Source organism: Myodes glareolus, chromosome 25 (assembly GCF_982192425.1).
Source record: "Myodes glareolus chromosome 25, mMyoGla1.1, whole genome shotgun sequence".
Taxonomy (NCBI): domain Eukaryota; kingdom Metazoa; phylum Chordata; class Mammalia; order Rodentia; family Cricetidae; genus Myodes; species Myodes glareolus.
In genome coordinates, this window is record NC_142050.1 from 23,392,207 (window position 1) to 23,464,295 (window position 72,089).

At 37.9% G+C, this 72,089-nt stretch overlaps 1 protein-coding gene across 1 annotated transcript; it reads right to left on the reverse strand.

Moving 5' to 3' along the window:
* Positions 1-30,000: 30,000 nt before the first annotated feature.
* On the reverse strand, positions 30,001-48,944 carry Gpr37 (G protein-coupled receptor 37). The gene is made up of 2 exons (XM_048451001.3): positions 47,070-48,944; positions 30,001-31,349 (listed from the first exon to the last, which is right to left on the reverse strand). Exons 1-2 carry the CDS (start codon positions 48,075-48,077, stop codon positions 30,531-30,533), a joined length of 1,827 nt encoding a protein of 608 aa, XP_048306958.3. The 5' UTR covers positions 48,078-48,944; the 3' UTR covers positions 30,001-30,530.
* Between the last annotated feature and the right edge of the window lie 23,145 nt (positions 48,945-72,089).

A 72,089-nucleotide genomic window follows, 5' to 3' on the forward strand; every position in this document is an offset into this window, starting at 1 on the left:
TTTGGTATGGTGGTGTGAAGAAGAACAGCTTTGAAAATTTGGTCTGCAGCTGTTGGAACTGTTTAACAGGGATTAGGTGTGGCCTTGTTAGAGGAGGTGAGTCACTATGGGTGAACTTTGAGGTTTCAAGAGCCCACACCATTCCCAGGGCTTGTAAGTAGATAAAGATGTCAGCTCTCAGCCACCGCTCCAGTGTCATGCCTGCCAGATTACTGCCATGCTCCCCACCATGATAGTCATACACTCATCGTCTGAACTGTAAGACCCAAATAATTTTTTCTTCAAATAAGTTGACTTTGTGATGGTGTTTCATCAGAGAAAAAGAGAAGCAACTTTTCTGCTTCATTGGCACTAGAGTATTTTATAAGAGTCATAACATCATATTAAACTTGTTGTCTAAAACAACATGTTCTAACATTGTCTCAGCACATATGTTCCATACCTATCTTATTCCACATTAGCTTATGTGTGTAAAGTTAATTGGATACTGGCCTGAACTTTACAATAGGGATTTTACTTGAGAGCTTTGTCTCCGTAAACGTGCACCCAGGGATAGTCAAAAGTTCCATTATCAATGAGCATAATGGTCTAACACATACATACCTCAGGGAGAAAACAATAGTCAACTCCTGAACACTCCAAAGACTATTGTTCAAAGAAAACTATCAGTAGTTACATTAGTACATGTCTTTTTCAAGAAAGTCTGTTATACTCTTACAAAAATTTGATGATTTCAGTCAATTATCTTTTTGTTGTTAAAGATTGTATAAGGTCAAAATGTATGCTAAGTGTCATTATGCAAGTAGCCTGAAAACAAGGCAGGAGAAAATGATCACTGCGTTCCCAAGGTTATTAAGAACATACTAAGAGTATTATATAAAAATACAAAACAAAACATACAGAATTAATAATAAGTGTTGATTTCCTGATGTGGTTAATGCTGATGGATCTCAGAAGGCATTGGTTCTCTATGAAATGTGGAATATGCTCTCTGATTCCAATGCAAGTCTACTAAAGTTTCTCAAAATGTTTTTCAAATTAATAAAACTTACAAGACTTCAGAAAAATGGTTAAAAATCAGAATCTTCTCTGCCCTTTCTCTTTTTTACAGATGTTTACTTCTGTGGGGGAGGTCAACAACCTCAACAGATTCACTCATAAGGCCAAACAAGAGGGTACTGAATATGTACTGTTTTCCCCTCACCTATTCCAGAGGTTTCAAATGTTCCGCCTAGATGAAATCAATAATGTAGTGTGAACTTTGATAATCTCTGGCTTCCAGTCCTTTGGAAACTACATCGAGACCAGGTTTGAGCAATTTTAAGAAAGGCAGATAGTGATTGAGGTGACTGCCCCAGCCATGGTTACTTCTTATCTGTTCATGATTGTCTCTTACCCTAGAGAAACCAGGATCCTCTCCGTGTCTTCAGAAGTCAACTGTATAGTGGATTTCTTAGGTATCTTTTAATTTTACAGATTCTTTCATAGTAAACTCTACTGGTTATAATGCAGGTTTTTCTTGGTGATCACTACCATTACGCTCTAAAGAAAGTCCCAAATTGTGACCAGTGATATAAATTTTAAGTCCTTTGATAATCAAATTAAAAATTTTAAACATAGGTAAGATTTTCAAGAGCATTCTATTAATGTGATCCTGTACTTATGCCTTCCAGATAGGCATTTCTGCCATAAATCACTCAAGACACATCCTCTATACACAGCACTAAACTGGGTATAAGAATATTACAAACTAAGGTAAAACTCTTGGACCCCATGTGTTTGTATAAATGATGCCTAGCTATCTGAGAAAAGTTGCTCTGGCTCCCAAACTGCCCCTTGAAAAAGCAAAACACAACCCTTTGTCATTGAATTATGTGTGAAAATATAGCAAAGCCTTCCTTAAAAGGTGGAAATTTCTGAGAATGGTTTTACATAGGGAAGGTCAAAACGTGTAAGGCACAGAAGGACAGACAGGGAAAAAGAGAGAGGGGAATGAGGAAATAAGGTGGGGAAAGTGAAGGAAAGAAGGGATAAAAAGAAGAAAGGAGAGAGAAAAGTTGATTGGTTAACAGAAGAAAAATCAGAATGTCATTGTGAATCTCTTCCTTTTCCACAAATTATATTGTGGGATGAGCCTTTGAAAAGATTTTTAGTGACCATCCTGCTTTCTTCCTTTCAAAACCCATGTGCAGTCATATTATACAACTTAAAAATTACAGTTAATGAAATCAGAGAAAGTAGACAACCAAGCAGTATAGTTGATCATTTTTAACAAGTACCCAACCTAATCCAAAGATCAATTTTTCATTTCACATGGTACTGTAATGGCTAGTTTTGTATGTCAGCTTGACACACAAGCTAGAGTCATCAGGAACCTCAGCTGAGGGCATGCCTTCTTTAGATCCAGCTAAAAGGCATTTTCTCATTTAATGATCAATCAGGAACAGTCCATGGTGGGTGGTGTCATGCCTGAGATGCTGGTCTTGGTTTGATGAGAAAACGGACTGAGGAAGCTAGGGTAAGTAATTCAGTAAGCAGCACCCCTCCATGGCCTCTCCATCAGTTCCTGCCTCTGGGATCCTGTGTTGTCTGAGTCCCTGTTTTAACTTCCTTCAGTGATAAAGAGCAATGCTGAAGTGTAAGTTAAAAAACCATTTCCTCCTCAACCTTTTTTATCTTGGTGGTTTTTGCAGCAATAGAAATCCTAACTAAGACAGGTACTTTGACAGTCTTTGGTCTGAAGAATAAGTCCAACAATTTCGTCCGAATGTCCGGAGAAAACTCTTTCCTAGTTCTTATACTTTATTCCACACTCCTCTCACCTATAGCTGGACTATTTCCAAAGTGAAGAGCAATGAAAACTGTAAGCAATATCAACCCATGGAATGTATTTATTTCCCAACAGAGAGTTGAGGGGATGATGGTTTCATAACAGGAATGGGGACCAGACCAGCCATAAGGCAAATTTTATTCAAAAAGCAAGATTTGTTTGGATTATTACAGTTTTCTTAAAAAAAAAAACTTTTAAAAGTCCTCCCTAACTAACTTAACTTAAAAACCACTCCTTTGAAAATCCAAAGGCCTGGTACCAAGTTTCAAACCCCCTCCCGTTACACTGACTGGGATGTGGTAGGTGGCACCTCCTTCAGATCACCTAGGCACTCTTCATATGGCTGTAAATCCATCACTGTTTGATAATTTCCTGGTACTCATTTGAGCAAAAGTATTGAGGTAGACTCCTGTGTGCTTTGAGGCATTCTCCAGTGGACCCACTGCTATTCTGTCCAAGTGTCTCCCCAAAACAATTCATTCTAAACTGGTACTTTCTGCCTACATTGGCCAGCTTCCCAAATAGAAAAGTCTAGACACAGGTTCAGGAAAGAATAAGAGAGAGATTGAGGGTTCTATCTGTAACTCAAATGCTTATGGGTTGGCTTCCTGAATGACAAACCAATTTAGAGAATCACATTCATTAACTTTTCCTGGGATAAGACATAAAATATTGGTATTGTGATTTTCCAAGCTCCATGTATGATGTGTCAGGGTTTGACTCCTTGGCTTTCTTTAAGAGAAGAAAATAGAAATACCAAAAATTATGTCTCTTTGGTACAGTGTTCTAGCCACCTCACATCTAACCAGTTTCCAAACTATCTTAACAGGTAGCATGCAATGTTGTCTTTAGCTGCCTACCTCCTGGCTGCCTTCTCTTGGGAATGATTTTCTTGCTTACTTTAAGAGAACCAATGACTACCTCTCAAGTCCTATCATGAAAATCTCTGGGGAAATGTCAAGCACAGTTTTCGTTACATGGCAATAGGTAAGGCATATAACTCAACAAGGCCAAGCAAATTCTACTAAGAATTTGAGTTTGGGGGCAGCATGGAGCTAGCATGAAAGATTGGCTGGGTTCCTATCCACAGTGCTAAACAGGGAACCTTATGTTTGTTCCTAATTTGGATCACAGAATGATCATCATTTCTTTTTTATATGTAAACTAAATCTCTCCTGTCCATACATTTATTTTGCTTTATAAACTAGCTAGGAGACATATCTGCTACCATAATCTACTGTGCTATTATAGATTATTCAACTATAGAAATCAATTTTAATCTTTGATAGGGCAAATCCATAAGAAAAACTTGAAATATACTAATCAGACCCCTGGCAGAAAAATCATCAGATTTATTTACTTTGATCCTGAATCAAGTTACTTCATTTCCCTAAAGCTGTTTTGTTGGTTATGAAATGAAAATAATGACTCAGTAAAGCAAACCCTTCAGGTTCTGTTACAAATTATTTATAAAATTCCACAGTATTAAAAATTGCTATAGTATTAACTATGCTGCTTTCATTTCCTTACTTTTATTATTTTATTACTCAAAAATTCATTCAAATAGGATGATCTTTATAAAACTTTTCAAAAGGATCTCAACAACCAACTTGCTATTTGAGATGTTATCTCACATGTTGGGCTAATTTTGCCATATAGTGAAAAATGCTTCCTGGAACTAATTTTTAATCATTGTTTATCTTTGTCCCTTGAATGACAGAAAAACATTTCTCTTAGATTTTTTTATTCTATATTTACAGTCATGGATAGAGGATGCTTGACACCTTCCATTGACATAGAACTAAATCTTCAATAATATAACCTAAGAGAAAGCTTGCTGATCATGAAGTGTAAGTGTTCTCGTTTGGTATAGAAATCAACACAAAGATAAGCATAATTTTTCCCTAAAATTGATATAAATAATCTGAGAGTAGAAAAGTAATGTTTACTGTATCTGAGCATGTAGCATATTATAAGAGAAGTGAGTCTCTAACATGATGCATTTGGTGCTTTCCTTTAAACTAAACATCACATGTATCTCACCTTCTGTCCCTGTAGTTCAGATTTATCAGAGAAGAGAGACACAATCCACATCTAGTTGTATGAGTAAAGGGATACAGACATGAATATAGACAGGATTCTGTAGTTAGCTCAGTGTTTTGATCTATCTACCCTCACTCCTCCTGATCAAAAGCCGAACTTCCTTGTGATTTGTAATTGACAAGGATGTTTGTGTTCTTTCTGGCCGGTGGTTTTCCACAGAAGCAGTAGAGGTATAAAAGGCTTTATCTCAGGAAAGAATAAAGGTTGCTGTTCTTCCTCCTGAAAAGAAGCCTCCATGCCTCAATCCCAGAACCCCTGCCTGTCTCAGCATCCAGGCTGTTCTGGACTGGCACTCAGGAGATACATGCACATCACTTTGTGCCTGAGCATAAAGACTTGACTAGTTTTTTAAACCACATTAGGGAAATGCAAAGAAGTAGCTATAGATCTGATGATGAACAAATTAATATCAAAAACTCCTCTAACACTTAACTAAATGTCATCATGCTTGTGTTCTCTGTAAGTTGATATTTCCACTTGTTGTAAATATCAAGTCATTGCTGTCAAGAACTTAAGAAAGCTGAACTGCATTGTACTGCTCAATTAGGATCCAAATATATCTCACTCATGATGGGGGGGGGGGATGGATCAAAGTTATAAAATTGTATATGAGTAAATATCAAGTATTTGGAACTTAAATAAAGAAATAAGAACAGAAAGTCAAAAGATGTTAAAGGAGGAAGGCTGAAAGAGGGTAGAAGACTAAGGAAAAATAACTTAAAATTTAATCTTTTAAACTTGAGCATTAAGAATAAGGAAGGAGTGCCTGAACTGGCCTTGGCCCATAACCATACTGATGAATATTTTGCATATCACCATAGAACCTTCATCTAGCAATGGATGGAGATAGAGACAGAGACACATATTGGAACACTGGACCTAACTCCCTAGATCCAAATGAGAACCAGAAGGAGGGAAAACATGAGCAAGATAGGCAGGACCAGAGGGAACCTTCATCCGATGATGGATGGTGATACAGACGGAGACCCACATTGGAGCACCGGACTGAGCCCCTGCAAGGTCCAAATGAGGAGCAGAAGGAGGAAGAACATGAAAAAGGAAATCAGGACCGCGAGGGGTGCAATCACCCACTGATACAAGGGGACTGATCTAATGAGAGCTCACCAAGGCCAGCTGGACTGGAACTGAATGAGCATGCGATCAAACTGGATTCTCTGAATGTGGCTGACATGGAGGCTGACTGAGAAGCCATTGACAATGGTACTGGGTCTTGTTCCGTCTGCATGTACTGGCTGTTTGGGATCCTAGTCTGTTTGGATGCTCACCTTCCTAGGCCTGGAGGGAGGGTGGAGGAACTTGAACTTCCCACAGGGCAGGAAACCCTGACTGCTCTTTGAACTGGAGAGGGAGGAGGAGAGGGAGTGGCAGGGGAGGGGTGGGGGAGGAGAGGGAGTGGGGGAAATGGGAGAGTATGGGGAGGAGGGGAGGAAGTGGAAATTTTTATAAACAAACAAATAAAAAAAATAAAATAACGAAAAAAAAATTTAAATTTTTTAACCTTTTCCAAAAAAAAAAAAAAGAATAAGGAAGGAATTGTACATTGTCTATGTAGCCAATTTAAGATTACTTTGTGAGTCCTGTTCTCAGCTCACTGGCTTAGTTCTTCCTTTGTCAATGTTTTGTTACTGTTTGTTTCTTAATAAATTTCTTTCATTTCTTTTAACAAAAACATAAATTGTAGTATTAGAAATTAAAGTTATAGATATTTCAGATTATATCATGTAAAGTATAATACCTGAACAGGGAGGCATATAGTTTTACTTTTTACTAAAGTTTTAATTGAATTTTTTTGCATATTATTTAGTAGGAAGCTGCTTGTTCATTTCAGATGCCCAGAACTGAAATAATCACACAGAAACTGTATCAATTAAAACACTGCTTGGCCTTAGCTCTAGCTTCTTATTGGCTAACTCTTACATATTAATTTAACCTATTTCTAGGAATTTGTGTATGACTACGTGGCTGTGGCTTACCAGGTAAAGTTCTGACATCTGTCTCTGGCGGGACTACTTGGCTTCTCTAAATTCTGCCTTCCTTCTCCTAGCATTCAGTTTAGTTTTCCCCACCTAGCTCTGATCTACCCTATCAGGCCAAGCTAGTTTCTTTATTAACCAATGGTATTCACAGCATCCATAGGGGAATCCCACATCATATTATGTTTATCTTTTAATCATTTTAAGAGCTGTCAATGTTAATTTTTTTTCTCATCGTAGAAAAAAAAAAGATATATTTATTCTGGATTCATTTTGAATGACCAGGAATACAGATTTAGGTTATCCCAAGTACCATGTATAAACATGGAATCAATTTCACAGGGTTTTTACAGTTTTAAAGTACGTAGTCATAAATCAAGACAAGTTTAGAATACATTGGTGGATATACCACAGAGGCAGATACATTAAAATGGGGGAAGTCCTACTTAGTAGACCTGATTTTTAAAGTCAAGCAGGCTTGCAGAAATGTCTGAGAAATGTCTGCCATAGGCTTCTGTATTGGAACACTCGGTGCCTGGGTAGACCTCATTTGGAACCTTATAGAATGTTTAACATATGAGTTTCATTAGAGGAAGTGGGCCACTGGGGGTAGAACATGATTTATTGCTCTGCTTCACTTCCTGTTCTCCTTCTGCTTCCTGAGTGTAGATACAATGTGAGCAGCCAGCCTCCTGGTTCTGTCACCATGCTTCTCCTGACTGCTCTCCATGTCTTCCCTGCCATGATGAACTCTATCCATCTGGAATTGTAAACCAAAATAAATCCTTTCTCCTTTAAGTGGCTTTCATGAGGGTATTTTACCACAGTGACATCACAGTAACTAAGCCAGGACTGTGTCAGCCAACAGGGTAAGAGCTGCACCATTTGATTTCAGAGAACAAGGTATAAAGAAGATATAGCACCTGGCTCTCTTATATTCTCAGAGAGAGACTCTCAACTGACACAAAATGAGATGCTCAGATTACATGAAATCATTCATGGAAGCCTAACTATGGTTTGCTTATACTTGCTGTCAACCATGTGATGTGTGAGTGAATGATTTCATCACCTTCACATCTTTGACATCATCTGATGGAAGTCCCAGAATCCTGTAGCACTGACAAGTCATCTAAGAACAGATACAGAGAAATGAATCTAACCACTAATACTGACACGGACTCTTCCTAAGTATCACAGGCATTGATTCTGGTTCATCATTTTAGCTCTTTTGATACCAATGTGAAGCAAAACTTCTCCTGACTGGCTCTATTGGAGCAGCCTATACAAAGAGTAGGCTGCTGAAAGGGGGAGAATTCGAAACAAGCTCTTTGCTTGTTGAAGCTCTGCAGGGAATTCTGAGGGAATCGAGTTTTTTCTTACAGTTGTCCCTTAAAGAACCAAGCAAAACCTTAGGATGCCCATGAAAATGACAAGTGTATTTTAGAGCGCTGGGAAAGAATGGCACCCTTTCGAGCAGTCTTAGTTTGAAACTAGGCTTTTAAAATAAAGCAAACGTGACAAAGCTTTATGTAAAGGTTGCACTTATATAGCTGTAACTCTTTAAAGAAATACATTAAATCAGAATGAAAACGTACTTTTACTTCTTATGATCACTAACTAATATTGATTATCAACTTAAAAAGTCTGCATTTGCCTAAGAAGTAAGCCTCTGGCCGTGCTTGGGAGGGACTATCTTGAGTAGGTCACGTGAGGTGGGAAAACCTGCTCTAAAAGTGCGTAGCCACATTCCCTGAGCTTAAGTGAGGGAATAGAAAAGAGAAAGGTAGCTAGCTGAGCTCCAGCCTTCATATTTCTGCTTCCCCATGCAATCTCATAGCTGTCTCAAGCTACCGCCAGCGGGGCTCCTCTGCCATGACAGACTATGCCCGTGAACTGTGAGCAAAATAAACCATTTCTCCTTTAAATCTCATCGTACTGGCTTTTTGGGATCCTAGTCTGTTTGGATGCTCACCTTCCTAGACCTGGAGGGAGGGAGGAGGAACTTGAACTTCCCACAGGGCAGAAACCCTGACTGTTCTTAGGACTGGAGAGGGAGGAGGAGAGGGAGTGGGAGGAGTGGGAGGGGATTGGGAGGAGGGGTGGAAGTGGAAATTTTCATAAATTAATAAAAAAAAATGCTGAAAAAAATCACATTTGTGAGAATATTTTGTCACGAAACAAGAAGGATTCCTTTCCTGATTATTGGCTGTTCTCTACATAATTAATATTGACTATATAGCAAGGCTTATTTTCTTGCCAACAACTTACTTTTCTCTAGTGTTTAATTAAGCATGCCATATACTCTTCTACAGGAATACTACAACTATATCTTTCTGGACAAGAGACTCAAGCATTTATTGTTTACCATTGTAATACTCACTATCATATATTCATTTTTAGTTACCATATGTTTATGCTGCTTAATTAAAAATATATATATATATATATATATATATATATATATATATAACAAATCTCCGAGGAGTTTGTTTGAATGAAATGGTAAGATTTCTTTCATCAGAACTTTAGAAAATGTTCTAACCTTTAACTTGAACACAAAAGAAAATATTGTTTTATAATCAATAAAATGGTTTCAATGTTAAGCTTAGAATTATGAGCAATAGAAAACCAGCAGGAGTTTTTAGTAAAGAAACATTAGGCATAATAACACAAAACATTAAAAAAATCTAAGTAGGTAGAAGGTAAACATCTTACTAGTGTGATTATGACATATGTTGGGGCTAATTTTACACTTTTATTATTAGTGACATTAAAAATCCTCAAGTTTATTCTTAAATATATGAGTATAATTATGTTCACATAAGGGATGATGAGAAATAGTTGAATATCAATGGCCTATGACATCAATAAACGTACTTCTTACTCCTAAGTAGTACTTTGCTCTCATTATATTCTTATATGAACTTGTGAATTATCAGCAGTTTACAGTATATAAAATTTTGCCTTTGGAAAAATAAGATGAGAAGAATTTCAGCTTGAAAATGTAGTCTGTCATTTCTCTCTTTTCTTACAACACTGACCTAGTTTTATGAAATTTACTCTACAAAGAAAAACAAAACCCAATCCTTTAGTTGCCTAAATGGCAGAAGGGATTATATTGACACCCACTCAATCTGTAAAGTGATGCTCACCTATTTCATCTGTATGTTCAAACTGTATATCTTACTTGAATTTATTGATAAAAAACCATCATTGTCATCCTCAGCAAGAAGTTCTAGGCATTTTAATATTTATTTGCTGTTCGCGTGATTTCCTTTGAACTTCGTGATGTTCTCTCTGAACTGTCTACTGTTTATTTATTTATTTTTTGATGCAGGAAATGAAGTTCCTGGACTTGCAAGGAGACCATGCAAATAATACTAACATTTTTCATCAGCTTTCTATAAATTTTGTTATAAATTTCTAATATGAATATCTGAAAAGGAGAAAGAAGAGATACTTTGCCTTCAGAGGATGAAAGGAGATAACCAAATCTTGAAAGTGGTCCTCTAATTTACACACATACACAAACACACACATACACACACACACACACACACACACACACACACACGAGAAAAAGTAAAAGTAAATAAACAAACCCCGAGAAAATAAGAAAAATGGACATACAAACTAATAGATAATTCTTCAGTTGAAAAAGAGCAGAAAATGTAGCAAAAACCAACCAAAAGCTAAGGGAAATTTAATGGGAACCCTTTAAAAATATTTAGAGCTGGAAATGCACTTTATTTTCTGTCACATGATTTTCCTTCTCCTTCAGTTATGATGCTGTTCAATCAGGCTTTACACTTCTATAGGACAACGTGGTTGAAGCAGACCTAGATCTCATATTTTACAGCAAATTGTCTGGAACAGAGGACATTTCTGTCACTGAACAGAGCTCTTGGAGCAATAGGAAGAATAAGGACTCCCAAGTATAATGCTTTTTGCCTGAATTTCTTAAGACTGGCATTAAAAAAAATACCATAATCAATTTGGTTGAAATGATATTTTTTCTAAGCCATATGGAAGGGTTGATGTCCAAGGTCAAAGTGCTGAAAACTTGATGTTTGGTGAGGGGCTATGCAGTCATTCATAGATGGCTATCTTTTCACTGAATCCTTGCACGGTCAAAGAGATAGGGACCATTTTTGTCTTCTAGGGAAGGTACCATTCTAATCAAGGTGTGTTCTTGACTTGCTGTGACTTGATCACTTTCCAGAGATCCTGCCATCTAATACTATCACATTGTAGAGTAAGATTTCAGAAACTTACTTTAGGCATTAGAAACTATTTTTCCCTTTCTTCTCATAGAGACTTGGTATATATGATTAAATTAAAAATATTTAATTTAATGTGTGAAATGAAGTAGTTACCTTAACTGATATGGTGGTTTGAACAGGTATAGTCCCCATAGACTCAAGTGTTTGAATGCTTGACACACAGGGAGTGGCACTATTTGGTGTGGCCTTGTTGTAGGAAGTATATCACTCTGGGTCAGGCTTTGATGGCTCATATATGCTCAAGCTACACCCAATACTCAGGTCACTTCCTGCTTCCTGTGTATCAATATGTAGAACTGTCAGTTCTTTCTTCAGCATCATATCTTCTTGTATGCTGCCATGCTTTTGAAACCGTAAGCCATCCCCAGTTAAATATTGGCATAGCCTTGGTGTCTTTTGACAGCAATAGAAACCCTAACTAAGACAAGTGATTCAAATATTAGTTCTTAAAAAGCATAATTTTTAGCTGTGTCTAGAGGAAAATACAACTAAAAGGAGAACAAATGGTAAAGGAGATTCAGTATCCCTGGTTTGCAACAATGACAGTGAGACTCGTGAGCCAAGAAAGAAGCTTTTTCCATCTGCGTTAGAAAAGGCAAACAAATAGATCCACTGCCAGAGCACTGCAATCCCAGCTCTGATGACAATATGGACAAAGCTCGGACCAATGGCTGTCATTCTTCTGACCTATAGGCACCTTAAGATGGTAAATTCATAGGGCACAGGCCTTAAACTGGGTGTTTTATAGCACTCAACATAGAAAGCTAACACACCAAGTTCACATGGATTAGAAAAATTTAGACTTTTTACTGAACGTACCAGTGTCGAAGGAAATATTTGTATTATACAGGCCTGAGTTTAGAAACCAAATGCTGTGGTTTGGATATAAAGTGCCCCCCCCAATCAAACGATCATGCCTTTAAACTTAATCTTCAGATGTGGCTTCAATCATTGAGTGGTGATGGATAATGAAAATTTAATCTGATTGATGAATTTATGTAGTAAAGGGTTGATAAATTTTGTTGGGTTTTTTGGGGGGGAGATATGGTTTCTCTGTGTAACTCACTGAGATCCACCTGCTTCTGCCTACCAATGCTGGAATGAAACGTGTGCACCACCACTACCTGGCAGGGTTTATAATTTTCATTAGAAAAATTAAATATATTTTGATTAGGTTTTCTCCTCAGTCAACTCTCCCTAGATCCTTTCCAAACTTTGTGTTCTCTCTCTTTCAAAACAAAAACAAACCAAGAAACAGAAATGAACACAAAAGAAACCAAGGAACAAAACACACACACACACACGCACACCAAAAAACAAAAGTCACAAAAATCAAAACAAACAGGCATAAGATAAGAAATTCAAAAACAGAGCAAAACAACCCAAAAATCACAACAGTAATAACATTGAGTTTCTTTCCTTTGGTCAGCTACTCCTGGGCATAGAATGTGCCCTGGGAGGTGCTCAACAGATCCAGTGACATTCTATAAGAAAGGGTTGCTATTTTTCTTTGCCAACAGGTATCAGTTGTATATTGCTTCTTATTTAGGGGTAAGGCACTATGTCCACTTCTCCCTCTCAGAGTTGGGAACTGGTCTGGCTTGAACCTGTGCAGATCTTGTGGGTGCTACTACAGTTTCCATGAGTTCATATGTGCATTAGGCGTATTGTGTCTGAAAAGCACTGTTTCTATCACTCCTGATTCTTACAACTTCTTCCTCTTCTGCAAAGACTACAGAAATTGGAGGGGACGAGTTTGATGAAGACATTCCATTTAAGACTATGTGCTCTAAAAGCCATTGTAAATACCTACAGAAATCCACTGTAGAGACTGGGTAAAATTTATGTATATATGAAAGGAATCAAAGAGGAGTCACCAAATAACAGGGGAGACGACGCCTCAACTAAACACCTCAAACCACTAAGGAAAGTCTCCAGTGCTAAGAATGGGTTACATCCTGTTGAGTCATTGTGGAACCTCCAAATCATCTCAGATTATTGCCAAGGCAATTGGTTGTTCTCTGCAACCAGATGGTAAGGCCTTACTTATATAGCAAAATAAAATATAAGACAAAGTAATTATCACATTGAAGTTAGACAAGACAAACCAACAGAAGAAAAAGAGGCCAAGTGAAGGCACACGAAATAGAGACACACTCATTTGCACACGTAGGAATCCCAGAAAAGCACTAAACTGGAAGCCATTATAAACACTCGGTGGACCTGGTGCAGACTCATTCAGACCCTGTGCTTACTGTTTCAGTCTCTGTGAGTCTATATGAGCTTTGTTCATGATGATTTAGAGGACCTTGTTTTCTTTGTGTTCTCCATCTTCTCTGGCTCCTTATGCTCTTTCTGCCTCCTCTACACTAGGATTCTCTGAGCTCAGAAGGGAGAGATTTGATGGAGATATCCCTTTTAGGGATGAATGTTTCAAGGTGTCTCACTCTTTGTATAATGTTTGGCTGTGGGTTCTCTATATTCCCATCCACTGTGGGAGGAAGCTTCTTTGATGATGGCTGAACAAGGCACTGATTTTTGATTATAGTTGAATAGTATTAGGGATCATTTTATCACTACATTTTTTCATTGTTTAGAACAGTATTGTTTGGGCCTATGTAGTCTCCTAGGTTCCTGGTCACCTGTATTAGGTATAGGTTCTACCTCACAGAGTAGGCCCTCAAGTCAAATAAATTATTGCCTGGTTACTCCCCAAAAATTTGTGCCAATATTGCCCTAATATATCTTGCATGTAGCACACCACTGTAGATCAAAGGATTTGTGGCTGACTTGGTGTTTACATTTTTTTTTGGTAGCCTGCAGAGTACCTTTGCTATACCAAAGTCCCTGGAATGCAGTTATGAAAGCTCTCCACAATGCTCTATTGCTAAAGACAACACCTACGCAGCTTGAACATGGACAGATTTGGGCTGATGATTTAAAATACAAAGACACTGGAGATTTAAATGTGTCTGCTACTAAAATGTCAATATGTGGCATCACCTGCTTAGTTAGCTTTGCAGTTTGAATAGCACTGTGTGTATGCACTTGTGGAAGGGGGGCTCCCATCTTTGCAGCTTTCTATGTGTTTCTTTACACTTTAGAAATCTCTCTTCTTTCTTCTCCACCTTCCTTCTTCCTCCCTCTTCCTGTCCCAAATTACAGTGAGTAAAATCAGATTGACCCTAGTAATTAAAAAGGATTTGTAAATTTTCTAATGAATCTAGCATAGCAGGAAAGACAGTTGGCTCATGTAGTCAACATGGAATTAGAACACGTACTGGAAACAATGCCATGGCCCTGCCTGCTTGGTGGAGACCAGTCCTCTTGTGCTGTTGGTTGAGCACATAGATCTTCTTCCCAGAGCAGTTATCATGCCAGGATGACAGTGTAAAGGGAAACCTCCAAATATCTCTCCATTTTCTGAACCAGATTACCAAACTCAGCATCATAAACACACATTAAGATGGAAATAGGTTGGAATGTGAACAGGAGCTGATCGAACATCAGAGCAGGGCTGACCATTTACACAAAGGCTCTCAATTCTTGGGACAGATGCAGCTGGAGCTCCTAGGCCTCCCTTAGACAAAGACTCTTCAGCTGAAATCCTGAGGGAGGTTTAAACAATTACACCATCAACTGGCATTACGGCATCTACCCTTGGAAAGCTGGGTGACCAATGATCAGGCCCAGGGCAACAGTTGCAAATGTTTTGTAAATGCCCAGTTTGTCCTAACCAGAGCTTTTCAGGAGATAAAAGTTAATTCAGAAACAAAGTTTTTGAAGAGTCAATGAAGCCTTTTGAAGAACTTTGCTGAGATGTTTTTATGTCTTGCCAATGTAAAAGGAGAAAAAGTAAAACTTCTGTCCAACAATCTCAAAATCAGTAAGACAAAGAAAAATAATCCAACCCCCAGAGTCAACAAAAGGGCCATTTACTATATGTCACCCTGGGTGTACTTGGAAGCCACACTTCTATAACAATCAGCACATTATTCCCACAGAATAATGCCAGACTATCAATGTAGGGCTTGTTCAATCAATTTGGAATTCAAATCTGAATATGTCAGGAGAGAACATGCTTCAAGCCCACTTACTAGGGTCAAGTCAAATATGGTAAGCAAAACACAAACAAAAGCAAAACGCCCTCTCTCCAAGACAGTGGTTCAAGACTAAAGCTTACTATGTCAGCTTCTGTCCTTTTCAGACTATCTTCAAGAGATAAGGGCACATTGCCATCCTGAGAGGCTATGCGAACAGCATAACACAGAAACTTAAATGTGATTCACAATGTTATTCCTATGTATGGGCTGATAATTCACCAAAATAAAAAATAAATTCTTCCCTTTTCACACACTGTTCTTAAGACTCTTTAGATTTTAAAATTGAAATGTCATTGTGATCCAAACAAGCTATTAAAAGCTTCAAACCAACCAACCAACAAACAAAAAGGAACACAGATGAGTTTTCAGAATGACTAAACCAAGCAATTTGTATATTCCATGGTAACTTCCTGCTATTAGTGCATTTTAAGATTCCAGTTACTATAAAACACCTTCAAAGCAGTTGTGATCACAGTCATTCTTCTTGGTAAACAAGAAATTACTCAGAAATAAAAGTCACTAGTGGAGGAAGGATTGAAGGCACGACAGCATCATTTCATAAGCACTTGCAATCTTCCTTCATGTGTATCAATATCTTTCCTCACTCATCACTATAACTGTGCCTTTTTGTGCTTTGTGTGTCAATAATGAGTGTGTGTGTGTGTGTGTGTGTGTGTGTGTGTGTGTGTGTACATGCACTGTGTATATGTATGGGTAAGGGTGTGCCTGTGCCTGCATGTAGGTGTGAGCATTTTTATGTATGGATGTGTGCGTATGTGAATGTATATATGCAACTCAGTGTGAGTTTGTGTTGTTTTTCTCGGGAAAAGAAATGTTCCTTAAATTACAAAATTCAGTTCACATCTACGTGATAGTTTGCATGTAGCTGGCCCCATAATCTCATAATGAGTGACACTACTATGTGATGTGGCTTTGTTGGAGTGGGTGTGACCTTGTTGGAGACAGTGTGTCACTGCGGGGGCAGACTTTGAGGTTTCATATGCTCAGGACACTGCCTAGCATGCCAGTCAACTTCCTATTGCCTGCAAGATGGAGAACTCTTCACACCAGCGCCATATCTGCCTGGATGCTGCCATGCTCTCCACCACGATAAAAATGGACTGGAACTCTGAACTGTAACTAAGCCACCCTAATTAAATGTTTTCCTTATAAGAGTTGCTGTGGCCATGGTGTCTCTTCACAGCAATAAAAACCTCTAAGACCATGTAATTTTCATTATTTATTCAGGTTCAAATACTACTTTAAAATATTTGATTAGATGGAAAGGAATCACGTCAAAGTAAAGCTCTAAATCCTTTTGGTACTAATATAAATGATATGAACACAGCTCAAAACTCGAAACCATGGAACCAAAAGGAAATGGAAATGTCACTTGAAAGCCATGTGACTGATATAAATATTACTAGGTCAAGAGAATCATCACTGTGAGATTAATTAAGCTTCACTTAAAAAATAATCAGTCTTAGAAATTTTTTTGCATTTGAATCACAGAAACTTCTCGATCTCTTTCTACAAATCTATACAATGGAATGGAAAATCAAGTTAGCCCCAGGACTCAAAGAACCAGAGAATATAGTACTAAATAATAATTACTTTCTCCTTAAACCAGCACAGTCTCTTCCATGAACTTTTATCCTAAAGACTAGAATGATTAGGTAAACTGTAGAAAGTTTGGTTTATTGAAAAGTTAGAACTGGGTATTGTGAGGCTCAGATATTTAGATATTTAACAAGTGTGATTTCTAACAATGATGCATTGTCTCCTGTGAATCAGAGAGGCCAATATAATTGCAGTAACCAGATGTTACAATACCTGTGTATAACAGAATCCCATGACAATAAACAGTGATTGGTTGTATGAAAACTGTGGTCTCTTGCTACAGCTCCTTCCCTGCCTGTCCATTGCCTGACAAGGCTGTGCTGAGCCTCCTTCCTGGGCTTTGTTGTAATACTTCCCTGTTCATGTGCATTTTCACTTTCCATCTCTCAGGATTTCTTAGCCCTTCCTCCAGGAAACTTCTCAGACACAACAATTAGATCACAGTTCTCAGTTACATTCTCCTGGAGCACTGTTAGCACCACATTAATCAAGTTTTCACTAAATAGTTGACAGAGTAAATATAAATATATCATTTATATTGACAGAGTAAAAAGTACATACTCTCTGTAGGTTAGGTGGTAAGCTGCAATAGGAACACTTTCTGTCTGATGTATTTATAATCTCCCTAAAACTTACAATAAAGTAGGTATTTGAGTAGGGTGCATGGAAGAAGGAAGCAAAAGGCAAGGTCTTAAATTACATTTATAATCCCGTAATTAAGGACTAGCCAAGGTCAATGAGAGCAGCCAGATGTCAGTCTGTCGAGAACATGTGCCACATGTAAGTCATAGACGTGTGCACCTTTAACAGGAAACAACCGATCTCATGATCTGACCATTGTTACGAGACAATCTTAATTCACAGTGATGGTCTGCCAACTGTATTTAGACTACACTGTGTTTTCTGCATGTTTTTCCACTTTACAGAGTTATTTTCTTTTTTTAAATAAATGTTTATTGAGTTAAGGTTTTTTCTAAATTGTTTTCTGTTTACATGGAAAGAGATTAAATACACAAAATGTATTCTGTTTTTATCATACTTACATTAAGACATTATTCTTCTAAGGTCAAATTGTGTGGTTTTTAATGAATCAGTTAATGTCTTAGATAATCAATTATGCATATTTAAATAAAAGTGTTAATAATAGTCTTTAAATCAATGCTGTGTAATTCCAGAATATTCTATGGGTTTTATGTGAGCGATTTTAAATTTTAAAAGATTGGCCAACATGACTGCCTAAGCATGGATTGAACAAGAACAATAACAACAGGAATAATAAAGTGGATAGAGGAAGCCCAAGAGGCCTCAACCCTACACAAAGAACCACAGGTAACTAAGAAATGATGAGAGAGGGAGAAATAATCTTCCTCCAGGAAGATCATACCAATTGGTTATCCAATACCAAATGGTCATCCCTGAAGACATATAGACAAGCAATATTATACAAACTGAGCATGTTATATTTAAGAATATATATTTATTTATAACAATAACTAACGAGGAAAAGTCATGTATTTGGAAGAGAGCAGGGAGGCATAGATGTGAGGGTTTGGCAGGAGGAAAGGAAAGGGAGAAGTGATTTAACTATGTTATAATGTAAAAAAAAAATCAGAGATGACCATTAGTTTCTGGGAAAAAAGGTTGTAAATGTCTTTAATGGAAGCAAGTTCCCCTCCAATTGTTTCTGACAGCCAGTTAGACAAGCCAAGAATAGTGAGAAGGGGTTACTATGCACACTTCCAACTTACACAATATATTATATAGTGAAAGGCAGACTATAATATATATTATATTACATATATATTATATTATATTATATTATACATTATATAGTGAAAGGCAGCAGGATCTCTCATGAGAAGACTATTGGGAATGCCAGAGATATAAAGCTAAATAACTGCCTGTTCACTAGTAATAGAACATGGATTAGTCTACATGAACTTAGAACTCTGTGTTTAATATACTAAAGAAATCCTCTGTAAGATCAGACTCATTCTTATTCCAGGTTGCTTCAAACAGAAAGAAGTGTTTTCATTGATAACAGTTGGGATGACACTAAGCAACTTGAGGTGGAAAAAATACTAAATGAGTCTTTTCAGTGTTCATTTCACCCCTAGGAAACAATAAGAGCAACATTAAATGTGAAACATAATAATAACTAGTATTCAATAAGAATTTATATTATAAAATGTATTACTCTTTGTATACATTAATGCACTGAAATTTAATACAAGTTGATTTCTAGTACTATGAAACAAGAGAGTACATCTATGTGAGTATAAAATGGTTATGTGAATATGAAAATTTTATGAAATTAAAAATACTAGAGAGAATGAATAAATGTTTTAGAAATTATCTAGGGGGAAATAGGTTCCCAAAATACCTATCTGAATATCTAGCACATCACAGAGCTAAACAGAATCTGATGCAGTAGTTCAGAGTCAACTCTGTGAAATAAGAGAACTTTGTGTTTTTCAGTAACAGACCCTAAACTTACTTCCCAGGAAGCATGTCCCCATATATTGAGCTCAAGATAAACACTATGACAAAACAAGTGTGGAAGAAAAGCAGGAAATTGGAAACCATATGAATACTGAACATGTACCAGATGTAAAAAGGAACTTCTTGCAAAGAAACTCTAAGATTTGTAAAAGGAGAAGATTAAAATACAGTCATTCCAACATGATGGTATGGACATCATGATTAATAATATCATTAATAGTATGAAAACGGTTCTAATCTCATTAAAGAAATTGGATAAAGCACAAAGTGACAGTAACATATTAGGATAAATTATCTATTTGATGAGACTCAGAAACCAATAACATAGTCTATTATTTATAGGAATAAAAACATAGATATAAGAATGTCATTAATAAAAAAGTCTCATAAACTGGAATGTAGAAATAATACAGTAATGCTATTAGAAAGTCTCATATATCCAAGCATATTTACATTATAAACATTATTTTGTATTTACACATATTGTATGACATACTGCTGCATCTATATGTATATTAAGTATTTAAAATCCAAACTATGAATGCCTGACCTTATTCACAGAATCATTGAGTGTGTATACATGTATATGTTACTCATGTAGATAGATGTAGATATAGATATGTAAGTGGGGGTTATTGTGCAAATTGCCTCATACAATACAGAGCTGAAAATTTTACAATACTCAATCTCTGAGTTGGAGAAACAGGAGTGTTGGTGGAAGCTGCTTGCTCATTCCTGGCTGCTCAGACCCAAAATAATCACACTGAAACTATATTAATTACAACATGGCTTGGCCAATGATGTGGAACTCCCCTCTGTAGTTGCAAATACTATTGGTGAATAGAGAACGTGCCTTGGCATGTTAATAGGGAAGAACTTAGTAGGCAGGGAAAACTAAACTGAATGCTGGGAGAAAGGAGGCAGAGTCATAAAGAAGCAATGGAGTCACTGCAAGAGACAGACGTGCTGAAGCTTTGCTGGTAGGCCAAGACCTAGTAGTGCTTCACAGATTAATGGAAATGTTAAATTAAAATGCAAATGTTAGCCAACAAGAGTCTAGAGCTAATGGATCAAGCAATGACTTAAATAATATAGTTTCTGTGTGATTATTTCAGGATTCTGGGTGGCTGGGAAACAAGCAGCCACTTACAACAAATTAGTTCCCACATGGCCAACTAAAATCCACTTAAAATCTGAGAGAGTTTGAAAAGGAATTATAGACACAAAAATACAGAGTTTTACACAGCTTCTTGATGTTTGCTGGTGGCATGCCACAGGTTCTTTAAGAGAGGTTTTCCTCACTCAGCAGTAGCAAAAAAAAAGTCACAATGTTTTGAAATGCCAACTTTCTGGGCCATGCTACTAGTGCAACCTCTGGCTCTTTCGGGAGGCTGAGTATTTAAATTGGCTTTGAAATCAGTGTGTTACAAAGTGCTTAATGGCTTGACATAGATCAGCTGCATACTTGGAAATTGGGCAATGTGCACATTTGGCAGAGGCAGTGAATAGATTTCCATCATGTTGGACTGTGCAGAGCAAGCAGAAAGTGCCATATATACACTAGCAATGCTGCAGGTTAGATTCTTAAGAAGTGCTTAGCACTGTAAGAAGTGCTTCTGTCAGAAAATAAATACAGATATACAAAAAAGACAGATAAGATTTAAAAAAAAAAAGACCTCTAAATGGGTCATAGTATTGGATAAATGTATGTAGGCTTGGGAGAGAAAAGGAAAAGAGCATGGAGAGTTATAAAAAAAATAATAAATTGAGTACAGACAGTGATAGATTAAAAGGAGTAAAGAAAAATAAGCATGTAAAAATGAAAAATTCACAGACAGCTTGGATTATGTATATTATTGTGATTTCCTTGAATTTTTTGACTGTGGAGGAGCTAAGTACAAAAAGACAATTCATTGTATGAGCTGCTAAGCTAAACCAGCATATATGTTTTAAAGGTATCTTGAATTCAAAATATGGGCCTCAGGATATGTTGCTTTGAAAAAGGGGTTCGGCTTTTATTTCCATAAAGATGAGAATCTGTGGATTGCTTCCAGACTAATGTGGTTTGATGGACCAAGACTGCCATAAAGGTCGCTGTGAATACCCCCCAAAAAATTACTTAACCCAACTGCTGACTGAGATAAAGCTAGCATATATGATGTACCATGAAAGATCTAATTAACAGCACCCCCAAACAGTGGGAAGCATTGTGTGGAAAAGAACTATGTCAATATTCCCAAATATTGTTTATAAACATTTCTTTACATTTAAAAAGGGATATGCTGTACATGTTTGCATTGGTATGGATCTTGATTTATTGAAACAAACTTAGGGTAAATTTTATTAATAGATAATCATCTATAATAGTTAAGCTTGTAGTCATATTAGTTCGTTTTCTAGATGTACAAAGATATATTTCAGATGGATAGGGATTCTTCAAATCTTTCAAAAACCTTCAGAATATGGCGTTTAAGAATTATAGTTACAATATTTATATCAATTTTATCTCTTATAATAACTAAGGAAAACTATAATTTTAACTATCTAGTCTTAAACTCCATCAAAGATTCCAGAAGGATATATATTACCTAAGTTAAGGAAGTGTACTGTAAGCAAATTCCAAAACCCTAGGATTGACAGAGACATCTCACTGCCTGGACAGCTACCCAAAGTTCTTCTATAATGTTGCAGGCACCCATCTTCAGCCTATAGGCCCATAGTATCTGGCAGACTTTTCCATGAGGCAGGAAATTTCAAAGACAGTTTCACTTATATAGGCAGTTTGTCAGCAACTTTCTTCTATGTCCTGCAGAATGTCTTGCATACCCTTTCAGGAATCAGAAATCCTGAAGGACTGTCTCACCTTCTTTAGGCAATAACAGCAGTCATTTTTCTGTGGGCCCTGCAAGTCCAGTCAAACAGTTCAGGCAAGAACAGTTTCGTGTCCAAATGACTAACAAACTCCATGAGGAGCCTCTTTGATGGCCGTCTTCCTCTTGAAGTAGATTGGTCCTGGCAGGAGCAGATGTATTCCATGCCATGAAAAGTCCTAAATTCTTAAAACATTTTAAACGCCATATTCTGAAGGTCTCTGAAAGATTTGAAGAATACCTGTCTAACTGAAATAATTCTCTGTATATCTAGAAAACATAAGTAACATGACAACAAGCTTGACTATTATAGATTACTATCTATTTAACTATATTTCTTAATCATACATTAGATTCTTAAATGAGCTGTACAAACACTACTTTAATCAAGAGCTGAAATTTACTTATAATAAAACTGACCTTAAATTTGTATCAATAAACCAAAATTTATATAAATCCAAACTACTCATATTTATAGCATATCCTTTTTAAATGTAAGCAAACATTTATAAACAATATTTGAGAACATAGATGTAGTTCTCTCCAAACTACTTCCTGCTTTTTGTTGAGCAAAGTAATTTTGGGGGTTATTCTTTTGGAGGATTTTGGTCCATCAAACCACATTAGTTTGGAAGGAATCCACAGGTTCTCATCCTCTGTGGAAACAAAAGAAGAACCCCTTTTCCAAAGCAACAAATTTTGAACTCAAGATATGTTTAAACTATATATGTTGGTTTAGCTTAGCAGCCCCTACAATGAAATGTCTCTCTGTACTTAGCTCTTTCACAGTCAAAAAATTCAAAGAAAGCACAATAATATACATAATCCAGACTCTATGTATATTTCATCTTTATATAGCTTATTTTCTTTATTCCTTTTATCTATGACTGTCTGTACTCTGTTTCTTTAAAGACTTTGTTTTATTGTTTTAAATGATTTACTTTCTTTTATAGCTCTATACGCTTTTTTTTCTCTCCCAAGGCTATACACATTTTTCTAAACCCTCTTTGACCCATTTAGATGTCTTTTTCATCTGAATTTGTCTTTATTGTGTGTCTGTATTCCTTTCTGACCAAGACTGCTTCTTAAAATGCTAAGTGGGCAGGGCTAGGATTAAGGCTGCTTTGCCTTTTGGCTCCACCCAGTTCAACTTGGCAGAGGTCCATTTACTGCCTCTGAGACTGCCAGGTGGGAGTCATCCTCACACCCTCAACTCTGGTAACCAGCTGGTCCATGCTATCCATGCTACCACCAAGTAACTTGCAGCACACTGCTCACAAACCCCATTGAAGTGCTCAGTCTCCTGAAAAAACCACAGTTCATGCTAGCAGCCAAGACCAGGAAGCTGCCATTTTGAAACCACCCTTTTTTTTTTTTTTTTTGCTACCACTGAATCAGGAAGATCTCTCTTAAAGGAGCTGTGGCATGCCACCAGCAAACAGAATCCATCCAGGAAAAAAAAAAGTGGTTAAACATTGGGGTTTTTTTGTGTCTAGAATTTCTTTCCAAGCTCTCTCAGGTTTTATATGTATTTAGCCATTACACATTGTCATGTCAATCTGTTGTTGGTACCAATTTGTTTTCGGAGGCTACTTGTTTGTTCCCGGCTGCCCAGACTTGAAATAACTACACAGAAACTATATTATTTGTAATGCTGTTTGGCCCATAGCTTAAGCATATTGCTAGCTAGATCTTATATCCTAAACTAACCCATCTCCATTAATCTGTGCATCACTGTTATGGCTTACCGTCAAAGTTTCAGTGGGCTCTGGCAGAGGTGTCTGTCTCTAACAGCAGTTATATGGCTTCTCATTGACTCTGCCTACTCTCTCTCTATATTTTTTCCAGGCTTGCTTTACTGTGTTAAGCAATTGGCTGAAAACAGCTTCTTCATTAACCAATGCAGTAAAACATGTTCACAGTATACATCACCTCCTACATCACAAGGGAAAAGAAAAATCAGCAGTTCAATTCAATCTGAGCCAGAAACTCCAAGTTTCTAGAGATGTGGTCATTTCACTCCCAGTGCATATGACTCAGTCTTCTATTTTGAAAACTGAATTCCACCTCTCAAAAAGGTATACTATCACTGAGAACCCCAGAGCATAAGGGTGTGATTTTGACTAAAACAAGTGTTACAGATACAACCAGTTAAATAAAATCGTACTGGATTGATATGTGCTTGATCCAAATCATCCTGGCTTCTTCATAAGAAGAAAAGATACACAGTGAGATAGTGACCTTGGAAAGTTGAGGGCAGCGATTGCAGTTTAGGTGTCATAGGCCAAGGTTTGGGGCTCTACCACAAGCTGGAACAGATGAAAGGAGGCCTTCTAAAGAATTGTTACCAGGGATAGCCCTGCCAGCACCTGTCTTTTGGACTTCTACTTTCAAGAACTGTCAGACAACAGGGTTTTTTTTTCTGTTTGAAACCAACCAGTTCCTTGTTATACCATCTATGATTATTATGGACTAAAAGATACAGATAGTAGACAAAGCATTATTTTTCTGAATGTTGATGGGTGTGTGTCTAGAATGTTTAGAATGTAAATTAATAGATTGAGTAGTAGGAAAAAATCTTAGTGAAAGCATTTAAATAAAAAAAGAAAATCCAGTCAGACGATTTTCTTGGAACTTGCTTTTGAGGGAAGCCCTCAGTTGAAAGTGTAGTGATCTCAGATTACAAATGAAGACATAGAATAATGAGATGAGGGGAGAGCTCTTCCACTCAGGATGCTCACGCAAAGAAATTTACTGTATATTTGCATATTAGTAGATTATGGTAGGAGATATTATATTAGTATATTACGGTTCCAGTGTATTGTAGATAGTGCTGCTATAATGGCAAATTTCCTCATTCTGATAATGATCTTAAATCAAAAAGAAATCTTGTTCCTAGTGGACAACATGCTGACTTACCTATAAGTAAGGAATCGATAATGTCTGCTGTGTTTTTTTCCAATGGAGAAAAAAGTAGAACACGTTTTAAAACTGGGTAAATGGAAGTGTTGTTCTAGTTAAACAGCACTAAACATGCATTTATTGGTCTAGTCTTTCAACTTTCATGTTACTAAATTTTTTTCAAAAGTAGAATCGACTAAAAAAGCTACAAACACCAAGATTAGAGACCATACAAATACTAGACTAGCAAAACTACATACAGAAACATACATACAACTACATACATACACATACTAGATTAGCAAAACTTAGAATCATCCATGCTGAATGCTATCGACTACGTGGAGAAAGCAGAGCTCTCACACAGTGCTCATGGGATCTCCACATAACAGTGCCTTGTACCATTAGCAGCCACCATTTTATGAAGTTAAAATACATACGTACTATATCATTCCAAATGCTTAGTTCTAGTTATTGACCGAAGATGAAAAACTCATTTTCACATAAAAAAAATTTACCCATGAATATTTGATTATTTTATAATCAAAATTTGAAATGGCACAAAGGCTTCTTCTCATGGTTCAGGTCTAGAAAGTTCCCAATGGATCTATAACAGTCTGTGCTATTGGTAAGAGGAACAGGGTCAACCATGAACTAAAACCTCCAAGACAGGAAGCTGAAATAAACATTTCCTCTTTTTAAATTGATTGTGTTCAGTGTTTTTTGCTGCAGGAGTAGAAAACTGATTAATACATATCTAAAGTATAAATACAATATAGAAACACATTGTGGTATATCTATAAAATACAGTAATTCTCAATTACAGAAAGCTATACCACTGACATCAATAATATGAATCAGTATACAACACATTGTGCAAGGTAAAAATTGGACTGAAGCCACATACTGCCTAATACTATCTATATGGCCTTTATGAAAGAGCAAAAATTTAAAAATAGAAACTAATTGACTGAGGTAGAATAAGATTCGCTATAAGAGAAACAGGGAATTTCAGGAATGCTAGTCATTGTGTATTGGTGATAGTGGTTATGTAACTACACATGCTTAGAGATACATGCTAAATGACAGGAATTTATGCTACAAAAACTACATCTTAATATTAAAATTAAATAAAATACACTATTTGTGGAAAAATTAGGTCATTATGTACAAAGATCTCTCATTTTGAATGAAAGGGAAAGTCCTTAAAATAGCTCAGGAAGTCTCTTTGGCTCTGTTGTTTTCTTCCCACACCTTGATCGTCTCGAACGACACTGGACACTTTGCATCCCTAAAATCTATTTAGTAGGGTCCTGCCTCAGAGTTGTTGTAGGGCAGTTCCTTCTGCTTTAGGATGCAACTGCAGTGTCACCTTTGCAAACAGCATGTTCATAATCAACTCAGATCTATTCTCCTTTCCTCTGTGGTACTTTTCAGCCAAATACACGGTTTGCCAATTTATTAATTTATGTTCCTTCTAACACGCTGTGTAACGTATAACAATATTCGCTGACGCCTGTTTAATGAACGGACTAAGTGTGATGACATAGAGGTTACTAGGTGATCTTCACTTAATACCATTCATACCCTTCTACGATAGGCTAAAGCTAACTCCACCATAATTTGTAGAGACCTGGACATCTTATCCTTGTTCTACTTTTATGAAAATGGGCAAGTAATGGCAAAAATAATTGCTTGGGATATATTTTTAAAGCAGCATCGTAATTTTGTTAGAATAACACAAATCAAGTCAATTTTAGCAAATAACTTGTTTTGAAGAAGTGGAAAAAATGGATGTCTTTTTTGCCATCTGGCTTCTGACCCTCAGAAAGAAGAACATCACTTTCATCTTCCCCGGTCATTCCATCATTTTTATACAATCTACATTGCACTTATCACACGCAATTTTATTAATGCAAAAATGTAAAGGTTAAAGGAAATCAAATGATTTCCATCACCTAAACTTGTATAAAGAACTGAGCTATATAAATGGCCAAAGTATTGGGAATTAAAGTCATGAATTTTAAGATTTTAGAATTGTAAATCATCAAAAAGCCTTACATTATTTTATTGTAATATCGAGCTGTAAATAGAGATATATTTTGATAGTATTTATATTAACTATTCTCATACCACAAAAATTCCCTGCTTAAATAACCCAACACCATCCCTAGAGCTGATGATTTTCTTAGACTAAATTTTGAGTGAAGTTTCTTTTTCTCTTAATGAGTAGAGTAAACCACTGGATGAAATTTAGATTAGAGAAACTATAACAAAAATAGTTAACAACAAAATGTAGGCTCCAGAAATTTCTTTCAGTTGAAAAATGTGTCTATGAGAAAGCATATAAATCAAATTTTATTTAGGACAGCTTAGTTTTAATACTAAAGTGGCAAGGGTAGGATATAATAAAAGGTCTGTGTATCAACAACTGATCATCACAAAGCAAGCACAGAAGAAAAAGTAAATTTTAGTTTCACTGCCTACATTATAGTTCAATAACATGTTGTGACTGTCTAGTAATTTTTTCATATTCAAACCATCACTGCTTCTATACTTAACTTGTTTACAAATATCTTCCTGTTGTAGAGTTCAGACGTTTATCCATAACAACAGCATTCTTATTAGACGACTTCAGTGAATATTCATCATGATTTCTCACAAATCTTCTGTATAGCTTTGTCGTTGTTTCAATACAATGCTAGAGGATGAATACTTATACAGAGGTTTATTCAGATTACAGTTTTGGAAGGTAGAAGTCCAATATCAGGCTCATTTGTCCATCTGTCTGGTCTCTAATGACATGACATGGCAGAAAGAAAAAGAGGGGGAGAAATCTCTGAACAGATGAAACCAAACATGTCATGTGGGTTTTCTTTATAGAATACATTCACACTTTTCATTGCTAATCCGGGTTTGTGGGAATCAGAAATTATATGAAAGTCATTAGTCATGATAGTATCACCTTTATAGCCTGTTCACTTACCACTGGGCCTTATCTCCTGATTGCTCTACCATCTTCTGTTGCCACATGAAGACCAGCTTCTAGTCCATTTAGCTTTGAGAGACACCTTTAAACCAAATCCATATCAAAGCCAGTTAAGCTAAAAGATTCAATCGCACCTAGTGATTTCCTGTTCTAGTATTTCTAAAATAACTTCTCTCCTCTTGGGCTTTCTACTCACCAAATCTTCCACCATCACCTCCTTGTGTGGGCTGGCCATCAGTTATCACATAAAAGCTTCATTGCTTTATTTAAGTCTGACTTCCCTCTTCCCTGAGTATGGTTATCAAATTTTATGCATTCTGTCCACCACCCATCAGTTCTAAGTTATTGTACTCATTCATGCTTTCTCTTGGCTCTTTCTACATATTCTTCTCTCCTTGATTTTTTGACCAGTCTGAGAATGAGTTCTACTCGCAAGTACTGAAAGTAGAAACATAGAAGGTTTTAGAGAATGAGTTTCTCCGTTCTGAAGTCACCTGTGGTGTTGAGACAGGCATTGTGGACTCAGAGTTGTCAACTTGCTCTTCAACCCAAACCTGGATGTCCTCAGATGTCTCCTTCAGGAATTCCCCAAAGACCTTGCACAACTGTCAGAAAACAATTATCCTGTGTTTTAACCATGCCTTAAATCCCTGGCCAGTATGGGGATTAATCACATCTCCAGAACTGAACTGGGGAAAGGAGAAGTTAAGAGAAAGATGTTTTTGTTGATCTGGACTTCATCCGGGACATAAATGACTTGGGTCAAATCTCTTAAGTTTTCTACCACTGAATTTCTGTGGCTGTCATAACGTCAAGCTAGTTTCTGGCAGATGGGCACTGGTTCAGTTCAAGCTGAAAAGCTGAGAGACTGATGGAAAGAACACTTTCCAGACAGATAATTGGGCTCCTAATCTTGTTGTTTTGCTGAAGGCACTGGCATTCAATCACCCACTTTTTCTTGGAGCTTTAAAAAAAATGACTTTGTCTCCCAGTCAGAATCTGCCATCACAACTGGACATGTGACCCATGCGCCAAACACATGTGACTCAATAAACTGAATGGGTGGGGTGAGGTTTGGGGGGGGGGTATTTATTGAACATCCATTTAAGGGTCGTATTTGAATATTTTCATGCTCTAATCAAGATATACATACATACATAGATACATACATATACATACATACATACATACATACATACATATCTGTACTTTCATTCCACATAAAAACTAAAGTCAGAGGTTTAATTAGGTTAATTTTTTTTGTAAATATGAATTTGAGGGAGTCAAATGGGAGGAGTGGAAGGGGAAGGAATGGGTGGAAATGGTTTAAACAGAGTACTCCTATGAAATTCTCAAAAATTTAAAAAGTAAAATAGAAGCCAAGAAGGACTATTAGAATTCAGAGCACTTCACATATGAGCCACAGAACTTCAGAGGCTATTTTCAGTGGAAATCAGATGACAAGCACATTGTTTCCCAGTCTTGATCTGCCCATAATCCCCCATGGGAAAACCTGTCCCTCCATGTGCCAGTTGAAAGGTGGATTTAAAATAGACCTATAGGAAGTAAAAGAACTCTATACCTACTCTTCTGTCTTTTATATTTTTAAAAATATTCAGAAGTGATTTTATACTGTGAATATTAAAAATTACGGCTTAATTTTAATCTACAATATAATGTTATGAGTTATGTATATAAACAGTATTATTTGGAAAACTTCTTTACAACATAGTGATTACCTGCCTTAAAGGAAGATATAAAGAAAAAAGATAAGGCCAGTTTCAAGTTGTGCATAGGACCAGTAATTGTATGTTTAAGGCAATTAAAAGATTTATTGAGTCTTAGTTAAAAGTAGATTGACAGTCGTGTTAAAGAAGGATGGGTTGTTTATTTGGGGCTACTTTGAATGGCTGGAAGTACAAATCATTTTAGATACAATGTACTTTCAATCACAACTTAAACACAAAATAACTAGCAAAATCGCAGGCCCACCTTCAGTATACAATGATTATGTTCTTAAAAGAAAAAAAGAAATCCAACAATTAATATTGTTAAGGTGCAGTAACTTTTAAATAAAATATTAGCACCATAGCAGGAAAAATGATCTGAGATGGTTGGCCACCTTCTTATTACAAATACTAAATTACTAAATAGAAACATTTTTTTCCCAGAGCACAAATATTAATTTGCAAAATCAGTTCTAGAGCAGTTAATATGCCTTCCTCTACTTGCTTTCCAAAATGTTTGCCTCGTTCCTCTGCAAGGAAAAATATGAAGTAAAAATTTTCACAGGATATGAAAATCAGAGAAATCTGAGCTAAGCGAGCCGGGTACTTCAGCAGTGGGTCCCCACGGAAGCAAAAGTGGACATCTCCCTGCGGATCGTGCTGAAGGGCGACAGCTCCAGCTCCGTGGTGTACTCATTGTCGTTGTCATCGCTGGTCACAGTGGAAGACTTCTGGATGCACTCCTCACAGCAGCAGCAGCAGCACTCCATGAAGGCCCGGCTGAAGGGTCTGCAGAGGCAGAAGAGGAGCACGGGGGTGACGCAGGACTTGAAGAACAAGAGGAACTGGCTGATGATGTTGAGGAGGTCCATCGTCTGTTGTGAGACGCCCGTGGCCATGTAGGCAGTGACGATGTTGCAGATATTCTCAGGGATGATGCAAAACCCATATAAAATGGTCAGGGCCACCACCGTGCAGTTCATCTGGCTCTCCAGATGGATCTGCCGCTTGTTCCCACGGGTACTGGCCTTCTCTGCTTTGCGGATCTTTCGTGCAGTCACTAGCGAGCAGGTGATGGTGAAAAGTGTAGGCAGACAAAAGTAGCAGCCAAAATACCACCAGAGCCGTGCACCGTCATAAGTAAGGGCCAAAACATAGATGGTGTCCGGTAAATCAGGAGAGATCTTTATGACACACCGTTCTGCAGGAGCCTGGCCACTAAAGCCCAAATCCTCCTTGCTCAACTGGCGGAGGACAATTTCCGGAAGTGCCAACAGCAAAGCGCCAACCCAGATAACTGCAAGTTTGGCAGTGGTGGAAGAACAATTTTCAATCATTTCATAGTACATCTGGACGTTGGTGGCAGCCCGGAAGCGATCTATGCACAGTGCACATAAGGTGAAAGTAGTGACGCCCAGAGAAGCCACCTGTGGAGGGACACAGAATGCACAGGTTCTGAGAGATCATGGCACTGGAAAGTAAAAACAGGAAGGAGGGGACAGCAAGGAAGATAGAGGGAGGGCAACGAAGAAGAGGGTATAGGAGAGGAGGAAGGGGAGGAAGAGAAGGGAGGTCAAAGGAGGAGAGGGGAGGAAAAGGACGAAGGAGAACAAAGAACTGGGGGTGGTGAGCTGAAAGCAGGAAAGCACAAAACTGGGAAGGGGAGGGGAGGAGAAACTAGACCAACCACTTATTTAAATCATTTGAGCCTGATAAAAGAAAAAATTGTAGCATTTCTTGGGTGATGCACTGGTATGTGTGACACACACACACACACACACACACACACACACGCCATAAGGAGAACTGGGAGTCTCTATGAAGGTCAGCAAGTTTGGGGTGATTTTTCTGTCACAGATAAGAACCTCTGGAGGCTGAAAGAATTTCAGTCACTGTGAAAATGCCAGTCATTGGGACATCGAGATAAACAGCAGAGACTGGCGCCTTGTGTCTCATTTTTATTAGTTCAAAGGTTGGTCATGTTTTCCCCGGTGGGACTCAGGATGGTCTCACACAGCCAGTGCTTCTGAGATGATTGTTCCTCTCAAGCTCCTTGATTGGAGCTATTCCACCAATGTTTCCTGAGCACAAATAACTGACCCTTTCTGGTTTTTTTTGTTTGTTTGCTTGCTTGTTTGTTTGTTTGTTTGGCATACACTTTTGCAAAACAAAAAAGAGAAATTCTCCAGGGACCAAAATCATTGAGAAAATGGATTTCAAGTCAGTTAGTAACACCCCCCTTTTCTACATGAGATTTCCTGACAATTTTCATGCTGGTGTTAAGTGTCCAGATGCACACAGATAGAAGATAAATTTAGAACCAATGAAAGTAAAGGCTCTGGGAAGATGGCATTGTAGGTGCTGCCACCAAGCCTGATGACCTCAGGTCCCACTTTCTGCAAGAAGAGACCTAACATTTGAAAGTGGTCCTCTGACTTCCGCTTGTATGTACGCTGCTGTATGCATGTGTTCACACAGTAGATAGATAAGCAAATAAATAAATGCAATTGAATTTTCTTAAGTGGGTAAAAATTGGAGAAAAGACTCCCTTATGAGTTTGGGATACCTCCAGTACTGACACCTTTAAGGGTATAAAGAGGGAAATAAAGAAACTTAACAACATAATAATATGGGAATCAGGATAAATTTGTCATGGTGGTTTGGTGGTGTCAAATTGAAACTAAGAGTTCAACGTACATGGCATGAAGGCTAGATGTGGCACCAACTATGTGGGATGAAAAAGTTAAAAATGGAATTTAAAATTATTAATAATAGAGGTAAATATAAATCTTCTTTTGAAGGGGTCAGAGAAGTCACATGGATAAAGGAAATATGAGTTAAAACCAAAATCACACTGTATAAGACACAACTACCTCTAAGTGCTCATGTGCACATAATAAAACCTAAAAAATTATATTTGTCATAAAAAGTATAGTCAAATACAAACATCCATTAAATGTAAAGAAATATGAGATGCTTAAATAAGGTCAATGTACACATAAAATAACCATGAAAAATGCAAGGATCCAAAAGGTACCTCATTCTAACTACAGGAAATCCTCCTATTGAAAAAGTGTTTGACAGGTAGAATATCATAACAAAACCTCACTGCTCTTGTGTGCTTATGGTCAGATATCCAAGTAAGCCAATGGCTCCAGCTTAATCAGAAAGATATTCCTGTAATTCATATACCAAGACTTTTTCAGGGTTGCATGCTCCTAATCAAAATATATTGTGACAGTTAATTTTGAGTGTCAATATGCATGGACAAGAAATACCTACTAGACCAAGGAAGTATACATATGGTTGTGTCTATTTTCAGATAGTTGGATCCTAAAGACTCAAACCTAGTGAGCATTGAACCCTAAATGGGCTCACAATGTGATGGCTTTATTGACAGGTGGTAAAAGGTGAGAGGAAAGGCCAGGTTAGGGGAGAGGAGAATGAGTCATTGGAGGGAAAATCCTGAGAGCTTTATCTTATATAGAAGCTTCCCTCAACCTTTCTTTCTTGGCTTCAGTCTGTCAAGAGGTGAAATAAAGATGCTTTGCCCAAGCCTCCATCATAGGCTTTCACAACCATGATGCTCTACTTAAGCCTCCACAAGGAAACCATGAGTCCTTCCCAAGGTTGTTTCGATCAAATGTTTTGGTCACCGTGATGCAAAAAGAACCAAGACACAGACTGTCATTTGTCTGCAAAATATTCCTTAAACATTACACATATTCTAGTGAAGCACAGAGTTACACAGCTGATGTATGTTACATATTTGTTGCTACCAACACTAAGTCATGCACGGTGCTTGATACTGAAGATTTCAATGGGGACAAGCAGCCGTCCCTCCACTTAACACTCACCCAAGAATGGTAGAGTAACCCTAAAGTCACAAGCTCAACATTGCCATTACCTGAAACAAAATTTAAGTAGATATTTGGTGGGATGTGTAGGTAATTTAGAATTTACTGAATATGACCACTGTTTACAGGTTTAAACAAGGACAATAAATTTTTAAAAAGGAGTTAATGATGCTTTAGAAGGAAAAGTCTTCAGGGAGATGAAATGCTTTGGGCTTTAACCCAGAAACTGAGTTAACTGCAGTTGTTTCCACACTTGTTGATAAGAATGTTTTAAACCATAGTTATTATATATCATGGCTTGACAAAAATAAGAGCAAGGAAATTAAAAATATAAAGCTAGTATCAGTTTTTTTAGATCCCAATGGGATCATGATAGCACAACCATTATAATTCTCTGCCATTTGTTGTTTATCTGGTACATTCAAGCTGCTGCTGTCCCCAGGGCTATACCAACATGCTTCAAAGGTTCTGTCCAATATGCTTTCTTCTCCCCACACACGACACAGCGCACAGCATCCCTAAGCTCTAATATGAAATATTGTCATCACCTATGTCATGACTACTCTTATTATTATTGGTGAAAATAATCTTTAAATGGAATATAATATTTTAAATGCATGAAAAACAAAAGGCAGGAAAATTTTACAACAGAGCTCTACACGAGTCAGATAAAGCGCTTATGATTCAGGTTATGGCCCTAATTCTTGAAGTTCTTCTCAAAATCCTCCCAAATACTTGTATAAGAAACATCAATTGTTTTAGAGTTGGGAAAATGAAAAGCCACTTGTGAAAATCAACTTTCAAGTATGTGGGAATTACAGCACTTTACAGATTTTTTTCAAATTTTATATTTGTATTTAAGGTTTTGAAGAGTGTTGATTTATTTCTTTTAGAACTGTAAAATAACGAAACCTTCAGATGCTTGGGTATCAGCAAATCCTCCCAAGAGTCTCTGTGTAGTCACCCTAAGGAAAATGTTTGTGCGTGATTCCCTTTCATCGCTGTCACTAATATTCAGAGTCCATACACAAATATGAAGCCCTTGGGTTTCTTATGCTGCAAATCTTTTTAAAATGATGAATAGTGCTTGTGATAAGAGGAATCTCAGTAATAATGAAACAAAAGACTGAGAAGATACAATCTCTTAGAGGCTCAACACACCTACTGGCTGATAGTTTTCTTTCATTACTTACAAAAAAACACACTATTTAAAATGAATGACATATTCCTTTCCTTATTCTAATTACTAGTTTAGAGAATTCTAAACTCTGAACCACGTATCACAAGTGTTAGTGTCTTAGTCACAGAGCGTTTTATAAGAAGTAAGAGCCAATGCATGTGGGAAGACAGGTATTAAATGGGAGTGGTAGATTGCTGCAGTAACTGTAGAAGCCGCCTCATAGAGAGAATATGCTTCCTTGTCTAGAGAAAAAGCAAAAACGGTTCCCAGGTTCCATACAGTTCCTCTCACAACAAATGTCAGGGCAAATTCAAGCCGGATTTACATGTGCTCCAACTTTGTTCATTCGTTCTCTTGCTGTATTTTATTGGAAGATAGTCAGACACATTACCAGTGCTTCAGTACCAGGTTAGAATCCAAAACGCATCTGCTTTCCTCGGTAACTGTCTTGAGAGATCATTCTAGGTTTCATTACAAAATTCACATCGTTCCAGTAACAAGCTTCTTGTTTACAAATCATTCTTCTCTCTGATAACATGCTCTGAAGTTTAGAGCCAGCAGAAATACCGTGACCCCAGAAAGGTCCCAACAGCATTGGAAATAGCTATTGAAGGGGACAGTAGTGAAAGCTGTGCTATCCCAGATGCTGATAGCCCTTGAAATGTAGTTGCCAACAGCAACCGCAACCCAAATGTCAGTCTTAGACCTCGCTGCTCTCCTGCTGCCACCACCTGCAGACCTATTACTTCAGATATTTTCTCAAAATTCACTCATGCACTAAATTTTATGATGTGGAAGAAAAGGGAACGTGTAAAATGCTCTACTAAGTAGCTCCCTAGACTATTTATAGAAGGCTTTAGCACATGTAAAGATTTAACTGTTTATCTCAGAGATAAATTGATAAAAATCATCAGAATAAGGAGCATTGGCCCAGTTTCTGCACACGCACATATAAAATCTACCTTTGTAATTAAAAGTGCCTAAACATTAAGATAACATGAGAAGATCACTATCACAATTTTAAATATACCTGTTTACTTACAGCTAATTAAAAATTCTATTAGGAGGAATAGTGCAATTATATGCAATTACACAACTGTATCATGAACTCTGGATCTTCTGCAAGTAATGACCATATCTGATGGCTAAAAATCACTGCGAAGCATGTTCTCGGTAGGAAAGCTGTTAGGCATTGGCTTAGATAGATAATTCTGTGGTTTAACACCCTGAGATGGAATGAGTGAGATGCCATTTCTTATTAATTAAATGGCCATGGGGAGAAAAATAAACAACATCAAAAGCAGAAATGATAAACATTTTTGATAGACAAGACTATTTTTCAAGGGTAGAGAGAAGCTAGAAGCAGAGAGTTTGAAATACTGGGGAAACAAGTAATTATGGGCTAGATATCAAAATTCAGAAAGGGCAACAGAATCAAAATAAAAATCTCAAAGATCTTTCTTTCCAACAACAATGTCCCGCTGTTCTCTGTATCCCAGAGGAACAACAATGAAGCTCCTTCAGCTCCGTCCTGTCATCATGCAGTGCAGGGAGGCTTCAGGGAGCTGTAGCCTTCTCCAGCATGGCTCCACAGGACAAGAGGGATGCAGCAATAGTCCCAGTCTGAGAACTGACACAGGGAAGCTGTAGATAACGCACCAAAGAACTTAGGGGTCACTCTCCTTAATCAAACTTACAAAGTGACTGTCACAATTTCAGCCTCCTTGTGGATTTACTGAATCCTATGTTTAGCAGCAAAGGGAGTGTTATATCAGTTCAATGCTTTAAAAATGAATATTTGTCTAAACATACACACATGCACACATGCATGCATATACACAAATATATACGTATGAACTATACAGGTTATATCATGCTTCCTTGCCAAAAAAAACCCATAATGAACAAGGCATGTATTATGCCCTCAAGTGGCATCAGACCAAAAGTATATTTTCTCCATTACCACCTACCTGCTGCTATCTCTCTAGAAAGTAGCCTTGCATATGATATGGCTTTACTGAATGAACACACTTGACTTTACACAATTTATAGCATGCTTTATGTGACTCCCATTTCTGTGGGACAGATTCATGTATTTTAGAATCCACTGAAGGTAGAAACTCAAGGAGATGGGAAGAGAAACATAAGTTCCAAACTGGCTACAGATGTCTAACTGGCTTCCTAAGATGATCAAATAATAAAACTTTCCATATTATACATTGACCAAGGTTTTGGTCTACATCTTGGCAAATAACACCAATATGGTACTTAAGCCATTAAGTTGGGATACATTTAGGATTGGCCATTTCAATTACATGCTAACAATTGAGATAGTCATGAATTGTACCTTAAGGTTTTCATTCAGCTCTGTGGCTCAAAGGATGAAGGACACAGGCAAGAGAAACTAAAGACCACACAGAATTTGACTCTCAATATGCTTTTTGTTGGTCCTGACACATATAGTGACCCGCATAAACTTGAAAAGATTTTTCTCTTCTTTAAGAGAATAATAGCCCAGAATGGAGGTCATCGTTTCATCTACCCCTGACACTTTGATCATTAACAGGACCATTTAATGTCTGAATGGCAACTCCACCTTTCTCTTATACACTGGTGTATTTTAAAGATGGAGCTGGTGCTTTGGTAACATTTGCCAATATGAAAACTTATTCAGTGATTAAGGAATACTCCAAACCAAAACCACTCACTAAACAAGTTACATGGTATTTTATATTTACATGCTTTAATAACCCAAACTAGATTCCACTTTTAATTCATATAAAAACGTATTCCTAATTGTAGTTAGGGTTGAACTTACACAAGTTAGTGACCCAACCATTCAGTTTACATCTGATACCATGAGAGACAACCTATCATCTTCCCCTTGACCCTCTTTGATAAGAAGAAGCGTACTGTAGACTCCTCCCATTACTGTGGACTCTGGGAAGTTACACCAGTAAAAAGAAATAAAAGAAGTATAAGCAATATAGGAAATTTTAAACTATAATAAAAGTGGCTTCACTTGTAGAATGGCTTCCAAAGCTTACATCTAAATGTTGTTATAGATGCTAACCAATCAACACAGATATTTCATAATGAAACAACCCAAATATAGTTACCTTCCTAGAAACAGCAGTGTTCTTTGGGAAACTCATTCATCACTGGTAAAGGTTAACTAGAGAAACCCTAACTGAGTGATTATGGAACTCATAGGTAAGCTCTGACTACCAAATGTCATGTTCTGGGAAGTTCATGTTTATGATAACATGAGTCCCAAATTTCTGCTCAAATTGCTGATGACCAGTTTAAGAATGCTATGTTACAAAACTGAGGAGTAATTACATCAATAAGATATGGATGACAATGTCGTTAGGGAAGGATTCAGCGTGAAACTCTCTTCTTGCATAAGAATAGAATGGATTTCTCTTTCAATCAAAGGTGATTCTGAATAGTTTCCTAGGCACTTTTAAGAAATATAACAGAACAAGGCAAAATAGCAATCACAGTGCTAACAGTAGAAGGCATACTTTAAAATTCAAGATATAATGGGGTGCATTGTATTCATTGCTCAAGGATTTCCATGCTTAAATAACTTCTGTAAAGTAGGGAAATTTCTAACTGAGGACATTAAAACTGTATTCTAACTTTGCTTTTATAACGGAAATGTTCAATACATCTATTTATGTAGTATCTTTTGTTTACATGGTACTCTAGAGAACAAGGGCATTATTGTTGTAAACCCATTCATCTGGGCCATGAATGGCCATCTATTATAAGTCAGTGGTTATAGGGATAACACCCAGTCAGGAAGGGGCAGGATGGACACAGGGTACTTTCCTTTCAAGTTCTAAATGGCTGGAACTTCTATGCTTTTGGTTTTTTCTTCCATTTTCCATAATCTTCATCCTTGAAATACCTCAGGGCAACTTCACCAGGAAAAGGATACTGGACACCAGGGGAGAACACATTCAATAGAACTGTTGTTGATCAGATCGCTGTAATAAGATGACCTTTCTCAAAAAGGTCTTCATTTTAGAGTTAGCACAGATGATAACTATGGCAGAAACAGGCTTTGATTCTTTGATTAGTGTTTCCAAAACCAGAGAGTGCAAATAGAACAATAAGCCTCCTCCTCAGCTCTGAAATCAATGGGTTCGTCACAACCCTAACTCCACAAAGAGGTTTCTTGTCCTTTGAACATGAAAAATACTGAATATAACACTTCCATACCTAGCACACGCCAAAGTTAGTTTGACGCACCTAGCCTATTTTACTTATATGTGATTTCTGATGTCACTGAGAAAACTATGCAAAAAAAAATACAGGACATTAACTGATGACTGCCATTTTAGCCTCTTCTTATTTTTGCTGTTGTTTCAGCTTAAAAATGAGTTCACTCTACAAAAAAAAAAAAAAAAAAAAAAACTAAATAAGACTATTTTAAAACCCACATATTGGTTCAAAAAATTGTTTTGATTCCATATTTTATCTTTCAAGTTCCAGCTTTAATTAAGGTTTCCTTTCAACTAAAAAAATTTATAACACAGTATATTCCTTCTATATTTAAAAAGTAAGTTATTTGGCTAAATATCTGCCAAATTTTCATTAATTTTAAAAAGAAAATTAGGCAATATTGGCACCATTTGTCTTAAGATACAGCTACCATTTCAAATGAACTAATTAAAGGATAATTTTTCTAACCCATATTAATTGCCAGTAATTAGAAATTTGTTCCAAATGTCCTTTTCCCAAGCTCACAGTTCCGTTTACAATTCTTGGTACCATTATGATATTTTCTTCCCTACTTAATGGGACCTGGAACCAAAACTGGGCAAGTATCCAAGGATAAGCAACAGATTTTCAACTTATTTCTCTTGTCATTACTTAAATCTATTTGCATAATAGTGAATATACACTAAAAACAGAATTAGTTGTAGTTGGAATATTTCTGCCATTTTTAATGATACTGAAAAAAAGGACTTAACATGATATTTCTTAGTTTTTAACTAAAAATTTACTACTTAATCTGATAAGGAAATAGCCTTTCTTTTTCAGTCCTCTTTAAAATGGAAAAATATTTGCAATTCTGACATCTTGAAGTGAATTAATTTATCAGATTGTCTGTCCTGTAAGAAAGAAACTCAAACAAAGGACAAGACATAGAATAGGTAAGAGGATAGGAAGGCAGAGCTTGCTAAAACAAGGCTATTTTACAACAAAGTCACAGTTGTTAAATGAGTCTTAGACCTAATGAAAGCAAGGCATTCTAGACAAAGATGAAATCAGTGATATGGACCTCATTAACGGTATGAACCATCAGAGTATGCAGAAAAATAACACTGAAAACAATCATAAACTCACAAGCAGAAAGTATCTGTTCTTTATAGTGAGTTTGTTACTAAGATTATAGCCTGTCCTTTATGGAAATGATCTAAAAAATCAATACCCACACGGCAAAGAGAAAGACCCCAAAGTTTGAAGCTGTAATAATCTCATTCTCTATCCTGAAATTTTATATGACATCATCTTTTCTGGCACAAAGAATAATATTTTAATGAAGATACTTAAGAGTAAGTCTTGGCAACAAGGTTGAGTTAATTATGGGACCTTGGCAGGTAAGTTCTTGGGAGATAAAATGTGGAACATGACGACAATATCAGAAACAAATCTTGGTGAGTAGAAGAAGCCTGTCCATCTCTCACCTTCCACAGCCTACATTCAGATGCAGGTCTACGTGCTTCCAAAGTGAACAATTAAATATAGTTATAACACATTAAGAGGAGATAAAATATCATCAAGGTCCATGCATTAGTATAAAAGCCAAGGCACATCCTCACTGTTTCCACCCTTGGTTATACACATAAGATCAAAGAAGTTTTTCTTTCTTTGTTTTTATTTTTGTTTTGTAGCCATAGTTGGTTCCTTTTCTTTGTAAAAGACACTTTGCTGACATATTCAGGATACCGTGGAACCCCTCAGGAACTCAAAGTCCTCAGAGTGTGCACTCCAGAAATTAACCCACTTCTTGCAGAATTCCATTTTCTATGCTTCTTTGCTCAGTTTTGTAATAATGTATAAAGTCTCTCTTTTGTCAGTCTTTCTTCTTAGTTTCTCTAAGCTCTTATTAATGCAATTACATGGCTTTGAGACTATCAAAATTACCCAATTTAATATATTGTTGCATTGCTAAATAAAATTTCAATTAGTTAATGTTTGTATAGATGAACAGGACTAAAGATATTAAGTAAAGATAGTTTATTTGGAATTTATATAAATTTTGTATTTTAAAAGAAATTTCTAGTCCCTTTCTCTCTGCTGCCTTATTTTGTTAATTTTTTTCCTTTTCTTTATCAACAAAGTTAATGATATTATGAAAACAAGAATTATAACATTTTCATAGTTATGATTTTTCAACATGGATCCAAGCAGTGGAAGAATTTACATTAGTGGTGAGAATGTAACTGAAAAGAACATTATAGGGAGTGGAGTTATGAGTTGAATTTCTCCATCTTTGGTCATAATTCATTATGATTGTGAAATGGTCTGGTGTGGGACAATGGTCTCTATTCTGTCAATTATATTTTAAATAGACGCTGATTGGCCAGTAGCCAGGCAGGAAGTATAGGTGAGACAATTAGACAGGAAGTAGAGGTGGGTAAAGAAAACAGGAGAATTCTGGAAAGGAGGAAGCCCATTTCTCCCCAGTCCTGTCTAGACACCGAAGAAGCAGGATGTGACCTGCCCCACTGAAAAAGATACTGAGCTATGTGGCTAACATAGATAAGAATAATGGGTTAGTATAAGTTATAAGAGTTAATAAGAAGCCTGAGCTAAGGGGCCAATCAGTTTATAATTTATGCAGATCTCTGTGTGATTTTCTTTGAGATTTACTGGCTGTAGGAACTGGGCAGGAGAGAAACCCCAACACGCAGGCCCTCATGTTACAATGGTCCATCTAAGACCATTCCAGAACTTTCCCAAAACTTCCTTAAAGTCTCTATTATGGTATTTGTTATACTGTAAGACATTATATTACACTTTCAAAACTTTAGTTTACCTGTGATATTCATCTTTGGACAGTTGTACATCTTTTTCTGCTCCCATGTCTCCTAACACATTGCCCTTCACCAAAGTAAAGCCTAATAAATGTGCAATAAATGAATAGGCAGTGGATCAATGGATGTCTAATGTCATATATGAAAAAAGCTCATAGACACTGATGATTTATTCAGACTGTTCTTAGTCATTTATCAGGTGCTAGTTATTGTTTTATATATAACCTTTGAGAGCTCAATGTTATCTAGTTATTCTCGAGAAGAAACAAAGAAAAATATATGTCTCTGCTCATGCTCCATTGATGATCTTAAAAAAAAAGTCTCATTTTCACAACAATGAGATCATTGTTAGCTATTTGAAGCTGAAACTTGATTATTATATTCTTTATTTATTCAGCCCCAAATTTAGTTAGCTTCATCTTATACTTTTCTAGAATATAGTTGTAAATGAAAGAACAGTCTGGGAAACTGATTCTTTTTCCCACCAGAATCTCCAGCTAAATATTTTCTCATGTTTGGAAATGCAGCAAAGGATTACAACGGGATCAATGAGAAGTCATAAAATATTTGTTAAGTACCATTCTCACAGATTGAGTCCATTTTCCCAGAGAATATTATTAGTAACTTTCCAATTGCTCATAAAACTGCATGTTTCCACTTAAAAGTCCATCAGACTACCTAATAGCTAGTCCGCCATTAAAGCAAATTTAGCATCTGCTGTGATAAATGTGCTATTACTTGAAAGAGGGGGTTTAGAAAATTCTGTATAGAATTGCACACTTGCTGGCCATGCCATCTTCAGTATCCAATTACCCTTCCTTTCTTCACTTGTCAGTGCTGAGTACAAGCTAAGGCAAAAAATCACTTGTTTTACACAGTTTCAAACCAGTATTTCCAGAGCCATTGGAAGCATCATCTTTCTTCATGAGGAAAATATTCTAGATTTATCACAAATTATTTCTGACCAGAATTCCTGGTGAGATGTGTTCCCTTGAGTCATATTTTATCTCTCTATAGGAATCTGGTACCCCAGCAAAATAAAATAGCTAAATTCGTGATGACCTGAGACCAACTGGAAGACTCTTACCTTGGCATGAAGGTGTGGTCCTTCAATCAACAGAGGAACTTATATCATTTGGAACCCATATTTAACATCTAAACAAATAACTGTTTGGCAATGGTCTGGGATCATCTGATACATTGACTCTGATTGACCTCCCTACATCAACTAATGAGCAAGGGGCTATTCCGCATGCCATATTCAGTGTCTGAAGCATCTGGCTTTAAACACATGCTCCATCTTTGAGTAGTTAGAATGGTAGGTAACTCTTACACAATTCTCCTTCTACAACCCATACCCAAGCTTCCACAGCACAAAGATACTTATTATTTTCCCTGATGTCTATCTATGTGATGGGCCAACTTAAACTGATGTGTCTACAAAGATAACTCCCAAAGCCATTCAAGGTCTCTTCCCCACCTTCCCTCCCACCTCTATTTTCCTACCATTCTATTGCCCTTCATCTTTATTAGTTTTAAGCCCAACCATGCTTACTATAATATTTTTTTAATGTGTTAGCTACAAATCATGGACTTTATTGTAGAAACAGGATGAAAACTTATGAATAGCAAAAGTTTTGAAGTTCCCACATTGAATGGTGCTGACCTGCCTTATGATATTTTCTTATCTAATAGATGCAGGGATAATTTTCAAAGGATGCAAAGAAGTAGAAAAAACCAAACTACTCTTTGGATACAACTCCGCTTTATAAGTGTTTTTTTTTTTTTTTAACCAGCAAACAGAAACCTAGACTGATGAGTTTGTGGGTCTGGGTACCTCTGCTTTGGTACATTTGCTAAATCTCTTCCTTCATCATTAAAATGTGGCTGGAACCTACAGTGGTTTTTCTGAAGTAATTAGAAGGGTGAAGCGAGTGCAGTGGATTCTGTGGCTCTCCAGCTGAGCTGGTTGTTCCAACTCTTCCTTCAGGGACCAAGCATTGTTTCCTTCAGATAATGGAGTGTGGGTGTCTGACAGCTGTGGATTGTAATCCTCTCTACAAATTGCTCCTCACCAAAGAGGTTCATTAGACTCAAGGTTGTGCCCATTTCTGAAAGTTATTTCTATCCACTAATAAGTTCATTATAGACTACAAAGTTCCTGTTACTCAATTCTGTCTTACTCTTCATGGCTGCCCTAACACTAGAAGTGCCCTCTGGTGTCAGTGGAGGTCTTTGTTATGTCTTCATACACAGTTCAAATTCCAAACAAGTGTTGAACCTGATTATACCCAACAAGATTCACCCCCACCCTCACCCAAAACCATATACACAAAGGCTCCATCTCAGGGTCTGTATATGCAGCAATCTCACTTGGGACTGTGAAAAGCAAATTCTTTTCCCTTCTTTAAAAATGGCAGAAATGCAGTATTTGAGTTTTGGACTATAGCTTTTATTCTTAGAAATGGATTTTTGGAGTCTATTCTTTTTGGAGGGATACTTTGCTCAGCCTAAATATAGTGTGGGGAGGGCCTTGGTTCTGCCTCAAAATGATGTGTCAGACTTTGGTGATTCCCCATGGAATGACTTACCCTCTTTGAGAGATGGATGGGGGTAGGGAGGAGGAGAAGGTGGGGGGAGTGGGACGAAGGGAGGGAGTGGGAACTGGATTAGGTATGTAAATGAGAAAAGAACAGTTTTAAAAATTAATTAATTAATTAAAGAAACTGGAAATAGGAAACATATAGCATGGTTTAATAATTATTTTATACAACATGCTAAAGTATTGTAAAACTCTTTCAGTGGAATGAAATGTAGTATAAAGGTTGATTTTTATGTATATTATAGCAGTAAAAAGTATATAATACAAAAATGCGTAACATAAACCATGTTTTTAAGTAAATATTTTCAAGCAAGGCTTCGCTTCTCTAGAAAAAATATAATCTCAATAATGGAAAAGAGGTAAGTCTATAAAAATAGTAAAAACTAAGCAACACTGCCGAGAACACAGGAAGAGCTTTACTAACAACAGATTTTCCAAGTCGTAGTGAGAAAAGTAAGTTGAAAAGACAGAATAAAGTGTCACTGTGTGTTTGTAAACTCTCAGGTTGGATATGGTGAAAGTCACCTTCAATCCCCATACTCCAGATGTGGAAGCAGGAGGATCAAGAGTTCGAGAACATTCTCGACTACACTGTAAATATAAGGCCAGCTTCCATTATATGGCACCCAGTTTCAAAACACTGAAAGCAAAATAAAAACTTCAGAAATAGTTAGAAAGAAATTTAAATGCAAAATCAACATCATTGCTTAGAAAAGATAGATCTCCTTAAACTAACCAAAGTTTTTATATTCTTTCTTCTGTTTGATACAACTCTTTTCACTCGTGGTTTTCCTTCAGTAACCTTGGTCGTTTCTTTTTTCTTTTCCTTGTCCTTTTTTTCTGCCTTCTTTATTATTTTTATTCCCAGTGTATAAAACCAACCCCTGCCCCAACCCTTTAGTCCCCACTGAAACAAGTTAACACAGTTCTTGCAAAGTTCAGGCAAAGTTCTGTCTCTTCCATTGAACTTTTTATTTTATTTTGTAAGCTGCTTTTTGCCTAAATCTTTTAGCATTGTTAAAAACAAGAACCAGAGAACGCTTTGACTAAAATTGTCTTTGAAAAGACAATTGCAAATTGAAACATAATTCTTTTATGTTCCTCACCTATGCCCTCTCAAGTTAAAGAGGGAACTGTCTCCCCAGTAAATAACAGTGTTTCTGAGTCACTCCATGCCTGGCAACAAGGGAGGCCCTGGATCCTGGTAAGTAGCAACAGCTGATTTAGCAGTCAAGGATGGTCCTACATCTGAGCCCTGACAGAATAACAGAGGGTCTTATTGACTGTCTCTGGCTTTGGAACTTCTAAGTAGGCACTGTTTTCTGTTGACTTACCCTGGAGTTTTAAGCCGGAGACAATGCTGAACATAGTGTCAACTGGTCCTGGTGCCAGACAGATCAGAGGCCCTGCAATATTTACAGTTCCCCTTCTTGGGTTTCCATAAATGAAATGGCCAGACTGAATGGAGAAAATCAAGGCCCAGCTGGCTAAAACCACAACTGGCAGCCAAATACTTGGGCAGGTTCCAAGAGCTGGTGTTTAAAGAGGCCAATTTACAGAGAAAATTCCAACTACCAAAGCGACGACTGCCACAGTAGCTTCAGCATGAAGCTGCAAGCTCAAACAATTTTCATTTCCAAAGTTTGTAAGCTAACTGATTTCTTCAGAAACGTTTTTATCTTACGAGTAAATCCCTTAAAAAAATAGCCCATTCTCCAGAGACATAAGAGTAGTTCATTTGTTTTACATACTTGGCAAATGTTGGATCACTAGGAATGGGAGCTATCGTCTTATTTTTGCTTAAGTCCATTTAGAAGAATGAGCTGTTTTAAAAAGTTTCTCAATTTTTAAAAGATCCACAGAGAAACAAGGAAGATCTAAGCTCTTATGTGAAGTAGTAGGATAGAGAGTTTTGCCAACTTAAACTAATTTGGGAGGTTTCTAATACATCTCGAGGCCAATTGAAAAACAAAGATTGATTTCCTCTTACACATAAAATATAACTCTAGCTTTGGTCGTTTAGGAAGTATTCATTTGTCTTCCTAGGGGATGGGAAGATGGAAGAGCCACGATGAAATATTAGAACTTTAGTAAGTATGCTAAGGACTTCTTCCCCCCTTTTACTAGGCTTCAATGAGGGCAACCACCAGGGAGAGGCCGTTACTTAACCCTGGACTCTCTGATGGGTGCCAAGTCAGAAATACAGCCATATCCAGGTGGTGGTCGTACATGTTATAGGACCATCTTTTTTTCACAGGCCAGCAGCAAAGAGGTTTGAAAGCAATTTAGCAAAGCTGCTTTCTTTCGTATACACACATGCACACGTAAGTGACTGCGGGAAAGAGAAGACATTCAGAGAAAGAAGCAAGGGGTCCCACCAGGTAGTACCCTCAACCACTGTTCTTTGACTATAATTCCGGAAACAGATAAAGGCAAGAGCTAGAAGACATTACCTCGATATAGGGCACGATCTTGCAGGAGAAATCTTCCAAAAGCCACTTCTTGGTCAGCTCATGGAAGATGACCAGGGGTAGGCAGAAGAAGATGATGAGAAAGTCCCAGAAGGCCAAGTTTGCTAAGAGAGAATTGGAGATGCTCCTCATGTAGTAATTGTGACACACGATGCACATCACCGCCAAGTTACCAATGATACCGGTCCCAAAGATCACCACAGATAAGCACATGACTGCATAGGCGCCATAGGACTCCTGGGTCAGAGGGTAGAAAGGGTTCTTCAGTCTCATGCGCCTGCTTGTGCTGTTTCCATGTCGTGGACCCCCTTGGTCAGGGATCCAGTCATCTACAGACCCATTTTGTGGTAGTGCCCTGCCTGGGGGAGCAATGGTCCTCCCTTCGTGCCCCGCTGGAGGTTTTTGGTGGGAACCCTGGAGTTGTCCAGTTCTCCGTGGCCAGTAAAAAAGATCTCTGGGTTCAGGGTCCATTTTCACACTCTTCTCCTGGCTGCTCCGGGGAATGCCAGCTCCCCTGGGACTCATCTCTTCCCCCTCCGAAGTCTGAAGGAAGAGTTGGAGGTCCGTGGGGTCCCTTCTCCCCAAATTTCCCAATGGCTCTTTATCCTGCGCACCTTTCCACCTCCAGACACCAGGTGGCTTTGTTGGACGACCCAGGGGCCCAGCAGCTGCAGCACCTGCCGCCTCTTCACTCACACCTGTCTTGCCGCCTGGGGAGGGTGGGAGGTCCCAGGAGGTCGCCCCTCTCACCTCTGCTTCCAGTTTCTCCCTGGGCATACGAACTCGAACTCGCAGAATGTCTCTCACAGAATTTCCTGGTTCCCGGGCATCCCTGCTGTGTCGTTGGAGCAGTGGGGGACAGTTGCCCCCAAGACAAGTTCCATTCCTGGCCTCAGAAACAAAGCTCAGGGCAGCAGAGACAGAAACCTTCATCAGCAGGAGGAGCAGTAGCCGCGACGTACGCGAGAAAGGCGCGCCCCTGGCCGGCATGGCTCGGCGAGGGCGCACCTAGTAGCCCCGCTCTTACTTAGCACCGACACCTGCTGCCAAACTTGGTGCAGAGAGTTAGACACATGTCACATACTCACCGCTGGGTAGTGGAGAGGAGCTGAAGACTACTGGGAAAGCAGGGAACAGAACCGGGGGGGGGGGGGGGGACAACACACCCCCTACAATCCTTCCACGTTTGGCGTCCTGTGCATTTCGCAGTCAAATCTAACCCAAGCTCTGATCACCGGAAGGGTCCCAGGGAAAATAGCAGATCCACCAGACTGACCTTGAAAAGTTGCAAACACCACCCGATTGTTCCCTAATGTTGCGACTGGGCACAGCCTGGAGGAAGCCCCACGTTCCTCCCTGCCTTTGGGTGGTGACTGCCTTCTTGGTAACAGTTGCTTTGCTATTTACATCCTTTTGCTACAGCTTTATCCAGTCGCTAGTCGAGGTCTCTTGAGAGAAAGAAAAACAAGTCCCCTCCACCAGGGGACTGACTGGCTGTCACAATCCCACGCCCGGCTGGCAGGGAACCCGTTGCAAACAGAGCCAATGCTGGTGCTCAGAGGAAACTCTTGTCTGGTTTAACTCAGGCCACTTTCGAGGGTTCTGTTGCCAAGGAGAAGCCGGATTCGAAACCCGCGACTGCTGTCAAAGTTGCTGCTCCTTCCGCTCAAAGTTGACAAGGGGCTATCGCCGGCGGTTGTGCATAGTGCCCAGGCGGAGTAGGCGTGGGATGGAGGGAGAGGGAGGAGAGGGCGCTGCTGTTGTGTGCACAGTGCTGTCGGGTGTAGGAGCTTGTCACTGCCACCACCATCACAGCCCCGGCGGAGAGCGTGGTGCCTGGAACCGCCGCAGGCGGGTGGAGCGGTGCGTGGTCGCCAGGGGAGGTGGCCCTGCCTCTCCCAGCCGCTCAGCCACTGCGCGCGCTTCGCTCCAGGCCTCCTCCCACTCGTCCTCCTTCTAACAGAGCTTCTGGTTTGTGGAGAGAAGGAATCCCCTGGTGGTTTTACCACACACTAAACCCACACATGTTTCATTCAAGCCGTTCGCAGCGGCTTTCACTTGGAAGCTGTGAGCGACCAGGGAACAAGGGCGGCGGCGCCGCGGAGCCTGCGTGGCTAGAAGCAAGGACATGAACTCCAACGGCTTTTTCCCTAGATATTCCAACCAGCCGATCTAGCCGTCCACCACCCATGAGAGAGGACGATCTCAGGACCGGGGTGCGGGCGGAGCTCCCTGGAGAACGTAGAAAGGGCGAGACTCCGGGATCTGCAACAATTGGTATCAGCTGGTGCGCATGCTCAGGCCTCAGACTACCCCAGGGAATAGTGACACATTCACAGTCTTGATTCCCTGGAGCAGGGGCAGAAGAGAAACAGAGTTCACAGGTTTCATTCACTCGGTGAGAGAGAGGGGTGTAACGTGAGCAGTCTCCAGGCGCCCCACTGCCTTTAACATTGACTTTGAAAGCATCCTGCCCGGAGGTGGGAGTGAGGGCAGATCATCACCAGAGAAGGAAAGCAGCCTCCTGGACATGCTGAGAACTGACAGCAGAGGGAGACCGAACCCCAGCAAGTTGCCCATGCCTTTCCAACCCTGTATAGCCATCATGGTATAGCTAGTAAAACAGACAAATACCCACCCAATTAAGGGGTAAAAAAGAAGGAAGAAATAACATATTGTAAAATAGAGACAAACACAACAACAGAATTATCTAAGGATACAAGAGAAAATATGATAAGTGTGATAAAGAGCCACAAACTGTATCCTAGGCACTTCGATTTGTGAATATGTGTTTCCATGGCAAAGGGGGCTCTGCGATGAGCTTCAGTTAAATATCTGGAGATGGGAAGAGCGTCATAGTTTATAAGGTGGTGCATTACAACACAAGGACCCCAGAAGAGGAAGGTCACGAGGGTGGGGAGAGCTGAGAAGAGGAAACCAGGCCATAAGGCTTAAAGATGAGAACTGGGCTAAGGGACACAAATGTGCCGCCTCCTCCCCCTACTTCCTGCCTCCAGCTTCCAGAATCCATTGTTCCACTGACCCTGATAAACCTGCATGCATGTTTCAGAACAGTGATACCACACTAATGAACAAATCAATCTAAAAATGTCACAACAGGATTAATTTTACAGAAAAAAAAATACAAACTCCACAAAATAGCTCAAGGAAAAAAAATTGCAGAAACAGTAAAGCCATCACATTAAAGAGACCAAATCAGTTATCAATGTGTACTCATAAGAAAGTGCAGGGCCTTAATATAGTCTTAGGACTAAATGTATATTTGTGCAAAATGTTTGAAATGTACCGAGTTCTCTTTAAAAGCCACAGGGACATTATAATTAGTCAACATCAATCAGTGAAAAATAAATTCCAAATTAGAACGTATAGATCCATATTTATCTGTACATTCCTCAATCCATTAATATATGTTAATTTCCCAAATTTGTTAAATAGTTAGCAAAATATTCTGTATATGTTCATTACAGCAGATCAGTGAACAAATTAAAGTTATCTTCTCACTGGATTTGTATTCTTTTGGTAGAGACAGAGCCAACAAATAAATACCATGCATTGTGTTTTATGTTAGGTGGTGTGCTAAAGAGAAAGGAAGACTAAGACGACGGAAATAGAGTTGTAGCTAGAGAAGGGCCCCACTCAGTGGATGTATAGGATCTGGGTGTCCCTTCCTAGATGGCAAGACTGTTCAATGTAGCATAAATGATCACAAGATGCTCAGTTACCCAGGGAAACAGTAAACAGAGAAATATGCACCAACTTATACAGGAATTTGATAAGTACTAGAACAACAGATGATGAGGATCTTTGAAGAAGTCAGCAAATGGTGTCAGGAAAAGTTGACAGACTTATTTTCTTTCTTTGTGCTACCTATGAGACCTCCATCAGATTAAAGACCTAGATATGAAAATTAAGTCTTTAAGGTTTAGAAAAGGATTGTTAAGACATTGTCATCACCATGTCCGAGTAAGAACAGCTTTATTAAACTTGATAGAATAAAAGAAAATAATGACAAATGTAATTACCATAGGGTTTTCCCATTTCTGAGTTAGTAAGGCCATGATCTCTACAGCCACAGGTTGGAACTGCAATGTGTTTGGGAGTATTAGGGGTTCCTCATACTGTGGACCAGGTAAAGAAAAACCTGGCTTTAGTTGGTCTTATAAGTCAGAATCACTTCTATGGGACAAGATCACAGCCGCCATGAGAAATCTGATATAAATTCTATGTGAGGACATTTCCAGAAAGGTTTAAGGGAGGCAGAAAGATGAACCCTGAATGTAAGCAGCACCGTTTCATGGGTTGCAGTTTTGGAATGGATAAACAGGAAGAACCCAGCTGAGCACTGAGCACTGACATTCCTTTCTCTCTGTGTTCCGACCACAGATACGATGTGTCTGGAACCTCACTCCCTGCCACAATAAACTCTCTCCCCTATAAACTGTGAGCCAAGATAGACTCCAACTCTGTTCGATGCCCCTAAAGAGACTGTCAAAGGAGGTCCTTACACGTCCTATGGCCAACAGAAGGGTGTGATATGTAATTTTTTTAAGCTTGCCCTAAGACTAAGAGGAGAAAGTATTATAGCAAGGCCCAGGAATGCTGTGACGTTGTTGTCTAACTTTCTGGATTTTCTTTAAAATATGACATCCTATGAAGCGCTTTATAATTTTATTCTTCTGTTGATGCTCAGACAGGAAGACTCATAGCCAGCAGCCTCAAAAAAAAAAAAACACAAAAGTTTAAGGGGAAAAAAATAACTGAAAAATAGATGGTTAAGAAGTAAAATGGGGAATTTCACAAAGGGTTAAGTCCCGAATGACAAGCAAAATGGAGAAAGTGCCCAACACGAGCTTATTGGATAACTGCAAATGGAAATACCAATAAAAGTGTACTTCTTTTAAACTGCAAATAAATAAATAAATAGGAAGACAACTTCATTTGAGAGGCGGGAAAGAAAATGAGAACTTACAGGCTGCTGTTGAAGGAGAAAATAATTTGTCAATACCTTAAAATATCACAGGTTTATATCCTATGAATTCAAAACACAAGGTCAAGAATAGAACCTTGTGGAGCTCTTGTGTGCCTTACAACGATTCCTCCCACTTATTTCTATGAGCAACAACAACAGCCAGAATTCCAAGGAAATAATGTTAATGACCACCAAGATAGGAACGGACATTTCCATTAGAGTGTGTGTAATGAAAACAGCAAACTAGATGTGCATGTCATATCAACCAGACTGATCCAAACACCATGAATATAAGAGAAACGAAGCAGGATTCGATAGGTTTGCTATACTGTGCCACCCTTTGGGTTATGCATATTGTAAGAAGTAGAGAGAAAGGACACATCTTTTTTTGATCATTAGTCTCTTCAGAAATAGGCAAATGGTGATGCGATGCAAAGAACCTTCTATTGTAATTAAAGTATTTTTTTAAGAATTCCAAAACAATAGCTAGGTTAATTGTAGACTGAGGGGGGAAGTGCCAGAATAAAGTCTGTGGTACTATTTTCCATCTCAAATTACCTTAAAGTTGGCGTTATATATGTAAACAAGTTTTCTGTTCTTCTTCCTCTGGATCAGCTTAAATGTGCCACTGCCTTCCATATTACTCATAAAGGAATAGAGGCTGAAGTTATAGGGAGAAAACCCCTTTATGTCCTTCCTAGAAGCTCCAGCTGGCATCATTAAAGTGGCAGAACACAGTTCCCAAGTAGACAGTTATGTGTCTGTGGCTTATGCAAACACCAGAGGGATGCTTGTGTGAATCTGCACGCCTCCTCCGTTTCCCTAAGCATTCCCTTCTCCACCTGAACAATGATGCCTTCCTGTTTGGATGGATGCCATGTCCTAGCTCCTTCAGTTTCACAGTGACCATGAAAAAAGCCATGGGGACCTGTATTGAAGCCAGGCACAATATCAATTTTTTAGAAAAATGTATTTTTTCTTCTAAAATACAAGGATACAAACAGCTGTTTTCAGATTTGCTCACACAATTTATTATATTGATTAAGTGGATAGGAAACAACAATATAAAATATAAAATTTCAATGGCATTGATAACCCAGCTCTTTGTAATTCTTAGCAGAATTTAAACACCTTTAAGAATAGATAAGCCTTAATGGGCAATGTGTATGATAAATGAAGGTTTGAAGTAAAGGTTTATTTTTTAAGAAAGTTTAGAATACTTTCAAAAAAGAAGTAAAACAAACACCTTTCAAATGAATTCCCAAGGTTTCTCATGGTTGTTGCTCTAATTTTAACACTAGGGAGAGTCATAGCTCATCTGAAGTTTCTCCTTTAGAAGTCAATATCAGAAAAGCAGTTAGGTACTCAGTGTCTGAATTAGGGCAGAGGTCATTTATCTCTACATAAAGGACTGGTTTGGGTTATGGATATTTTCCCTTTCAGCATTCCATAAGCTTTGTATTATATAGTATTGATCTTTATCAGAGTGAATACATGTAAATTTTTACATGTCTCAGTATTTCTATGAAATCTATTATACTCCATTTAGTGTTTGATCTGCTGAAATAAAACATATTAAAGTAATTTACTACTTCAAATTTTTAAGATACATCACTGAACAGAGGATAATTTATGCAGTGGTCAATTCACTGCTCAAATCCTTTTTCCCTTTATGCTTCAAATAATTAAGAAAAGACTATTTTCACAAGAGGACTTTTAACATGCTGCCAATAGATCATTTTCTGAGATTCAACTGTCCTGTTCTGATGTTTGACATTTTGTGACTCAAATTCTCTCTGTCCATAGTTATCAATTATTACTCCAAAAAGCCTCATCCACGTACCTATTATTCTATTCACTATTATTTTTACATATGGAAGTTTATTTAGAATTAATAGGAAAATACTTTCATTAGAGCTATAACATCAATACAATTATACCTATATCTTAAAAATCAAAATTAAAATATTTATTTTTGGAGGCATCCCGAGGTGCACATGATCCTATCTCAAAAGGAAAACAAAATAAAATGTTTTTAAATGAAAATTATACTTTATGGCAGACAAACATGTAGTTCTTGGACTACATAAAATATGTTTGCCCCAGAATACTACACTGTGTAAAAAGCCAAAATGCAAAAAGAAGCAAAACTGAAGATGAATTAACATGTACATGACCAAATATTTCCAACTTTTTTATGGATGCAAATGCTCAAGAGATATGTCCTCTTTTCTCTCTGAAAATACAAAGAGAAACAGATGATTTGATACTTACTCAGTCTTGAACCGATCATCATCTAAACAGGAGCCCAAAGCATCTCAGGCTTCAGTTTGTCAGGGTTGCACAAGTGACAGATTGTCTCTAGCAATCACATTGCTTTAGTTTTAGTCCTTCTGAACATCATTGTAGATAGGATTTTGCAAGAATTACCCAGAAGAATTGCAATATTAAATACATTTTGTTTCTCTCTCCTTCTTTGTGGGTTCAAGTGCAGGTTCTGTCAGTGAGATTCTTCTTAAGACTTTTCAAAACAAATCCTTGTATTCTTCTGTTGCTCTGGCTCTGTCAAGTCTTTTGCTTGAGTGAGTTGATATTACACAAATTCAAAGTCAACACAAGTCACGCTGCAGAAATTGGAGTCATTGAGGAAAACAACAAACACGTGGCTAGCTTGAATCTTCAGCAATGCGACTGGAATACAATCTTTATAATCTGAGTTGGTGGGGAAGGGCATTCATTTGTAGATGGAAAAGCAAAGACTGAGGTAAGTTGGCACAGAACTGAACTGTGAATACAGCAGTGACTTGAATCTCTTGGCAACCTATTCAGTTTTAGCTGTGGCAAAGAAATCAGTGAACACATCTAAGCCTTGCATCTCAGCTCTTCTAGCAATTGTTTTCTTGATTCATAGTTGAAATATAAATGGTACAAGAATGAGACTTGCTTGTGAGTGTTGTAAAACTCTATTCTAAACGTAGACAAACAAAAGGAAAAGATGTTCAGCATAACCCTCCTGCTTCGCTTTCAAGATTGTTAGACTTTCTGTCCAGAGTATGTTCTCTGCTGGAGCTGAGAGTCAAAAGAGGGCGACTCATGGTAAGTGTTCATGTCGGTAGATCTGCTTTATGCTACATTTTAATCTACTTAAGATGTGGAAATAGAACAACTGGGTAGTAGCATGACAGCAAATTGACCTATCATAGAAATTTTGAATATTAAATTTAAAATTTTCAAGTTTAGACAAATGGGATCAAATTAAGATGACTACTTCCATGGCAGATATGTAGGACAACTCTTTTTGTTTTCAGGTTTCTCTGCACAGGCTTTTAAACTGGTTCTTGGCATCTTTTTTTCATGTGTCCCGCTTCAGGAACTCAGCAGCCTTCCTGAGAAGCAGTTTCTATAGAAAAGAAAGGGCCTTTTCCTCCTGTGTCAGACCACACACCTGTGACTTAGACTAATGAACCTGAGGCATTCTATGCTTTAAAGATGTAGTCCTGGTGATTTCAGGGTATCCAGGGGGTGGTCAACTGGGTAGTGAGTGAAGAGAACTTTCCTCTCCTAGATTCCAAAGTGCTTTTTAGTTCAATGGGAGAGAGAGGGAGGGAGGGGCAGGAAAAGGGAGAGGGAGGGAGGAAGGGAGGGAAAGAGAAAGAGAGAGAGAGAGAGAGATTGACGTTATCTACAATAAAATGTCCACCAATGTTAGTAACAGATTTCATAAAGGAACTTTATTTGAGAAATAAATTTAACTGTAAAAAAATAAAAAATAGTAAGATAGTATATCTCATTCATTTCTAAGATAAAAAAAAATATTAAGAGTCAAGTCTATGGGGTTACCTTCTTAATTATTTATAGTGCCTGCCTAACAAAAAAGAAAGGGAAGAAGGGAGGGAGAGAAGAAAGGAGGGAAGAAGGGATGGAGAAAAAAAGTACTAAAAAGCCACCAAGGTGTTGAGAATAAAGTTGTCCAAAGTTGTACAGACTTCCTGTTGAAGGTGCTTAAATGCAGATATTGAAGTGGACGAAGGAGGAACCCATGTAATTTCATTTGCAGTCAAGTCCTCTCCTTTTACAAATAAAATTATTTTTATAAAATCTGTTATTGACATTGATGGAAAATGATTGATCCGGAAAAGACTGGGAGAAGAAAAGATGAAGCACACGGAACCACAGATATTTAATTAGCATCATTAGGAATCTTGTCAAAGAATTTCTATCCCTTAAGAAAGCTAACATTTTAATTTCAGTATAGTTGGTAATTAGGACACTGTTGTTTAACCTAGAGGCCCAGTCAGGTTAAATCTGATGATCTTCACACTTACATGAACCTTTTTATTCAACAATACTTACTTTCCACCTAGTACAGTGAGGAATTGTGCAATATGTGCATTAGTGAGTCATGAACATGGCTGTGGCAGCCAGAATCCTCCCTGATCTCCTGAAATTCAGAACTCATAAGGCAGGGGCACTTCCTTAGAAGGTATTATTTGAGAAATTAGCTGCAGAATAGAACAAGGAATGCTGAAATGACAATAAAATCATCTTGCAAAGACTGGAGGCCAGCACATAGAGATGCCCATGAAAAAGAGACTTTTAAGCTGAGGGTTCTAAGAATTCTAAGAATGGGAGGAAGAAAAGAGGGAGCGCAATTGCATACATAGATGACAGGATAAAGCTAACAAAGTAGCAAGGGTACAGTGAGGCTTGGAATAGAGGCAGAGGTGGCAAAGAGTCTTTTTAGGAATGAATTCACAAGGTGTTAATATTTAACCAAGAGCAGGGTCCCACAGGATGTCCTATGGAGTTCCCTGCAGCAGTAGAGCACAGCAGGGTGTAAGGATATTTGGGCTCCAAACCATCCTTTCTCTCTACTTTCTAATACACCCTTCTTCTTTCTTCCTGCATTCTGGTTTCCTTTATATATCAGGCATGTGATAACACATACCTGCCAACACTTCTTATTTAAGCTTTGAGAAAGCCAGTCTTAAAAGAAAGAGAATGACTTAATTAGTTAGGGGCTCAACATTGTCACATGACCATCCCTGTACTTTTCATGTATAGTCAGAGAAGATGTGCAAGGCTAAACTGCACACTGCTTGCATGGGCTCCATCGTAGCTATGCAGAGAAGCGCATTCACAGATAGAGCAATTGTGAGGCTTTTCCCAGGAGGAAGAGGTCTGAACAAAAGAAGGTAAGCCTCCACTCCTAAGGCAGATGTTTGGGGTCCAGCCCCAAGATCCTCTTCAGTCTTCAAACTGGACACTAGAGCAAGCAAAAGCAACTTAGATTTTCTGAGGACAAATAAATTCTCACACATCATGCTTTTCCTAACAAATTCATTTATTCTTCTGCCTCTATTCTAATTTTCATTAATTCTAATTCCTCCCAGCTTCTATTCCTCCAGCCTACACTCTCTCTGTTCCCATGTGGGGCTTGAAGCAATGATAATAATTACAAGAGGTACTTCTCACTGGTCAAAAGCACATTCCTAGGATAAGCAATAAGGAACTTAGTCATTCACCATGGCAACACAAGGCTCCAAGTTTACTGGAGTAAGACTGTGACCAGACTGGATGGGAGGGGGGACAGTGCACAGTGACAATCTTTGAGACATAGGTCTATTGTCAGCAGGTCTGGCATGTGAAGACGGGGCATGCTTCTCATAGGGTGCTTTGTGTGGTAACCTAGATTAGACACCTGCAACTTTGACTTTGTGCATAGCTGTAAAATTTTAAGCATATATTTTTGGAAAGCCTTTAGTCTAGTTTGTACTTGCTCTATGGTAAAAGTGAGCCAATCTAATTTTGTCCGGTTAGTCTGTCCAAAAGGGAACAAAGCAGGTTTTTAAGTGTCTACAGTTCTTATTGGGCAATAGATCTAGTTACAAAGCATGTCCTAGTATATTTTCTATGTATCAAAATTATACACATAAATGAAAAGACATCTTCCTGAGTGTACACAGATATAGGCGCCCTTAAGCTTGAGATGCAATAATGAGATTACATATACACAACACAGTAGGTTACACACTACAATGCAGGTATTGGGGAGACACCAAGCTGCTTTAGCATATGTGAGCGACAGTTTCCAGAGTCGATGGTCCTGCAAACTTTACTTGGACAGGAGTAACCTCCATCAGAGAATTATTCCTCTGGAGGTTGACATCTGAACACTAATTGTCACCTGCTGCAACTCTCACAGCCTCTGGCAACTTATTTTACTCTAAATGCTATTCTGACAGCAGAAAAGATAACACATGTTAAATATACACAGTGGTGTATACAACAGGTATACAGCAGTTGTGATCTTAAATAAAAATGGAGTTTATACAAACTTAGTACCTTTTTTTGATCCTAGATATTTAAATCTTGATTACAGTTCAGTTTTTGATGTTGTTGTTGTTGTTGTTTTGATTTGATTTGATTTTTTTGGTTTTTCAAGCCAAAGTTTCTCTGTATAACAACTCTTGCATTCCTGTACTTTGCTTTGTAGACCAGCCTGGTCTCGAATTCACAGAGATCTGTCTACTTCTGTCTCCTGAGTGCTGGGATTAAAGGCGTACACCACAACCACCCTGATTGAAAAAAAAAAAATTTGTCTTGCCTTTTCATCAACAAGCAATAATATGTTGTGTTCACTTCCTACATAGGGTTGTTGTTGTTGTTGTTGTTGTTGTTGTTGTTGTTGCTGTTGTTGTTGTTGTTGTTGTTGTAGTACATAACCAGATTGCCTCAGTAGACTACAGGAAGAAGACATTATGACCCCTTCTCACCTGGACTATGTAAATTTTCAAAGCCCAGTTAGAGGTGCAGTCCTCTATGCAGCGTTCATAGGAAGGGAAGTTATATTTGGTCCGTTTCCCTGGAGGTACATACAGCAGGAGAAAACCTGTGACTTGGGCTTTGTTTATCTGACTCTAGGATAGATGAAAGGAGGCAGGTACAAAGCAAGTCTCCTCTCTGAGATTGAGTTGAAGTGGAATGAAACAAGTATAGTATTTATGAAAGACATGGAGATCACAAATAAAAAACAGCAAGTAATGTGCAGAGACTGTGAACCAGAATATCCTCATTGTATCCCTTTTGTATGCAATCCTGTGCTAATACCAGAAGGCAAGGCAAGTCAAGGTTGTTCATTGAAGTTTTTTTATCTACTGATCTATTTTGGTAGGGTCTCTAGATTGGTCTAGAATTTGCTATGTGGCTCAAAGTAGCCTTGAATACTTGATCCTCCTGTTTCAACCTCCCAAATGCTAGGAATAAAACAAGCATCACTATCCCCAGCTAAAACCTGTTCAGACTTACGGACTTCCATATATTTCAATGCATAAATGTACAAAATTAAAATTTAGGTAAACAATTATCCTTTCAAATCTTGCTATTCAAATCCTCTGTTCTAGGTAATTTTTCCTTGATTTTTTGTGCATTATCATCTATATTGCCTTATTATGACCTGACACACTGGAACTTCTTACCTCCTTTTAACGACGAATTAGAACCCACTGACTGGCTGCTAGGAAGATGGGTCAGGGGTAAAGAATTCAGTACTACTTTTGCCATGGAGTTGAATTTTAGCACCCATCTGTCAGTGGCTCTTAGTAGCCAATAATGGCAGCTCCAAGGGATCAGATGCCCTCTGCTGGCTCCTGAGATCATTGCATTAACTACCTTCTTACACATGAATAACTTTTCAGCAATAACAAGACCTTTAAAGAACTCACTGGCCAGCCCTTCCCCATCTGTCACCACCACCATCCTACCCTAGCGTCCTTGAGATTTCCATGTTTAGATGACACTGATGAGTGACGTCATATGCAGCTTGTCTTTCTGGACAAAGGTAGTTCTTCATTTTCAAAATTATACACAGAATTTTGTATAAAACAGACAAAAAGTAGTATTTTTTTTATTTCTAGCATGTTCTGTAACTCTTAAGGTGCATTTTAAAAAGGCAAAACAGAGGTTTTTTTTTTTTCTTCCAAGTCAGGTCCTTGCTATTTTGTAATTGTTTGAAAAAAAATGGCCACAATCTGAAACTATTGTCAGAAAATATAATGTCGTATTATGTATTTAACACTTAATGTATGAAGTTTAGTGTTTTTGTTCTGAAAAGTCTTCAGAAGGAAGCTATATCCTCTAAATGCTGCTTTGATCTAACTCACTATTCTCTAATAAGTACCAGTAAGTACTGTAGAAAGCAGGGCAGACTTCAGTAACAGTTATGAGTTTTCTATCTGGGGTTATATTGTTAGTATAGGGCTAAAATTCAGAGCCTCTCTAATCTTCCCTCATTGATATATCCTCATTTGGAAACTTCTGAGAGAACACTAAACCCTGTGATGGCAAATAATTACTTAAATATTCATGATTTACATATGATTGTTTTCCATATATTGTTTAAGATTCATCTTTTGTACATTTATTAAAATGAACAGCATCTAGGTATTCTCCCTATAGATTAATTTTTTATTTATTAAATTTATTTATTCATTTTACATCCTGATCTCAGTTTCCCATCCCTCCTCTTCTCCCATTCCCTCCTCTCACCTTTTCTCTGCTCACCCCTATTAACTTCTTCTCCTTTTCTGCTCAGAAAAAGGTAGGCCTCCCATGGCTTTCAACAAAACAAGGCCTACCAAACTGCAGTAAGACTAAGCAACTCCCATTGTTTTAAGACTGCACAAGGTAACCTGGTAAGAGGAATGGGGTCCCAAAAACCAGCTAAAGAGTGAAAGGCAGCCCCTGTTTCCACATTCAGGAGTCCCACAAGTAGACCAAGCTATACCAGTGTCACATATATGTAGAGGATCTAGGTTAATCTCATGCAGGCTCCCTGTTTGTCATTTCAGACTCTGGGCACTCCTATGAGCCCAGATTAGTAAATTCTGTGGGGTTTCCTGTATGTCCTTGACTTCTCTGGCTCCTCCCTTCCTCTCTTCAGCAGGATCCTCTGAGCTCAGACTAATGCTTGGCTGTGGATCTCTACATCTGTTTCCATCTGTTACTGGATTAAGCCTCTCTGATGACAATTGGGCTAGTCACCAATCTTTGCTATAGCAGAATATTATTAGGCATTGTTATGCTGACATTTAGTTCTATCCTAGAAATTCCATCTTATACCTGTTAGATGACTAAGATCAAAAACAACTGACAGCTTATGTCGAAGCAGATCTGGAACAACGAGTACACTCCTCCATTGCTACTGGGAGTGCAAGCTTGTCCAGTCACTTTGAAAATCAATATGATGAAACTGGAAATTGATCTACCCCAAGACCCCACTATACCACTCTTGAGCATATTTCCAAAGTATGCTCAATCATACCACGAGGACACTTGCCCAAATATGTTTATAACAGCTTTATTCATAATAGTCATAACATGGAAACAACAGCTATATGTCCTTCAACTGAAGGATGTATGAGGAAAATGTGTTACATTTACTCAATGGAGTATTACTTAGCTGCTCAAAACAATGACATCATTAAATTTGAAGGCAAATACATAGAATGAGAAAAAAATCCTTAGTGAGGTAACCCAGACTCAGAAAGAAACATGATATGTACTCATTTATTAGTGAATATTAGTTGTAAATCAAGAGATAACCATGCTACAATTCACAGACCCAGACAGGCTGAAAGGGGTGGGGTGAACATTCCGATCTCCCTGGGAAGGGAAAATAGAAGACATCTCATGGGTGGATTTGGGCTGGGTAGGGATGGTACATGAGGGATCAAGATGGGGAGTGATGGAGGGGGAGAGAACTGAAAAAATGACAAGAAGTGGGGCATTTTGAGGTCATGTAGAAGCCTGTTGCAAGAAAACTCCCAGGAATCTACAAGGATAGCCCAGCTAAGAATCCTAGCAATAGTATTCCTAAAATGGCCATCTCCTGTGACCAGAAGGGATAGTGAAATCAACCCAACCACATAACCTTCTATCTGTCCTGCCTATGGGATGTGCTGGGTTAAGTGTGACACAGAGATTGTGGAAGTAGCCTCAGAACCATGCCACGAGAGTATATCCACCCTTGACAATGCCTGGAGTGCCAGGACCCAGAGACTGGGTAGCCCAAAAATCTATCTATAGATTTTATATTGATATAATTATTTGAGTTGTAAAAATAATGTCTCCTTATAAATGTATACTGTCCTATTTTATATGATGTGTACATTATTAGATGCTAACATAAACTGTGCTTAAATGGTTGTGTTGTACTGATCCATTCATAAAAGATTATGAAAACTGAACTATTATTTCTTATGATTTTATTTTTTTAATTATGTGAGTATGAGTGAGTGTGTGTGAGAGAGACGGGGGAGTGAGAGAGAGAAACAGAGAGAGACAGACAGAGTGAGAGAGAGACAGAGAGAGAGAGAAAGAAAGAGAGAGAGACAAAGAGAAAGAGAGAAAGCACATGAGTGTAGGCCTCTGTAGAGTTCAGAAGAGGGCGTTGGATCACTCAGTACTGAACTTACAGGCGGTTGTAAGCTTTCAGATTTTGATGTTGGGAACCAGATGGGTCCTCTGCAAGAGTACGAAGTGTTCTTAAGTACTGAGCCATTTCTCTAGCCTTTTTTAAAGACTATGGGCTTATAAATATTATACAAATGCTTAATTTTTGTAATAATTTTGTAAGTGGTACATCGTGTGTATATTTTTACATCTCTATATATGTCCATATATTTGTATTCATATAAAAATTGCTATCCCTGAAACCAAATAAATAAATGTTTTAAAGAAAATTGCATAGTCAGAATTAAGCAGTTGGTGGATTCCCCATTACTCTTCATTCCACCCATGCAATATGGTCTACCAATCACTGGTGGGCTGCTCAACAATAGACTGGGACATTTTTGTTGACACTGTCTGCTAGAACTTTGTTGCTTCATTAGGTCAACCATATTATTCCCATCCCAAGCTTTTTACATTCATTCTCATTATGAGATACTGATCTTAACAAATAGTGGTATTGTGATATTTTCATAAGTGTTATGTATATTATGTATTTACAGTACCTCAGTTCTATTCATTCCTACACCACTCCCTCACCTTCCCTTTCCGATCTTGCTCATCCTTTCCCTCTTTTTAAATAGTCGACTTTAGTGCCTTCCTGCTGTTGTTAAATCTAGACTCCACATATGAACGAAAACATGCTGCATTTGTCTAGCGCTGGCTCATTTTGCCAGAAAATCGGCTTCCTTATCGGTGGAATCCAGTTGTACTTTCCACTGTAGTTCTACAAGCAAGCCTTATATAAAGAACTGTGTTGTGGCTGAGAAAGCAGAGCTGTTTGCTTTCAGACAACTTTAAATGTTTTAAATGATATATGAGATGTTGACAAAATATTGGAAGAAGTTCAAATATTTATGTTTCTGTATTCCTTTATCGGTGTTAAGTTCTCACTGTACTGAGATTCAAGTTGGAATGTAAATAATGTGCTATGCTTATTGCTTGTACAAGAAAGAGAATGGAGGGGACTGAGGAGATGGCTCAATCAATAAACTATTTTCTGTATAAGCATGGGGACCTGACTTTGGATCCCCAGTACCACGTGAAAAAGTGGGCCTAGTGGGTTCCTGTGATCTTGAAGTGCTGAGGAGGTAGAAACAGGAGGAAAACTGGAGCTGGTTAACTAGCTCATGAAGTCAAATCAGTTTCCTACAGGTTCAGTGAGAGATCCTGACTCAAAAAATAAATAAGATGCAACTCCATGAAGAAAGACAACTGACATTGACTTCTGACCTATACACACATACACATACACACATATAAAGTCATACACGTACACTAATACACATACATACATCATATGCACACAAAGAAGAGGAAAGAGAATGAAGTCCTCTTGGTTCAGCAGTGGAACCCATGTTCTTGGCCACCTCTTAAAAGATTAATGAATTATCATTTATATATTTTAGTTTCAAAAATGCTCAAGGTATTTACCAATCACTTTTAAAATAATTGCCCTCCACTTAAATAACTGTTGCAAGTTCTAAGTGAAAGAGATGAGTTGCTATGACAGCTACTGAGACTGATGGCAGCATGTCAATCACCTCAAGGTGCCTATCTTACTGATTCCTGTATTTGCTCTTCAAAACCTCCTTTCTTTCTCAGTCCTTCTTTAATTACCAATAAGGCATAGGTATCTGTAAGTTACACCAACCTCAATACAGTTTCCCATTCACTGTACACTGATGTGCCATTCACACACATTCAATAATCTTTACTATGAGAATTTACTCTGTGGTCAATTACAAAGTATCTCAGTTTGGGGATTCTCAAGCAAAAAAGAGAATTATCTCCAAAGTTTATTGTTTTATGCATTTAAAAACAGAAATGTTGCTATTTCTCATATGGTTTGTGATGAACATGCAATATACAGTATTGTAATCATTCATTCAAAATGTAGAATATTTTTACTTAGTAGTACTTCTATTTATATAAAAGGCAAAATAAAAAGTGGTTGTATACAGAAGCTTGATGTGCCTATTGTCCCAATTACAGGAAAAGTTTCTTTTGATTATTTTAAACCAAGAGGTATGAAATGGGCTGTGTAAAAGGAGATGCAAAATCCCATAATATAGCTGTAAAAATCTTTATCACGTGAATGCATCCTTGAAAATACAAGAGAAAAATCAGTTGTTCTTCAATAGACAGCCAAGAACAAATAACCAAATCACAATGACAAGGGCAGCCTCAGGATGTAGGGGAAAAGTAGATTTTGTTGAAAGCCGATATTCTAAAGAATCTTCTTGGGTTTCTGCTAAAATCCCTGAGTTGAAACAAAGCCTGGGATCTTCTCCCACTGTGTTTCTTCACCAATGCATGGCTGCTGATCACAGTGTTTGCTTATGAGCCTTCTCTGCAGGAGAGGCAAAGCCTTTAGGGAGAAGGATTTTCTATCAGAGTAGACATGCCATGGTAGATCTGTCACGGAGAGAGTCAGGCTGGCCGTTCTTCTCCCTGGGGGTGCTAAGAAAAGACACAGCACAAAGAAAATGCTACCATTTTTATTGAAGGCATTTGGTGAATTAATAAGTTCCCTAAGAAATCAAAAGCATGGGAAGGAACAGTCACTGGAAACTTTTGATTTAAAAATTCCACAAAGATAAATTTAAAAAGCATCTATATGTCTTCTGATGATCCAGTAGTACAAATACATGGCTGACACTACACGATTTTACACACGGTTCATATTCATTCATCCATTTTACAAATATTTATCAGATTTCTACCGCTCCAATGCACAGTGATGGGCTCTAGGGGGTTGCTGTGTCTGGGAAAACACAAATATGACATCAAATATAAGAAAGCACTAAAACATACATGAAAAAATATACAGCTAAAAGTTGTGCGTCTTTTCACGTGTGCCACAATGTTGCTTAATGTATGAATAACACGTAGGATCTGTGTTCAGAAATGGTATAATTTGATATTCTTAACATAGAAAGAACAAAGAGAAATCTTGTTTTAAAGCCAATAGAATATGTAAACCATCAACTGTAAGGCTATTAGTATTGTTTCTGAGTGTGTAGTGAGTAAAATATTCTGTAACTGTCAACATCTGTTCTGTGCAAAAGTGAATAGTGGTCCTTTTAGACTGTTGAATTTGTGAATGTGCAAAATATTGGGAATATGAAAACTCTAAGCATACACCGTGCAGAGTATATTGAATAATATTAATGATATAAAGAGTAGTAATAATATACTGTTATAGCAATGAGACTCTATTTCATAAAGTATTCCAATAAAGGCAATCCAGTAATATATCTACAGAAACATAAACAATGTCAGTTATGATCAAGGCATCCATGCTGGCAGGAGGCATGCTCACTGAGTTTGAAGGCTATGCCTGCTGCAGCCTGATTCTGCATGACAGAACTTCACTTCACCCCACTCCATGTAAATACTCAGGAAGGAGATCATCTTATTTTTTGCTACCTATTTGCACCTAGTAAGGAGTCAGGCATGAAGCTAGAATCTCCAGACCAGCCAGGCTAGGTGTGTGTGTGTGTGTGTGTGTGTGTGTGTACATGTGTGTATGTATGCATGTGTGTGTGTATGTGTGTGCGTTCTTTGATGATAGTAGAGGAAGCTACCTCCACCTGATTAGATCCTTCCTTTCTTCAGGTTGTGCCATTCCTCAGGGTTGTTGGGAGGCATGCAAGGCCATAGCTGCCTCCTAAACTCACTGCATCACCTCCCACTTTGTGTAGCAGTTCTCTTATTCCACTTCTGAATTCTGTCACCACTCGCCCTTGAAGTTTCATTTCATCCTGTCAATCACATCACCAACGCATTGTGACAGCATGGAAAGCTATTATACTAACTTCAGAAAGAGAGAAACTGAGACTCTGGGCATTGCAACTATTCATTCAAATTAAAGAGATTGTGCTAAACTCCTTTGTGGTCTGACAAAGTCCAACCCTTATAAGAGAGAATGGAACCTGATTAAGAAAAATATTGTATCCGCAAATGTGCAATTGTAGCACTGAGAGTCAAATTTGGGGGAGATTCATGTTATACATTAAAGTATCAGTGTTGTTTCATGCATGTCTATACAGCATGTATGTGCATAAGCTCAGTGATTCTGGAAGTCTGTTTACCTTACTCCCCTCACTAAGGCTAATGACAAACAAAGAGGTATGCATTTAACTTCCACTGAACATTTAAATCTTTATATTCCAGAATACCTTCTGATGTAAGTTATTTCACTAAGGTGAAACTGTGGTGTCTAGTTTCATGGGGAGATGCTATAAGAAGTAAGTTGTGGTGGTATTTCTAAATGAAACTTACATTTAAGCTGGTGAATTTGAGTTAATCTATGTGTCCTCCTTAATGCAAGTGGGTCACTTCAATGAGTTAAAAGCCTGACTAATGCAAAAAGTTACAAAATAATCCCACACTAGTTCAGAATTATGTATAACAAAGGGTTATTTATTTAGGGGTAGAGTCACATATTACAGTCTTAGATCACTGTCCTCTTCATGAACTGGGAACAGGAATTGAATCTAGCAGCTGGAAGCGAGAACTGGAAGCAAGAGGAGGAGAGTGAGCATACGCTTTACAGCTGCATTTATAGTATAACAGAACGTGCCCAAGTGGGCTGGTATCTTAAAGGTTATTGGTTGAAGGAGCTCCCACAGTACTTTCCCCTTTTGTTTAAATAAGAGAGTTCCAAACCCAATGCAAAACTATGTACCCTAAGAACAGATATCAAGTATAAAGTTGGAATTACAACCAGCATAAACAATATTAAGCAAGGATCTTAGTCTAATGTTTTAATAAACTCTCTATCCTAAGGAGTGTAAGTCTTGAATTGGAAATGGCTTGGCTAGACCATAAGAGAACAGTAACTACAATTATCTAATCTTCAACCCCATCAAAGGTCTGAGAAGGGAGATAATACTACTTGAGTAGGCAGAAAGTGCAATCAAGCAGCTTTCAAAAATGTGTAGTAGATGACAGAGACAACAGGCTGCCTGAGCAATCATCCAAAGTCTCATTTGCAATATTGAGGTAACCAACTTTAACTAAGGCCTAGAGTAACTGACAGATCATTTTCAGAGGCAGAAAAATTTTCAGAACCACCTTACTCTGTCTTGTCAAGATTTAACAGTGTTTTTTCTTGTATCATGCTTGTCCAGTCTGGACATTGTGCACTTTGTCAGTGACTGAGACATGGGCAGTTCCTTGCCCAAAGGCCAGTTGTGCCAAGAAGAAAACAAACTCCAAGTGGACTGTCTTTGGTGCTCAACAGTCTCTCAGGAATAGATGGGTGCTGCCAGGAGTATTTGTGTCTCACATTAATTGAATACTAAATTACTTAAATGCCATGTTCTACAGATATTTGAAGTGGTTTAAGGTTACCTGTCTATGCACAATACAATCTCTATGTATCTAAAGAACCTAATTAGTCTGACTAAAAGTATAGCAAACACAGATGACTATTAACCTATAATACTTAACACCTATATAGCTTAAAGACCAAGACTTCATATTAGAATATTAAACAATCTTTAAACAACCATTCAACAAATGAGGACAATGACCTAAAAGTGTAAACAATGTATAAATATCTTGATCAGTGGTAGAAATATGTAATGCAATATGATAAATATTTCCTAAAGTTGCATCAATATATAAAATGTCTTAAACAGAGGTAGAAACATACATGCATATAATCTGACAAAATAACTTTGCATAGGTATACAAATATTGTAAACAAAAATAGGAGCATATTCAATGTAACAACTATAATCTGAACTTGTATTAATATACACAAATCTATACCAATGTAAATTGTTCATAAATAATAGCGCACAAGTATTAATTCTAATACTCATTATTTATTATTATATATTATTATATTTATTATTATTATTATTATTAGTGCGAGTAAGTTCACACTAATCTACCTATTATCCCCTTCAATTTTCCCTCTTTTTTGAGGTCTCGTTTATACTTCCTGGCTGCTTAAATAAAATTACTTCCCTTCTCAGATCTTTAAAGGAGTTAAAGATTAGATAGTTATAATTACCCTCTACATTATTTAGACTCCTTAGTAAAACTTTTGTTATATGTTTCTTGCTTAATATTGTTTGTTATTTGTAATTTTATATTTGGTATCTGTTCCTACTGTCTATAATTGTATTGGATTTAGTTCGATCTTGTTTAGACAAAGGGGAAGATGATGGAAAACTTCAGCCAATCACATTCTGCTTAGGATATGTCCCCCTGGGGCCACACAAAACAAATAAAAGATCCAGATGCGCTTGCCTCTTCCTCTTTTGCCCCCTGCATTCCTAGATCACTAAAACCCTGGTTTTGGAAGTTTTCCTTTCTTCTGTTTATTAAAGCTAAATCTTTTATATTAAACTAGTCTGGCTAATTTTTAACTACCGATCGACCACGCCCTTCATCTTGGCCTACATAATTTCTATCCCAACCCCCAACCCTATATGAGTAACAATCAATCCCTAAATTGTGTCCCTAACTGTGAGGACAAACCTTCTTGGGACATCTTCTTCTAGAATTGCTTCCAGCTATAATGGGGGTGGTGTTCTTTCTATGGGATCCTGTAAAAGTAAAATGATGGTTAAATTTCAAGATTGCTGTTTTGTATAATTACAAATGATCTCTGAATAATCGATAGGTCAATACATTTTTTGTTGTTGTTTTCGTTTTATTTATTTATTGTTTTTGAAGTTCTTATTCTGAGTTCTGGCCAGAACATTGTAAGAAGGTGCACCATTTCCACAACTGATACTCAAAAGCCAGTCTCACAGTAGTACTATCATCATCATGATGTCATATCAACCAAGTGGAGTCATTGTTGTGGGGCCCCACCTTCTTCCTGGAAGCTTCAAAGATTACTGCAGGAAAATCTACTGTTCATTGTTGAAAACTTAAGCATTATTTAAATAGATATATATTCAATGAAAGATTTGATATAGACAAAATGGGCATGGAGAAATTAAAGTCTTCCAGCCTGGCTATATTCTGTTAAGCCATTAGCAGAAAGCAGTTTCTTTATTCATTAACCCAAAAAGCAACACATATACAGAAGGACTTTCCTACACCTGACTGATGCAAAAATCTGACCCTAGCACAGGTCTAAGTCTTCTCATTCTTGCATCCTGGCCTTCAGTTTATCCTTGATCTCCATAGTCTGATAGTCTTCCCTGAAGACTGTGAACAGGGCAGTCTAATTATATTTTGAGCTATTCCATTAAAATATCTTTCTCTGTTGACATAACATTTGAGTTCTGATTTTTGAGTTGGGGGCTGGTTCAGTGACTCAAAACTCTTTATTGATATTACCTTTTTAGACTGTGTTTCAGTATGTATACTGGAGAGCAGTCCATTCAAATGGAGTAGGGAAAGCATGGGGTAGTAAAGTTAGGGGTCAGGCATTGTATTTTTTTATTTGACTTTATTCTCAGCTTTATTTGGGCACTCATTCATCTAAGACATGCTGGCATCTGTGGTAGCTGCAGGCGCTGTTCTAGAAGCTGATATATGGCGGAACCGGGTGACAGCATCCCGGTTCTTGGCTTCTTCTCATTTATGTAGAGCAGGTAAATGATGCATCACTAAAAAGCAAGGCCCAAAAATGAGCAAAGTACTTTCAGACATCTCTAGAGGCAGAGCATTTCTGTGCCAGTGACTACTGTGAAACATTTAATAGGGATTAATTCTATGGATTAATCTGTGGATTGGTCACAGGCTTCTTGTCTTTAAAATAAAGGTGATTTGATATCTTAAAAGGATTATTGTCAAGGATAGAAACAGTGTGTGATGGTTTGAAAGAAAATGCCCCTCAAAGAGAGTGGCACTCTTGGGAATGTGGCCTTGTTGGAGTGGGTATGATCTTGTTGGTTGAAGTCTGCCATATGAAAGAAGTCTTTGGATTCTCAAGAAACCAGCCCGTGTCTCACATGACTTCCTGCTGCCTGAAACCAAGATGTAAGACACATGGCTATTTCTCTAGTGCCTTGTCTGACTGTGTGCCACCACATCACGTTGTGATGATAATTAAATAAAGCTCTGTAAATGTGAGTCACTCTAATTAAATGTTTCTCCTTTATAAGAGTTGCCCTGGTCATGGTGTCTCTTCACAGCAAGAAAAACCCTAATTAACACACTGTCCTTATGAAGTCACATGTGGCAACCTAGACACTAAAAAGTTGTGGTTATTAGGGAGGTGCAACAGATGGGAGAACTGGATTAAAGTAAGTAAGAATAAAGAAATCATTTACAAGAGCATATGTACTTAAAAGATGAGCCAGGGAAACCAGGCAAATGTTCCCAGTTGAGACACATGTGTAAGAAGAGAGACAACATATGTTGGACATGTAGAGAATAGAAAATAAACAACACCTAGAAATTAATGATAATATAACTTGTTTGCCTTTCTTCTTCTATTAGTTAAAGAAATCCAATACACGTCTTTTAACTTGGGCATCTGGAAACTTAGAATCAATAGTCCCTAATTGCCCCAAGTAAATCATTGTCAATAAATTTTTCTGATGATTTATCTATATTCTCTTTGACATAAACATTTTAATATTATGAATATTTGATTTTGAAAGAGGTCTCTGGTAGTAGCAAGTGAAGTTTGGTGTTTCTTTATCCAAAACATTGATTTTTTTTAATTATTATTCTCTCATATATTGCACCATGACTGCTGTTTCCCTCCTCCTCCCATCTCCCCCAGATTCATTCTTCCTTCATTTCCCTTCAGAAAGGCACAGGTATCCCAAGGATATCAATCAAACATGGTATATTGTGTTGCAATAAGAGTGGGCACCGTTCCTTATATTAATAATAAACTAGACTAACCAGTTGAAGGAAAGGGTTCTCGAAAGTAGGCAGAAGAGTCAGAGACAACCCTTGCTCTCACCATTAGAAGTTCCATAAGAACAGCAAGTTACACAACTGTAACATATATGCAGAGGACTTAGGTCAGACCCTTACAGGCTCCCCGATTGTTGTTTCAGTCTCTGTGAGCCTCTATGAGCCCTGGTCAGTTGATTCTGTGAGTTGTAGAAGCCAGAGGTGTAAAGGACAAAACAGTGATCTTTAATCCTGTTCACACAAGAGGAATACAAGGAGACCTGATAGCCCACAAGTGTGATACTGTATGCCCAGACATGCTGAATGTGTGCTGTGATGTTTGCCTGGCATCAACAAAATGCTTAAGAATCCAATCAATAGAAAATTACTCTATAAGCTAAGTATGTTTTTCCCTTTTATTTAAAATATATTTTTTTTAAATTTTAAAGGCTGAGTCATCTCTCCAGTTCATTGACATTTTTAGGCAAATGGATGGAACTGGAAAAAAATCATCCTGACTGTGGTAATCCAGACACAGAAAGACAAACACAGTATGTACTTACTCATAAGTGGATATTAGACATAAAACAAAGGATAACAAGCCTACAGTTCACAAACCCAGAGAAGACAGAAAAGAAGGAGAACCCTAAGAGGGACATACGTGGATCTTTTGG

Excerpts from the sequence above, each read along its gene's own strand:
- Gpr37 (XM_048451001.3), bottom strand. The coding sequence starts at position 48,077 with ATGCCGGCCAGGGGCGCGCCTTTCTCGCGTACGTCGCGGCTACTGCTC. Across the intron at positions 31,350-47,069 it reads AGATCGTGCCCTATATCGAG|GTGGCTTCTCTGGGCGTCAC; the intron begins GTAATGTCTTCT and ends GTCCCTCCACAG.